The 72089-nt window shown below is 44.6% G+C and overlaps 4 protein-coding genes and 1 long non-coding RNA gene across 6 annotated transcripts in view; 3 read left to right on the top strand and 2 right to left on the bottom strand.

The window, feature by feature from the left end:
• The first annotated feature begins 32029 nt into the window (after positions 1–32029).
• Positions 32030–43273, top strand: LOC127294307 (uncharacterized). The gene is made up of 3 exons (XR_007846530.2): positions 32030–32324; positions 42133–42230; positions 42996–43273. It is a non-coding gene; the product is annotated as an uncharacterized lncRNA (long non-coding RNA).
• Positions 38615–40212, bottom strand: LOC127294306 (B3 domain-containing protein Os11g0156000). 2 transcript variants are annotated; one of them, XM_051324091.1, is made up of 3 exons: positions 39495–40212; positions 39203–39395; positions 38615–39122 (listed from the first exon to the last, which is right to left on the bottom strand). In XM_051324091.1, coding segments are annotated over exons 1-3 (897 nt in total). In that variant the 5' UTR covers positions 40198–40212; the 3' UTR covers positions 38615–39121. The 2 variants fall into 2 exon arrangements, with proteins under 2 accessions (XP_051180051.1, XP_051180050.1); XM_051324090.1 differs by having other exon boundaries at positions 38615–39104.
• A 3105-nt stretch (positions 43274–46378) lies between the features above and the next one.
• LOC127294305 (uncharacterized) lies at positions 46379–48415 on the top strand. Its single transcript, XM_051324089.2, has 3 exons — positions 46379–46750; positions 47786–47896; positions 48001–48415. The coding sequence occupies exons 1-3, from the start codon at positions 46532–46534 to the stop codon at positions 48277–48279; spliced, it is 609 nt and encodes a 202-aa protein (XP_051180049.2). The 5' UTR covers positions 46379–46531; the 3' UTR covers positions 48280–48415.
• An 8085-nt stretch (positions 48416–56500) lies between these two features.
• Positions 56501–60137, top strand: LOC139839177 (uncharacterized). Its single transcript, XM_071829225.1, has 11 exons — positions 56501–56601; positions 56717–57200; positions 57301–57456; positions 57551–57778; positions 57861–58419; positions 58498–58718; positions 58803–59003; positions 59101–59229; positions 59309–59421; positions 59503–59578; positions 60132–60137. The coding sequence occupies exons 1-11, from the start codon at positions 56501–56503 to the stop codon at positions 60135–60137; spliced, it is 2274 nt and encodes a 757-aa protein (XP_071685326.1).
• Positions 60138–71535: 11398 nt separating this feature from the next.
• The window catches only part of LOC127348710 (protein FAR1-RELATED SEQUENCE 11-like), a 2300-nt gene continuing 1746 nt past the window's right edge, over positions 71536–72089 (bottom strand). The window contains exon 4 of the mRNA XM_071829224.1: positions 71536–72089. This exon is cut by the window's right edge and continues 289 nt beyond it. Coding sequence (XP_071685325.1) covers positions 71536–72089 — 554 coding nt within the window.

Here is a 72089-nt window from a genome sequence, read left to right as displayed (position 1 = left end):
ACCCATTTGGTGAAATAATCTGTAATGGCCAGAATCCACTCGTGGTTCTTGCTCGACGGAGGATGGATTTTGCCGATCATATCCATGCCCCAACCTCGAAATGGCCAAGGTTTGATGATGGGGTTCATTGCTGATGCAGGTACCATCTGGATTTTCCCGAACATCTGACACGCTTGGCATCCCTTGTAGTACTTGAAGCAATCTTCAAGCATGGTGGGCCAATAAAACCCTGATCGCCTAATCAGCCACTTCATCTTATGAGCCGACTGGTGAGTTCCACAGGCGCCTTCATGCACCTCATGTAAGAGCCGATTAGACTCAGTTGGTCCCAGGCACTTGAGTAGTAACCCTTCCAACGTCCTGTAGAACATGTCGTCTCCTATGAGGACATACTTCATGGCCTTGTATCTTATCTGTTTAGGTGCCCCCCGAGCCGAATCTTTTAAGTAATTGAAGATTTCGGCTCTCCAATCATCCTGTTCCAGGAACTGCACCTGAACTTCTGACCCGTCTGATATGTCCTTATAGCCTGACGCCATTTGTGCGAGATCGTTGGCCTCGGTGTTTTGGGATCTTGGGACCCAAAGTTGATGTACCGAAACTGTGTCATCAACTCACGGCATTCCATCCAATATGGGAAAAGCGATTCACTCTCACACTTATATTCATCCGTGAGCTGGTTAATCACCAACTTTGAGTCTCCAAAAAGCTCTACCGCTTCTGCCCCGGCTTCCAGCAGCAACTCCATTCCCTTACGCACTGCCTCATACTCAGCGACATTGTTGGTGCAAGGGGTAGATAGCCTGATGGAGAAGGAGTACATTTCCCCCCGAGGCGATACGAGCAGAATGCCGATGCCACAACCATCGTCACAAGCCGATCCATCGAAGAACATAGCCCATGCACGTATAGATAGTGCTGCTATATTGGTATTGATCCGTTCAGCTATAAGATCAGCCAACGCTTGTCCCTTGACTGCTTTCGCAGGCTGATACCGAAGATCGAACTCCGACAACGCAAACATCCACTTACCAAGTTGGCCTTTCAAAACAGGGGCCGACAGCATGTGCTTGACGACGTCTGACTTGCATATGACGATGATCTCTGCCGTCAAAAGGATGTGATGAAGCTTGGTGCAGGTGAAGAAAAGGCAAAGGCAAAGCTTCTCGACCTCAGGATACCTTGTCTCCGCGTCCAACATCCTTCTGCTGAGGTAGAAAACGACCTTTTCAACACCCTCATAGAGTTGCACCACCACCAAAGCGATGGACGTGTCAGCTACTGACAAGTAGATATAGAACGGTCTGTCTTGTTGGGGCGGAACTAGCACAGGCGGCGTTGTCAGATACCGCTTAATCTCGTCAAACGCCTGCTGCTGTTCTGCCCCCCAGTGGAACTCGTCATCAGATTTAATTTTCACCAGTGCTATGAACGGCTCGATTCGTCCTGACAGATTAGAGATGAATCGTCGGACAAAATTGATCTTGCCGATGAGACGTTGGAGCTCCTTCTTCGTGGTGGGCGGCTGCATGGTACGCACTGCCTCTTGACTTTTCAGGCCGATCTCAATTCCCCGTTCATGAACCAGAAAACCTAGGAACTGACCAGCCGTCACACCAAAGGCACACTTCTTCGGATTCATTCTCAGTCCGAACTTCCGAGTTCGGTCCAGGATGCGTCGTAGATCACCCAAGTGTCCCTCCATGGAGACAGATTTGACTACTACGTCGTCGATGTACATTTCCACCAACTTGCCGATCAGATCGTGAAATATATAATTCATGGCTCGTTGGTACGTTGCACCAGCATTCTTCAACCCAAAGGTCATGACTACATATTCAAACAAGCCTACTGCCCCTGGTACTCTGAATGCGGTCTTGTGTATATCTTCTGCAGCCATGAAGATTTGGTTATAGCCGGTGTTGCCATCCATGAAGCTCAACACCTTGTGGCCAGCAGCTGCATTGATCAACGTTTCTGCCACAGGCATCGGATACTCATCTTTTGGAGTGGCTCTGTTGAGATCTCGGAAATCGATGGCCACACGCCATCGGCCGTCCTTCTTCTCTACAGGGACGATACTGGAGATCCATTCAGCATACCTGCATGGCCTGATGAACCCGGCGGCCAACATCTTCTCGATCTCTTTCTTGACCTCTTCCAGAATTTCGGCCTTCATCTGACGTGCTCGTTGTTGGAACGGCCGAAATCCTTTCTTAAGGGGGAGCCGATGTTCAATGATGCTCCTGTCTAACCCAGGCATCTCTGTGTAATCCCATGCAAAGCAATCTGGGTATTCTTTTAACAGGGCTATCATCTGACCCCTGAGATGTGGATCTAACTTCTTGCTGATAAAAGTTGGTCGCGGCTTATCCCCAGGACCGATGTCGACTTCTTCTAGCTCATCAGCCGATGTAAACCCATACCCTAGATTCCCGTCACCTGTGAGGTCGACACCAAATGCAGGGAGAGCGTGTGGTACGGATAATATGGGCCGATTGCTGGAATCGGCCTTCATCTTGATTGTAACCAGGATTTTTTGGAAGTGTCGGGACCGATCGCGTGGAACGGCTCCTTCCTTGTCCTCGCTATGAGAGCAGCTGCCCTCGTCTCTGCCCTTACCAGGGTGGCGCCCAAGTCCTACCACGTTGATGTTGAACGAGAATCTTGGCTGGCACCTCCCAGGGTACGTGCATTCCACCATGTCAACGGCGTATGCCGGTGACTTCGGCACTTCTGGTGCTGCCAACGCGAATGGCAGCGGTGGACGGGACTGGAGTGGCATCTCTCCTTGGTAAGTCCCGAGAGCTGGTCCTGACGGAGAGTACTGATGCCTCATGATTTCCTGGATCACCCGAAGAGCGACACACTCCAAAGTGTTCACAAGGCTCTCAGAATGGCGGTGCAGCGAGTGAGCCACCATGTAGTTAATCTCCTGACGCAGGGACCTGGTGCGTTCTTCAGACGGGGCGGACAGGTCCACTCCATCGAGCGCGCCTTCAGGCGAGAACCCTTTCCACCTGACGCCATGTGAGCGGGTTCTGTGAAAAGAGCCGATGAGGTCGGCTTCGAGGATTGCTTTGACCTCGTCATACTTCTTCTTGAGCTCCTCGGTCAAATCCTCGTACGTGACTGGAGTGCCGTCCGCCATCTCAGATGTAGATGGCGATGTGGTTGATGTCGAAGATTGTCCCACCGGGCGTGCCAGAATGTGTTGCGGTCAGAAACCCACCGGCGAGCAGCGACGGGCAACACAGGAGAGCCGGGAGGCTCCCAGGACTGCAGCTGGCCCTGGTCCCTCCGAGCGACGGCCCGCAAAGACTTCAGCACGCACGTCCGATGCTGGTGCAAGGGCGTGCCACCTGACCTATACCTGGTCAGGAAGGTGATGGATGTGCCTCGCTTAGTTTCCTGCATGGCATACACGCAAACATTAAATACGAGCCTCGATCGGCTCTCAGGTTGTCCTGTGAATCGGCTCAAAGAGCCGATCCACCCATGATTCGCATGAGGTGTACGAATATATGGTGGTCCTGCTTGATCAAAATAAAGCTAAAACGACCTACTACGATTTAGGGTTTTCACCGCATAATCGGAACATCCTACTCGTGATTGAGCCTGGCGGCCACGCACGGTGATCGTAAACCGACCCTAGACAAGGCCTAAAAACCAACATGAGGTTGATCCCCGAAACATCCTGTCTAAGGCTAGCAAACTACACCCTACGCGCCACTGGATCCTTCAACCCGTTTGTAAGGCCTAACTATGCAGATATTAAACTAATCCTTGAAGAACAAGGAGCAACCATAACGGATCGGATCTACTAAATAATGATCAAGCGGGGTGCCGCCCTTACACCTAAGATAGGCGTAAGAGCGGCTAGATGTCTAAGGGTTGCACGACGATAGCATATGATACGATGAACAATGCTAACCCTAACACATCTAAGATAACTACGTTGCTCGCCATCAAAAAGGCTTCAGTACGAGCAACGCATGGATAACGAATAAACTTGTACTGCCTAGATCGCAAGATGCGATCTAGGCAGCATGATGCTTACCCGGAAGAAACCCTCGAGACAAGGGAGTTGGCGATGCGCCTAGATTGGTTTGTGATGAACGTGATTGTTGTTTATTTCATAAACCCTAGATACATATTTATAGTCCGTAGACTTTCTAATCGTGGGAATAATCCCAACCGTGCACGAGCCAAACTCTAACTAACCGACACGTATCCTACTATATTACAGATACACGGGCAAACTAGCCCAAACTTTACATATAAAGGCCGATTCATGAATTTCTTCCATGTATATCCTTCAAGCCCATCTTGATCGCGGCCCACCTCTGACTCGGTCAAATTCTGGTGATAACACAAACACAAGCTTATCATTTTTTAGCTTTAGTTCATTTGCCACTTCAAGAGCTTTATCATGGTTTTCCTTTTCTCTAGACAATTCTAGAGCAAAGGTTTCCTCAAGAGCTTCCTTGGTGGTTTGTTCTTCTTCAAGTTCATCCTTTAGAGATGCCACATCATTGGCGTACTCACGTTCAAGAGCACCCATTTTATCAATGGTGTTCTCATGCATCCAAATAAGTTTTTGGCTCTCAATAGCGGTAGTCAAGATTTCAAAGAAGTGAGTGCTAGCAATTTTATCTTTGCAAAGAACTTTGAATACACTCTTACCCTTATCGTGTAGAGAGACAACCCAATCCTCTTCTTCATATTCATCCTCATCCTTATCACCACGAGACATATTAGGTTCCATGGTAGGAGGTACCGTGGAACCCTTGGCCATAAGGCATACATGAGGACCGTGAGATAAAGATGAGGAGTTACTTGAGGCTCCTTTCAAGATCTTGTCTTGACCAATAGAATCTTTGGTTTCCTCTACATTGTTAGACACACAACAACTAGAGAAATAGAAGCATTTTTATCATGGCCACAAGACAATGCAAGCATATCATCATGAGATTTATTCAAGCAACTTACACATGATATGCAAGGACTATCAACACAAGCATGTAAATCATTTCTAGTGCTAGATGTGTTTAAGTCCAAAGATGAAGCATTGCAATGAGATAGAGATGAAGAATCATCAATAGTAAGCTCAATATCAACATTGCAATTTTCATCACCACTCACCATATCATTACCTTGTGTCTTACCACACTTTGGTGAAGTGGATGAAGATGAGAACTCATCACGGCCGGAAGTGGAAGTAATACAATCATCCTCAATAATATTGGACACATCATATTTATCTTGAAGCTTTGTCCATAATTCATGAGAGCTCCCAAAAGGCATGATTGAAGAAATAACTACATTTCTCACAACAATGGAAAACACATGAGAAGCAAGAGCATCGAGGCAAGAGTTTTTCTCCTCCTCAAGAGATAAATTTTGAGGATCCTTAGGAGAAGAAAAACCCATGCCAAGAAATCGCTCCATGTCCGGGGACATACCCCGTAAGATTTTAAGCACATAAATTTTCCATAGAGCATAATTTCTGCCATCAAATATAAACAAGTTATTGTGCACTAATCCCCTAACCGACATCTTTACTCTCAAGGCGGTGAAGCCTAAGAATGACAGACCTTGCTCTGATACCAATTGAAAGGACACAGATGTCGCCTAGAGGGGGGGGGGGGGGTGAATAGGTGATTTAAAACTTTTACGAGATGGGCTTAACAAATGTGGAATAAAACTAGCGTTTACTTTGTCAAGCCCAAAGCCTATATACTATGGTTCACCTATGTGCACCAACAACTTATGCTAAGCAATACAAGCAAGTATGTGATAGCAAGATATATATAACTTCAAGCACGATGGCTATCACAAGGTAAAGTGCATAAGTAAAGAGCTCGGGTATAGAGATAACCGAGGCACGCGGGAGACGATGATGTAGCCCGAAGTTCACACTCTTGCGAGTGCTACTCTCCGTTGGAGCGGTGTGGAGGACAAGTCACTCCAAATGCACGAGGGCCACCGTATTCTCCTCGAGAATTCCCACCAAGAGGGATGTCCTCGATCCACTATGTAACCTTAGGGAGGTTACCGAACCCGCACAAAGATTGGGGCTATCTCCACAACTTAATTGGAGGCTCCCAACAAATTGCCACAAAGGCCTTGCCCTTGAAGAATATCCACAACTTAATTGGAGTCCCCAAGAACACCACTAAGATGCCACAAAGGCCTTGCCCTTGAAGATTCTCCACAACTTAATTGGAGTCCCCAAGAACACCACAAAGATGCCACAAAGGCCTAGAATCCGTCTAGGGTTCCAAGAACCCAAGAGTAACAACTTTCTTGCTTTCACCTCCACGAATCACCGTGGAGAACTCAAACCGATGCACCAAATGCAATGGCAAGAACACCACAAAGATGCTCAAGTCCTTCTCTCTCAAATTCCAACAAAGCTACAAAAGCTATTGGGGGAATAAGAGAGGAAGAACAAATAAGAGGAGGAACACCAAATTTCTCCAAGATATAGATCTAGTGGATTCCCCTCACAAAGAGAGGGATTTGATTGGTATGAATGTAGATCTAGATCTCCTCTTCCTTTTCCCTCAAAAAGATTCAAGAAGCATAGGAGGAGTAGAGGGAAAGGGAAGCTCTCAAGGTCAACAATGGTGGAGAGCACAAATGGGAAGAGATAGCTGCCCAAGGAGGAAGAAGGGGGGCTTAAATACCCCCTCCCATCGAAATATGACCGTTTGGGTGTGCTCAGGCCGGATTTTCCGGGCCGGATATTTGCACAATATCCGGGCCCCAAAAAACGGCTAAGGACATGAGAAAACTGCTCTCAGTAAGGGGGCCGGATATTTGGCCGGATTTTCCCAAAAACCGGATTTTTTTTTGGGGGGGGGGGGGGGCGGGTTATCCGCCCCAAACTTGGGCCGGAATATCCGCCCCCCTGAAAACTGCAGAAACACCAAAACGAGAATGATCATAACTTGAGCATCCGGACTCCGATTTTGATGATCTTGGGCTTGTTTCGAAGCTAGTAACAAGCTCTACAAGATCATGCAGGGAACCATCATAGTCCAGAAAGGTAGGATAGAAATAAATGACGAAAGGTTTGACCTATCTAAAAAAGACATACCGGTAAAACCTCCAACCTTGAAAATGCAACAAGTAGCCCGTGCAAAAACCATTCTTGATGAACTAGAGCTTATCATGAGAATAAGCACAAGCTCTAAAACATCACATGGATAAGATCCAAATAACAACCAAGAAAGATGATGCAAGGATGCAAAGGTTTGAGCTCTCCGAATGATACGATCGAGTTACTCACCCGAGAGCCCTCTTGATAGTACGGCAACTAAACTATAAACCGGTCTCCAACTACACCATGAGACCGGTGAGAAAGAAACCCTATCAAGAGCAAACCTTAACCTTACGCATTCCACTTGAGCTTGATGATGACGGTCTTGACCGCAACAAGATGGAACGCCTTTCTTGATTGTGCTTGCTTGACGAAGTCTTGTGGATTGCTCCCCCATAATCCACCATGGGAGAGCTTCTTCTTCGGCGCGTCTTCACATAACCATGACCACCATATGGATGGCAAGACTCAAGCAAAGGATCTCTTCGAGATGGCTCATCTTGAACTTGCACTTCATTTCTCCATGGCAAGCTTCAAGCTTATGAACTCTTCGAGTTGGCTCATCTTGAACTTGCACTTCATTCTTCATTCTTCATCATATTGATGTCTTGAAGTAACTTGAGGGCTCACTTCATCTTCATCTTCAAGACATACTTGACACTTGATATCATTCATCAATTTCTTCTTATTGCAACCTAATACAAACATGTTGATGTCTTGAAGTAACTTGAGGGCTTATTTCATCTTCATCTTCAAGACATACTTGACACTTGATATCCTTCATTAAATTCTTCTTATTGCAACCTTGAAGCCAACATATCGTTCAAGAATTGCCTATGGACAGCTCCTAAAAATATAACTCAATGCAAACATTAGTCCATCGGGATTGTCATTAATTACCAAAACCACACATGGGGGCTCCATGCACTTTCAATAGGTCAGGTGGCACACCCTTGCACCAGCTTGGACGTGTGCCGGAGCATTGCGGGCCGTCGCCCGAGGGACCAGGGCCCACCAGCAGTCCTGGGAGCCTCCCGGCTCTACGTGTTGCCCGTCGTTGCTCGCCGGTGGGTTTTGGTGGTCAACACATTCTGGCACGCCCGGTGGGACAGTCTTCTACATCAACATCTACATCAACATCTGCATCAGAGATGGCGGAAGACCCAGTCACGTACGAAGATCTGACTGACGAGTATAAGAAGAAGTATGACGAGATCAAAGCTCTCTTCGAAGCCGACCTCATCGGCTCTTTCCAGAGAACCCGCTCACACGGCATTAGGTGGAAAGGGTTCTCCGCTGAAGGCGCTCTCGATGAGGTGGATCTGTCTACTGCTTCAGAAGAACGCACCAGAGCTCTACGCCAGGAAGTTAACTACATGGTAGCTCATTTGCTACATCGTCATTCTGAGAGCCTGGTGAATGCTTTCGAGCGCGTTGCGCTTCGTGTGGTCCAGGAAATCATGAAGCATCAGTACTCTCCGGCAGGACCTACACTAGGGACTCACCAAGGAGAGATGCCGCTCTACACCAGACCGCAGCTGCCGTTCTCGCTAGCAGCCCCAGAGCCGCCGGGTTCACCGGCGTTCGTCGTCTACAAGATTGGAGGCGACCCTGCTGATTACCAGTTCATGCTGGAACCGCCTAAGGAAATCCCGCATGGATACACGTGCATGTACGTGCCAGACTGCAACAACTTGGCGCGCACGAACCAGACTACAGCAGGAGGAAGTTCTGGAGCCACAAGAGGAATTTCTGGAACCACAGGAGCAATTACTGGAGGAGATGCCGAGAAGCAGGCGTGGCTGGCTAAATACGCCACCCCAACAGATCAGCAAAATTCAACCCCTGCAACTCCTAGAGTGGACCAGATCAGCGCAATCTTGAGAGACCAGTTCGGCATGGTGCCGAAAAGAAGGGCAATCGGCTATTCCAAGCCGTACCCCAACGAGTATGACACGATCCCACTGCCACCCAAGTATCGGCTCCCTGAGTTCTCAAAGTTTAGTGGCTCAGAAGGCTCTAGTTCAATTGAGCATGTGAGCCGATATTTGGCACAGTTGGGCATGATCTCAGCATCGGACCCGCTACGCGTAAGGTTTTTTGCACAGTCTCTCACGGGATCGGCTTTTGGATGGTACACCTCGTTGCCACCAGATTCAATCCGGACGTGGAAGCAGATGGAAGAGCAGTTCCACATGCAATATCATTCGGAAGCTTCTGAGGCTGGCATTGCCGATCTGGCACAAGTACGACAGAGGCGCGGAGAAACAGTGTCAGAATACATTCAGCGCTTCAGGGACGTGAGGAACCGATGCTATTCGGCTCGTTTGAATGAGAAAGAAGCAGTTGATTTGGCAGTGGTAGGTCTCGCGTCGCCGATCAAGGACATGGCTTCCCAAGCGGAATACACTTCACTGGCGCATATGGTTCAAAAACTTTCATTGTATGAACAACGCCACCCAGAATTGTACCAGGACAAATTCAAACGCGCGATAAGCCTGGTTGAGACAGAAGATGATGAAGACTCTGCAGGAGACCAGGAAGTAGCCGTGGCTGAATGGGCTCGGGGGGCAAACCCCGTGTCCTGCAAGTGGGTTAAACCACAAGGTCCCGCAAAAGGGTTTGACTTCGACGTCAGCAAAGCTGAGCAGATTTTCGATCTTTTGCTTACGGAGAAGCAGCTGAAGTTACCCGAAGCCCATAGAATCCCTACGGTGCAAGAGATAAACGGAAGGCCATACTGCAAGTGGCATCATTCGTTCACCCATACCACCAGCGACTGCAAAGTGTTGCGTCAGCAGATCCTAATGGCGATAGAACAAGGCCGTCTGATTTTTAGCCAGTATGCCATGAAAGTGGACACGCAACCGTTCCCCGCTGTCAACATGGTGGAGTACAGTTACCCTACGAGGCATCAGCCAGATTTCTCGTTCAGTATTAACATGGCAGGGCCTGTATACCACCCTGGCAAGGACAAAGAAGAGAGCAGTCGTACTCGTGGTAAGGACAAGGAGGAGGCCGGTTCACGCGACCGGCCCAGATATGATGATAAACGGTACGTCACCGAGGAACAAGTGAGAAGCATGCGGTACCAACGGCCACTCTCCGAGCACCTTCTTAACAAATATGAGCGTCAGTATGACCAACGCCGGCGGTATGACACGGCTGACGAAAGAGATCGTCGGCTTAACGTCAACGACAGAAAATATCGTCGGTATGATAGAGACGACGAAGGATATGAGCGTCGCGCTAAGGGAAGGTCAAGGGAGCAAGAAGACATGGACCGTCACTGGGACTGCCCTTTCTTTAAACACTGCTGGGACTCAGGAATGAGCCGATTGCCTACAATCGAAAGCTGCCCAGAATGTAGACCAAAGAAGAAGGACGTAGGAGACGTGTCAGTATTCCAACGTCTAGGGCCTCTCCCATCTCGGAACAAACAAGCTGAGTCCTCTCGAGTGGAAGATCTCGAGGAGTTGGAAGATGAAGGTGAAGAAGAAGGAGGAGAAGATAGATACCACCGACCAAGGTGGTGCCCTGACGGACTCAGCCACTCTCAGAAGCGTAGGGTGCAACGGCTACGTAATTTGGAGGAAGCCGAGAGGTTATACCTGCACACACTGAGGACAGCGCGGCCCGATCTGGCCGCGAAAATTCAGCAAACTTTGGACGAAGAGGGTCGTCCATAGAAGAAAGAGTGGCGCCCCAAACCAAAGAAAGCCGATGATCAGACATCGGCTAGCACAAACATGGTGTTCATACTTCCGTCGGAGTTTTGTGCACCAAGAACAGAAGAGGCATCTGTAGCACAACTTGACTGCGGCCCACGGCCAGTTATCTTTGAAAAGCCGCGAGAAAGGAGCTACAGACACTTGAAGGCCCTGTACTTGAAAGGTTATATCAACGGGCAGCCCGTCAACAGGATGCTGGTTGACACGGGAGCGGCAGTCAATATAATGCCGTACTCCATGCTACGTCGCCTGGGACGCTCTAGCGCAGATCTGATCAAAACCAACGTCACATTGAGAGATTTCAACGGCCAAGCATCAGAAGCTCAAGGCGTTCTGAGCGTGGATCTGACTGTAGGCCGAAGAACAATCCCCACGTCATTCTTCATCGTCGACAGCAAAAGCACCTACACTGTCCTACTAGGGAGAGATTGGATTCACGCCAACTGCTGCATTCCGTCCACAATGCACCAATGCTTGATACAGTGGGATGGAGATGAAGTGGAGGTCGTCCATGCAGATGACTCAGCCGAGATTTCGATGACTGGCATGAACATTTGGGACGCGGTAGACCAAGAGCCACTCTCTGGAGTCAGTTTGGACGGCTGTGAGCGCATCGAAGTGACAAAAAACGGGGTGAGGCTGGTCTTATCCACCGGCCTGACAGTATAGCAAGAGCAAAGTCTATGGACTTGCGTGACAAGGCCGATCCCTGTGATTGGCCCCAAAAAATAAGAAGTAATGATCTCAACTCGAGCATGTCACGTAGATATAGTAGACCACAAACAAGATGTAAACCTTCATTGAGCAATGCAATCAAAATGGGGGCCGATTCCAGCAATCGGCCCATATTATCCTCGCCATACGTTTTGCCTGTGTTGAGCATCGATCTAGCAGGAGACGGAAAGCTAGGGTATGGGTTTACATCGGCTGACGAGCTAGAAGAGGTTGACATTGGTCCTGGGGATAAACCACGACCAACTTTTATCAGCAAAAAGTTAGATCCACATCTGAGGAGCCTGATGATAGCTCTGTTAAAAGAATACCCAGATTGCTTTGCATGGGATTACACAGAGATGCCTGGGTTAGACAGGAGCATAATTGAGCATCGGCTCCCTCTCAAGAAAGGATTTCGGCCGTTCCAGCAACGAGCACGTCAGATGAAGGCCGAAATTCTTGAAGAAGTCAAGAAAGAGATCGAGAAAATGTTGACCGCTGGGTTCATCAGGCCATGCAGGTATGCTGAGTGGATTTCTAGTATCATACCTGTAGAGAAAAAGGACGGCCGATGGCGTGTCGCCATAGATTTTCGAGATCTCAACAGAGCTACTCCAAAGGATGAATATCCAATGCCTGTGGCAGAAACATTGATCAATGCAGCTGTAGGCCATAAGGTGTTGAGTTTCATCGATGGCAACGCCGGCTACAACCAAATTTTCATGGCTCCAGAAGATATACACAAGACTGCATTCAGAGTACCTGGATCAGTGGGCTTGTTTGAATATGTGGTCATGACTTTTGGGCTGAAGAATGCCGGTGCAACATACCAAAGGGCCATGAATTACATCTTTCATGATCTGATCGGCAAGTTGGTGGAAATTTACATCGATGACGTGGTGGTTAAGTCTGTCTCCATAGAAGGGCACTTGGGTGATTTGCGACGCATCCTGGACCGAACTAGAAAATTCGGGCTAAGAATGAATCCAAAGAAGTGTGCCTTTGGTGTAACGGCCGGTCAGTTCTTGGGTTTTTTGGTTCATGAACCTGGAATTGAGATCGGCCTGAAGAGTCGTGGAGGCGCATCTTAACCATGCAGCCACCTACCACGAAGAAAGAACTCCAACGTCTCGTCGGCAAAATCAACTTCGTCCGACGGTTCATATCCAATCTGTCAGGACGAATCGAGCCGTTCATGGCGTTGGTGAAAATTAAATCTGATGACGAGTTTCACTGGGGGGCAGAGCAGCAGCGAGCGTTTGACGAGATTAAACAGTATCTAACGACGCCGCCTGTGTTGGTGCCACCTCAGCAAGACAGACCGTTCTATGTTTACTTATCAGTGGCTGACACTTCCATCGCGTCAGTAGTGGTACAACTTTATAATGGTCTGGAGAAGGTGGCTTTCTACCTCAGCAGAAGGATGTTGGATGCAGAGACAAGGTACCCTGAGATCGAGAAGTTGTGCCTCTGCCTATTTTTCACCTGCACCAAGCTTCGTCACATCTTTCTGTCAGTGGAAATTGTTGTCATATGCAAGTCAGACGTCATCAAACATATGTTGTCGGCCCCTGTGTTGAAAGGCCGACTCGTTTGCGTTGTCAGAATTTGATCTCCGGTATCAGCCTGCGAAGGCAGTCAAGGGACAAGCATTGGCCGATCTGATTGCTGAACGAATCAACACGGACATAGCAGCACTATCTGTACGTGCATGGGCCATGTTCTTCGATGGATCGGCTTGTGACGATGGTTGTGGCATCGGCATTCTACTCGTGTCGCCTCGGGGGCAACATACTCCTTCTCAATCAGGTTATCTACCCCTTGCACCAATAATGTTGCGGAGTATGAAGCAATACGCAAGGGAATGGAGTTGCTTTTGGAAGCCGGGGCAGAGGCTGTGGAACTTTTTGGAGATTCAAAATTGGTGATTTCCCAGCTCACGGAGGAATATAAGTGCGAGAGTGAGTCACTCTTCCCATTATGGATGCGATGCCATGAGCTGATGGCACAATTTAGGTACATAAATTTCAATTGGATCCCAAGGTCACAAAATACCGAGGCCAACGACCTAGCACAGCTGGCATCAGGCTATAAGGACGCAACAGATGAAGCAGATGTTCAGATACAGTTCCTGGAGCAAGATGACTGGAGAGCCGACATCTTCAATTACTTGAAAGATTCGGCTCGGGGGTAAATGGTCTCCTAATTGGCACGGGCCGTACAGAGTCGACCAGGTTTTGAAGGGTAATGCATACATGCTCGAGCAGCTGGACGGTGTTAAATTTCCAGTAGCTGTCAATGGTCAACATCTTAAGAAGTATTTCCCAAGCATGTGGGATGATGGACAGTGAAATATGGAGGCCGATGCATAAAATCGGCCAGTAAAAAAAAATTTATATACAAATCACAGCCGATGTACAGACATCGACTTTAGAAAAATATGCAAAACAACAAGATGCAAGTACAGCCGATGCACAGACATCGACTTCAGACTAAAAAGCCGATGCACCGCCATCGACTCTAGAGGAACAGGCTCAATTGAACAGTTAACAAATTATTCTCAGGCCAGAGACCGTGGCATTGGGATGATTCTCACATTGGATTCGCTAAGGAGTTGAATCTGTGCGTTTGAGATCTAAGGTTTGCGTGGACGCGAATTGGACCTGTTTGGACGGCAATTTGGGGGATCTGATTTTATTCTCTCAGACGAAGGTTGTAGATTACCGTGTAAATAGGCAACTGATTTGGCCTTAATCGCGTTTTATGGTAAAGGCCGATGCGCTGCCATCGGCTCTTTGCGCGTTGACTTACTGCGACAATCGGCAAAATTGATGTGGGAGCAAAATTGACATAGGAACATTTTCTTCATTAATAGAAGGGATTTCTTACAGAGAAGAGCCGATTGCTCGAGGAGGGAAGAACAAAAGAGAGGTCTATTGACCAATCTACTACTACTACTAGTCCTATACTAGTAGATGCTACTCTATGGGCCGTCGCTGCCCTCGTCGTCGCCGTCGAAGCTGCCGTCGGCACTGCTGCTGGTGGGCTCCTCGTCGCTGCTCCCGTAGCCCTCGATGGGAGCCTCCTCTTCCTCGTCGTCGTCGTTGTCGTCGTCATCCGACCCGGCGCGGAAGCGCTTCGCTGGCGGGTAGTCCTCGAGGGAATCGTCGGACTCCTCTGTAGGGATTCGTTGCATAGAAAACAAAAATTTTCCTACCGCGAGAACGCAATCCAAGCCAAGATGCAATCTAGAAGACGGGAGCAACGAGGGGATGATCAAGACTAACCCTTGAAGATTTCCAAAGCCTATAAGAGTAGGCTCTTATTGCTGTGGTAGACGATCACTTGCCGCTTGCAAAAGCGCGTAGAAGATCTTGATCACGGTGCCACGATCGGGCAGCACCTCCGTACTCGGTCACACGTTCGGTGTTGATGACGACGTCCTTCTCCCCGTTCCAGCGGGCAGCGGAAGTAGTAGATCCTCCTCGGAATCCCGGCAGCACGACGGCGTGGTGGCGGTGTTGATGGAGATCTCCGGCGGAGCTTCGCTAAGCATATGCGGGAGAGGTGGTGGAGGAGGGGTGCTAGGGTTTGGGAAGAGGGGCGCCGGCTAGGGCACCCTTGAGGGGTGCGGCCATGGTGGTGGCTTGAGTGGCCAGCCAGCCCCTCTCTCCCCCTCTTTATATAGGTGGAAGCCCCAAGGTTTAGGTCAAAGTGTCCGAATAAGACCCCAACAAAAACCTTCCAAGTGTCCAAACCTAGGGGGAGTGGGACTCCCTCCTTTCCTTGGTGGGGTGGCCGGCCACCATGGTGGGGAGTCCACTTGGGACTCCTCCTCCCTTGGGCTGGCCGGCCAAGGTGGGTGGAGTCCCAGAGGGACTCCACCTTCCATCCTTATTTCTTCCGGACTTTTCTAGAACCTTCTAGAACCTTCCATAGAACCTTCCGGATCATTTTAAATCTTATAAAATGACTTCCTATATATGAATCTTATTCTCCGGACCATTCCGGAACTGCTCGTGATGTCCTGGATCCCATCCGAGACTCCGAACAAAACTTCGAACTCCATTCCATATTCCATATCTACTTAAACGACATCAAACCTTAAGTGTGTCACCCTACGGTTCGTGAACTATGTAGACATGGTTGAGACTTCTCTCCGACCAATAACCAATAGCGGGATCTGGAGATCCATAATGGCTCCCACATATTCAACAATGACTTAGTGATCGAATGAACCATTCACATACGATACCGATTCCCTTTGTCACGCGATATTTTACTTGTCCGAGGTTTGATCATCAGTATCTCTATACCTCGTTCAACCTCGTCTCATGACAAGTACTCTTTACTCGTACCGTGGTATGTGGTCTCTTATGAACCTATTCATATGCTTGCAAGCTATTAGACGACATTCCACCGAGAGGGCCCAGAGTATATCTATCCGTCATCGGGATGGACAAATCCCACTGTTGATCCATATGCCTCAACTCATACTTTCCGGATACTTAATCCCACCTTTATAACCACCCATTTACGTAGTGGCGTTTGATGTAATCAAAGTACCTTTCCGGTATAAATGATTTATATGATCTCATGGTCATAAGGACTAGGTAACTATGTATCGAAAGCTTATAGCAAATAACTTAATGACGTGATCTTATGCTATGCTTAATTGGGTGTGTCCATTATATCATTCACATAATGACACAACCTTGTTATTAATAACATCCAATGTTCATGATCATGAAACGATGATCATCTATTAATCAACAAGCTAGTTATACAAGAGGCTTTACTAGGGACTCCTTGTTGTTCACATAACACACATGTATCAATGTTTCGGTTAATACAATTATAGCATGGTATGTAAACATTATCATAAACTCAAAGATATTATAATAACCATTTTATTATTGCCTCTTGGGCATATCTCCAACAGTCTCCCACTTGCACTAGAGTCAATAATCTAGTTTACATTTGTAAAGATATAACACCTTGGCCTTCCGGTGCTTTATCATGTTTTGCTCACGGGAGAGGTTTTAGTCAACGGATCTGACATGCTCAGAACAGTATGTATTTTGTAATTCATTTGCGTCTCAACGCATCACTCATTTCCAAATGAGTCGGCATCAAATATGTTTGGTCTTCTGGTGGAACCTTAATTCCGCAGTCTGAAATATGTCACTAATATTGTCACACACAATATAGCTTCAAAGTTCTGACTCTATCGGAACTACACAAAGCTCTCAAAGAACCTCTTGACTTAACATCCTTTGCCATTGTCAAAACAATGACATACTCTGCCTTCTTTTGTAGAATCCGTCACAATATTTAGAACTCTTCTAAATCTAGCATAGACAACTTCTAGCTCATTGTGCTACCTTTTAAACAACACTTAGTCTAATTTGAGATTTGAAATTTTATTTTCATATGTGACAAAACTAATATCGGTGCAACATCTTACAGCGATTTGTTTTGTCATTTCTCCATACAAAACTATATATATATCCTTGGTTCTTCTCAAGTACTCAAGAATATTCTTACTGTTTTTCAATGATCATCACATGAATCATTCTGGTACATGCTCATAACATTTTTAAGAGCACATGACATCTGATTGTGTACATATTATTTGTGATCTATAATCACTCATGTGTTTTTACTCATTGAGTGTCAGATACACTCAAGTCTTGTTAAAACTTCACATGACAAGAACATTTTCTTAATATTTCTATATTGAACTATTTCAATATCCATTCTATGTACTTTGACTTAAACTTATTTTGTGTTTCAATCTATCTTCATAGATCTTGACACTAGATATGTTTCAGTCCATATCCTTTCATTGAAGTTAATTTCTCAATGAAACCTTTTAATCAAGTATATAATTACATCATTTATAACCAACTATATGTCATCTACATAAAGTATTATAAATATGTCTCAACGCTCCCACTTAATTTCTTGCAAATGCAAGCCTCTTCATCGTTTCTGATGAAATCAAAAACTCTTTGACTATTTCATCTGGTGAAGATTCCAACTCCGTGATACTCACTTCATCCAATTGAAGTTTGTATACCTATCTAGTATTCCACGGACTAGCAAAACAATTGGTTGTATCTTGTATACACCTTTAATACACACTTCTGTTAAGTAGTGTATTTTGCCATCCTACTAGCATATTTCATAAAAGAAATATACAGTGATTAATAGAATAATCCACATAGACTATAAGCATTGCTATGGAAGATCTAATCTTATCGTAGTCAACTCTTTGAATTTTGTCGTAAACAACTTTTCGACAAGTTGAGCTTTTTCAAGGATATTTCATCCAAGTCCATAGATCCATTTACTTTCAAGAAAGTATTCATCTATCTTGGATTTCATGGCGTACTGCCATTTTAATGGAGTCAGGGCCCATCATAATTTCTTTGTTTGTAGTTGGTTTATCATTGTTCAAAAACAATCTTTTGTCCACAAATCATTTATTTGATCACAAAGTAAACCATACCTACAAGGTTTAATATGTACTTCGATCTCCATGGCTAAAACACTTTGTAGTCATGGGAGCCATGATCGTCGTGGCCGCTTCTGGAACCAATTCCGATGCTGCGCTACTCTGATCATTATGCTCAGGTTCATAAACCTTATCAAGTTCTATTGTCCTCCCACTCAAATACTTCGCTAGAAACAATTTCTTGGAAATAAGAAACATTAACAAACACTTTTGTCTTTGTCTACATAGTGGGAAGAATTCCCAATCAATTCTCTGGAATAACCAACAAAGACATTCATTCGATTTTGGTTGTAAACTTATTTACTTATGCTATGCATACCAAAATTTTAAGAAAAGACTTATTAGGATTCATATCCATGCCATAACTCGTATGGTGTCATTTCAACGGATCATGATGATGCTCTATTAAGTGTAAAAGCGGTAGTCACTAAAGCATAATCCACAAAAAATATAATGGCATCAATATTTTATCTCATCATTGATCCAACAAGGTTTGGATACGTCTTTTGGATACTTCATCATCACTATGATAATCCCAAAAAAAAACATGAGTTGTAGAACAACTTCATAACTCTCTTAGATGTTCGCTAAAACTCGTAATTCAAATATTTCCACCATGATCCAATCATAGATATTTGACTTTTCTATTACGATGATTTCCACTTCATGCTGAAATTTATTTGAATCTATTCAAATGTTTCAAACTTCTTCCTTATCGAATATATCCATATATATATATATTCAATTCATTGTTTGAAGTTTTCATGAAGTAGAAGAATCTCCCGCACACAACTATGTCCAGTGAACCACATACATCATCATGTATGTTTTCACTAAGTTAGTTGCCCGTTCAACTCTTGGCCTATAAACGGTATTTTAGTCATTCTCTTTAGAAAAGATTTGCAAGCGCCAAAATGATTCAAAAATCAAAATGACCCCAAAAATCCATTTGCATGGAGTTCCTTCATGCGTTCCTTTCTAACATGACCTAAATGGCGGTTCCACAAATAAGTGGAATTTAAATCATTTGCCTTATGGCATTTTAGCGTCAGTGTTATGTATGTGTGTTTCACCATTAAGATTTATAATAACTTATCCATCGTACATGGAGTAATGTCATAATTTGAACAACTCATTGTTTTCATTTGACCAGAGCAAAATAACAATTATTAAGTTCTTTATTATAAATTCTAAGGGCTAGATAGAATGCCAACGACGAACATAATAACACTTTATTTTTTGTTCCAGACGTGCATTCCTATCATATTCCTTGTCAGTCACTTAGGCCACTGTATTCTTGTAATGCGTTGTTTTGTATGACACTTCATACCAACCAATATAGTACTAATACCCAAGAATTTCATAGTGTGACTTAACTAGGAATACAACCATAACATGTATATCATTTATATACACCTGAGCTAGACCTTCTAGTCTTTTCTTTTCTTTTTGCCAAAAAATCTTTTGCAGTTTCTCTTTTAGCTTTCCTCATTATTCAGAAAAACACTTTAACATTATTAACTTCTAGGTTTGTTGGTCAAATACCAATAACCTTGAGGTTCTTACTTTAAGTTGATCATCATATGACAAGTGTTTCAGATTTCACTATTAGTAATTTTGTAATATGATGAACAATTTCACTCATAATTTTATCCATCATATCATGACGACTTTCCGAGAACATGTCTATACATGCTAGGCTCGTAAAGTTTTAACCTTGGTATTCGCATGTGCAAATCTGGCTTGCACCCGTTGTAAGCACACGTAGAATCTATCACACCCGATCATCACGTGATGCTTCGAAACGACGAGTCTTAGCAATGATGCATACTAAGGATGATAACTTCATGGATATGCGAATATTATTAGTGCCCCAATAGTTGGAGGATTGTGACGCCTGGCGTCTTCAACCTTCATACATTCCCATAAAACTTATGAGTTCATGTAATCTCACCAAATTATATTCTATCATCTTGCAATAAGGTCTTAGATATCACATATATCTCATACCTTGATTATTTCTGAAAACTAAATTTTCAGCTCCTTACTTTTCAAACAGATTTGAACTTCAAGTTTCACGGAGACAAGATAACTTTAGGTACTAATTGAAACCATAGCTCTTTGAATCAACAATGTGAGGTTTACTAAAAGTTTGCAATAGGACTTAATCAATTCTTGATACTTTAACAATACGGTACCAATCCGTAAAGTTTCTTGTCAGATTTTAACAGTATTTATATCTCAATAACAAGACTAGCGCATGGTAGAAAAACGGATGCCAATACTACAAAATTAATTCAAAATACTACTCAGACTATGTTTATGATAATTAGTTCATGTTTTAATCTAATTACTAATGAACTCCCACTTAATACAACATCCCTCATAGTTGTTAAGTTGTACACGATCCACATCCACTACACCAAAAACGATCATCACGTGAGATGATGTAGCTTCAATGGTGAACATCAACATGTTGATCATATCATCCATATGACTCGTGTTCAACCTTTCTGTTTCTGTTGTCCCGAGGCCATGTCTGTACATGCTAGGCTCGTCAAGCAAACCCAAGTATTCCGCGTGTGCAACATGGCTTACACCCGTTGTATGTGAATCGTTGAATCTATCACTTCCGATCATCACGAGATGCTTCGAAACGACGAACTGTACAACGGTGCATACGAGGGGAGAACACTTTATTATCTTGATATTAATGTGAGGGATCATCTTATAATGCTACCATCGCGATCTAAGCAAAATAAGATGCATAAAGGATTAACATCACATGCAGTTCATATGTGATATGATATGGCCCTTTTGTCTTTGTGCCTTTGATCTTCATCTCCAAAGCACGAACATGATCTCCATCATCTTCGGGCATGATCTCTATCATCGTCGGCGTAGCGTCAAGGTTCATGGCGCCATCTTCATGGTTGTTCACCTCATGTAGCAACTATTACAACTACTTTGAAATACTATTCAACATGAAATATAAAGACAACCATAAGGCTCCTGCCGGTTGCCACAATACAATAATGATCATCTCATACATATTCATCATCACATTATGGCCATATCACATCACCAAACCCTGCAAAAACAAGTTAGACGTCTCTAATTTGGTTTGCATATTTTACGTGGTTTAGGGTTTTCGAGAGAGATCTAATCTACCTACGAACATTAACCACAACGGTGATACTAATGTTGTCAATAGAAGAGTAGATTGAATCTTCACTATAGTAGGAGAGACAGACACCCGCAAAGCCTCTTATGCAATACAAGTTGCATGTCGAATGAGGAACAAGTCTCATGAACGCGGTCATGTAAAGTTAGTCCGGGCCGCTTCATCCCACTATGCCACAAAGATGCAAAGTACTCAAACTAAAGATAACAAGAGCATCAACGCCCACAAAACCATTGTGTTCTACTCGTGCAACCATCTATGCATAGACACGGCTCTGATACCACTGTAGGGATTCGTTGCATAGAAAACAAAAAATTTCCTACCGCGAGAACGCAATCCAAGCCAAGATACAATCTAGAAGACGGTAGCAACGAGGGGTTCAACACTTCCTGGAGCAAGATGACTGGAGAGCCGATATCTTCAATTACTTGAAAGATTCGGCTCGGGGGTAAATGGTCTTCTAATTGGCACGGGCCGTACAGAGTCGACCAGGTTTTGAAGGGTAATGCATACATGCTCGAGCAGCTGGATGGTGTTAAATTTCCAGTAGCTGTCAATGGTCAACATCTTAAGAAGTATTTCCCAAGCATGTGGGATGATGGACAGTGAAATATGGAGGCCGATGCATAAAATCGGTCAGTAAAAAAAATTTATATACAAATCACAGCCGATGTACAGACATCGACTTTAGAAAAATATGCAAAACAACAAGATGCAAGTACAGCCGATGCACAGACATCGACTTCAGACTAAAAAGCCGATGCACCGCCATCGACTCTAGAGGAACAGGCTCAATTGAACAGTTAACAAATTATTATCAGGCCAGAGACCGTGGCATTGGGATGATTCTCCCATTGGATTCGCTAAGGAGTTGAATCTGTGCGTTTGAGATCTAAGGTTTGCGTGGACGCGAATTGGACCTGTTTGGACGGCAATTTGGGGGATCTGATTTTATTCTCTCAGACGAAGGTTGCATATTACCGTGTAAATAGGCAACTGATTTGGCCTTAATCGCGTTTTATGGTAAAGGCCGATGCGCTGCCATCGGCTCTTTGCGCGTTGACTTACTGCGACAATCGGCAAAATTGATGTGGGAGCAAAATTGACATAGGAACATTTTCTTCATTAATAGAAGGGATTTCTTACAGAGAAGAGCCGATTGCTCGAGGAAGGAAGAACAAAAGAGAGGTCTATTGACCAATCTACTACTACTACTAGTCCTATACTAGTAGATGCTACTCTATGGGCCGTCGCTGCCCTCGTCGTCGCCGTCGAAGCTGCCGTCGGCACTGCTGCTGGTGGGCTCCTCGTCGCTGCTCCCGTAGCCCTCGATGGGAGCCTCCTCTTCCTCGTCGTCATCGTTGTCATCGTCATCCGACCCGGCGCGGAAGCGCTTCGCCGGCGGGTAGTTCTCGAGGGAATCGTCGGACTCCTCTGTAGGGATTCGTTGCATAGAAAACAAAAATTTTCCTACCGCGAGAACGCAATCCAAGCCAAGATGCAATCTAGAAGACGGTAGCAACGAGGGGATGATCAAGACTAACCCTTGAAGATTTCCAAAGCCTATAAGAGTAGGCTCTTATTGCTGCGGTAGACGATCACTTGCCGCTTGCAAAAGCGTGTAGAAGATCTTGATCACGGTGCCACGATCGGGCAGCACCTGCGTACTCGGTCACACGTTCGGTGTTGATGACGATGTCCTTCTCCCCGTTCCAGCGGGCAGCGGAAGTAGTAGATCCTCCTCGGAATCCCGGCAGCACGACGGCGTGGTGGCGGTGTTGATGGAGATCTCCGGCGGAGCTTCGCTAAGCATATGCGGGAGAGGTGGTGGAGGAGGGGTGCTAGGGTTTGGGAAGAGGGGCGCCGGCTAGGGCACCCTTGAGGGGTGCGGCCATGGTGGTGGCTTGAGTGGCCGGCCAGCCCCTCTCTCCCCCTCTTTATATAGGTGGAAGCCCCAAGGTTTAGGTCAAAGTGTCCGAATAAGACCCCAACAAAAACCTTCCAAGTGTCCAAACCTAGGGGGAGTGGGACTCCCCCCTTTCCTTGGTGGGGTGGCCGGCCACCATGGTGGGGAGTCCACTTGGGACTCCTCCTCCCTTAGGCTGGCCGGCCAAGGTGGGTGGAGTCCCTCTGGGAATCCACCTTCCATCCTTATTTCTTCCGGACTTTTCTAGAACCTTCTAGAACCTTCCGTAGAACCTTCCGAATCATTTTAAATCTTATAAAATGACTTCCTATATATGAATCTTATTCTCCAGACCATTCCGGAACTGCTCGTGATGTCCTGGATCCCATCCGAGACTCCGAACAAAACTTCGAACTCCATTCCATATTCCATATCTACTTAAACGACATCAAACCTTAAGTGTGTCACCCTACGGTTCGTGAACTATGTAGACATGGTTGAGACTTCTCTCCGACCAATAACCAATAGCGGGATCTGGAGATCCATAATGGCTCCCACATATTCAACGATGACTTAGTGATCGAATGAACCATTCACATACGATACCGATTCCCTTTGTCACGCGATATTTTACTTGTCCGAGGTTTGATCATCAGTATCTCTATACCTCATTCAACCTCGTCTCATGACAAGTACTCTTTACTCGTACCGTGGTATGTGGTCTCTTATGAACCTATTCATATGCTTGCAAGCTATTAGACGACATTCCACCGAGAGGGCTCAGAGTATATCTATCCGTCATCGGGATGGACAAATCCCACTGTTGATCCATATGCCTCAACTCATACTTTCCGGATACTTAATCCCACCTTTATAACCACCCATTTACGCAGTGGCGTTTGATGTAATCAAAGTACCTTTCCTTTATAAATGATTTATATGATCTCATGGTCATAAGGACTAGGTAACTATGTATCGAAAGCTTATAGCAAATAACTTAATGACGTGATCTTATGCTATGCTTAATTGGGTGTGTCCATTATATCATTCACATAATGACACAACCTTGTTATTAATAACATCCAATGTTCATGATCATGAAACGATGATCATCTATTAATCAACAAGCTAGTTATACAAGAGGCTTTACTAGGGACTCCTTGTTGTTCACATAACACACATGTATCAATGTTTCGGTTAATACAATTATAGCATGGTATGTAAACATTATCATAAACTCAAAGATATTATAATAACCATTTTATTATTGCCTCTTGGGCATATCTCCAACATCCTCTTCTTCCTCCTCGTCGGAGGAAGTGAAGTCGTCCCAGGAGAACGAGTCATCCTCGCTCTCCGCCTCCAGCTCCCCATCGGCGAGGAACTGGAGGTCGTCGTCTCCGCTGGTCAAGGACTTGTCGTCCTCAGACCAGACGGAGGAGTCGTGGTCCTCCTGGTCCCATTCCTCTGGGGCGCGGCGGTTGTACTCCTCCATCAAAACCCACTCCGGCGTGGGCTCGCGGGAGGAGGAAGATGAGGAAGAGGAGGACTGGGAAGAAAGACCCGACGAGGCGGAGGAGGAGGAAGAGGAAGACATTGCTACAGAGGAGGGGGGTTTTTTGTGCCGATGGCTAGTACAGAGCAAGGGGATGAAGAGGCGAACTGTTCGGCGCGGTTAAATAAAGGGGATATAGTGGAGATTTAATGCCACAGCAGTTTCCGAGGAAGTGGTGCCAAAAAGAAAAAAAAATGGGGAAGGTAAAATTGTCAAATCACGCGGAGAAGCTGAGAAGGCAAGGCATCATGATGAAGGATACTGCGACGATTCTACACTGCCATGACATGACCCCCTACGAAGAAAAAACAGAGTGGTTTTGGAATTATCATTGCCAAAACCAGGGGGGCATGTGTTATCACCAGATTTTAACCAAGTCAGGAGGTGGGTCGTGATTGAGATGGGCTTGGAGAATATACACGGGAAATATTCATGAATCGGCCTCGTGCAAGAGTTTGGGGCTAGATTGCCCGTGTATCTGTAAATTATAGTAGGTTACGTGTCGGTTAGAATTAAAAGATAGAGTTTAGCTCGTGTACGGTTGGGATTATTCCCAAGTTAGAAAGTCTACGGACTATAAATATGTATCTAGGGTTATTGAGAAAGGAGGACGATCACGTTCACAACAAACCAATCTAGGCGCATCGCCACCCCTTGTTTCGAGGGTTTCTTCCGGGTAAGCACCATGCTGCCTAGATCGCATCTCGCGATCTAGGCAGTATTGAGTTTATTCGTTGTTCATGCGTTGCTCGTGCTGAAGCCTTGTTGATGGCGAGCAATGTAGTTATCATAGATGTGTTAGGGTTAGCATCGTTTTATCTTGATGTATGCGTTTATATATGCTATCCCTAGACATCTAGCTGCTTTTACTCCTATCTTAGGTGTAAGGGTAGCACCTTGCTTGATCGTTGTTTAGTAGATCTGATCCGTTATGATTGCTCCTTGTTCTTCCAGGATTAGTTTGATATCTACATAGTTAGGCCTTGCAAACGGGTTGAAGGATCCAGTAGTACGTAAGGTATAGTTTGCTAATCCTAGAGAGGATGTTCCGGGAATCAACTCCATATTGGTTTTTAGGCCTTGTCTAGGGTTGGTTTATTATCATCTTTCGTGTCTGCCAGGCTCAATTACGTGTAGGATGTTCCGGTTATGTGGTGAAAACCCTAGATCATCGTAGATCGTTTTAACTTAATATTGATCAAGCAGGACCACCATGTTATCATAGATCTCGTACGAATCATGGGTGGATCGGCTCCTTGAGCCGATTCACAGGATAACCTGAGAGCCGATCGAGGCTCGTATTTAATGTTTACGTGTATGCCATGCAGGAAACTAGTCGAAGCAATCCATCACCTTTCTGACCAAGTATAGGTCAGGTGGCACGCCCTCGCACCAGCTTGGACGTGTGCCGGAGCATTGCGGGCCGTCGCCTGAGGGACCAGGGCCCACCAACAGTCCTGGGAGCCTCCCGACTCTACGTGTTGCCCGTCGTTGCTCGCCGGTGGGTTTTGGTGGTCAACAATATAAAAGGCATGGGATTGCTAGGTCCCTGAATAAGTTGAATATGTGATAGATAGCCTTTTCAGTTTAGGAGATTAGGTAATACATATTTAGAACCGTTTGTGATTAACGCATTCACCCTAAAAGGAGTAGGGGATTTCCAAAGATCTCTCGAGGTCACATAGTGACACCGAGAGCCTATACTACATCGGAGGACAACGGTCACCGAGACCTCCTTGGCGCCACGAATAGATCTGAGAGAGCTAGGCCAACCAATCCGAAGGAATGCCAAAGAAATTAGCTTACCACGGGGACACAAGGCATTGCTCAGAGACAAGAGCCCGTTGAGCACTCCATGCCGGAGGCACTACAAATAAGGAAACAGAACCACAACCTTCCACGCTTCAGCCAAGCTAATCAACCACATGTCCGGAGCGAAGCCAACTAGCCGACAAGGAATGGAAGTTCAAAGATGATGCCTCCATGGAGGTAAGCGATGTGTATCTCCTCCGATACTAGATCAAAGATATCAGAGGTTTTCATCGGAGAAAATGCAACAGAGTAGGTAATCCACATAAAGGCTGCCTTAAAGGTGGAGATACCCAAAGGTGTCTCCGGCATCAACTCCATAGGAGTAAGACTTTCGTCTGGACACCAACAACACCCCACCGAATTGCACATGGTGGTGAACCGATATCGCCGCCACCCTCAGGTTGTCTGTTGCGTGACACCAGCAAAGCCGAACCCGATGCACCCCTCGCGTCGGATCTAGACAAAAGTTCTTGATGCAGGTACCTAGGAAAGCATAGGTAGGGTGTGGTGAAATTCATGTTAGTTGACGAGGCACAAGACCGGAGTCAAACCCCGGCATGACGGAGCCCCCTCCCCCCTATATGTTTGGGTGAAGAGTGGATCCAACTCCGACGAGCTGGATCGCCGGCGGCGACTTGTTATATGTCTCCCTTGCTCGCTCTCCCTTTTTTCTGTCCTATGGAAGAAAATAAAGAGAAGAATGATGGTCTTCCAAGCCAGGGAGGAGTAGGGGAGGGGATTCTTGTTGGGCCTTTACTCCGTTTCGGGCCGCATCCCCAGCTGCTTTTTTGTATCAGTGCCTCTCCTCGTTACGAAACCGAGTGAAGGCTCCACGAGGAGGTTTCCCTGAAAAAGAAAGAGAGGCTCGATTTCTAATTTCTGTGTCCGTCTGTTCACTCCGAGATCAACTCCAGATCAACCCGGACTCCAGCTCCACGCGCTCAAGGCAAATTCGTTCCAGTCGCATGCATAAATATGCGCTCGACGGCGTCCCATCGAGCCATCATCTATTCCTCTGTTTCCCGTGTCGGCCGATCAATTGCCTCCTCGATCTAGACGGCTGACTTGCAAGCATCCATTGCAATGGCGGCAGCTTCTCTCCTCCCGCCGCTGCTCCCGACGCCACCAAGAACCGAAATGGTGCCAATCCTCCCGACACCTCCCAAGAGCAAGATGTTGCCGCTGTTGCCAACGCCGTCCGTCGTGGCCATGCTGTTGGCGCTTTCCGCCATGCCCGGCCGCGCGGACTTCGTGCAGAGGTGGGACGTGATCAAGAAGTACAAGAACCCCTGCAGCACCGTCTCGTCGTCGTCCGGAAGCGGCGGGAGCCCCGGCCGCGCTGACTCCGCCGACAGGTGGGACGCCAACAAGGAACGTAAGAAGTCCTGCAGCGGCAGCCCCGCTTCATCGTCATCGTCGGCCAGCGGCGGGAGTCCTGGACGCGCCGACTCCGTCGAACGCTGGGACATCAATAAACTCAAGACTCCGAGCAGGACGTCGACAGATCATGGCCGCCTGCAGGGCGGCAACAACAAGCGCCCGCCTAGCCGCGCATCCTCGGCCGAGCGTTGGGACTTGCACAAGAAGTATCGCCCAGAGGAGATGGGCAATCTGCCTCAGGCCGAAGAGATGACGACGGAGAACTTTGCAACGACGACGGCCGCGGCGCACAAGGACATGTCCAGGATTCAGCAGGCCGCGTTCGCCGGGCCGAACTTCTACGCATCGCCGGATCCGACCATGCTTCCCATGCCTTCCTTCTTCCTGCCGGCGCACTAGCAGCAACCTAACTAGCTACTCGATTGCATTTGCCATTGTCTTGTCTACATTGACAGATAGCCGGACTTCTTGTACGTTCGGTTGCAAATATTTGCTAGTTTGTAATTAGATAGCACTAGCAGCAAGCATTTCACTGGATACACTTTAGTTCTTCAATGTAAGCGACTTGTTCTTCACTTGATACAGTGAATCTTGTGAATTGTGATTACCTGCCTTTGAATTGTACGGTAGGGAAAGTTGTGATCGACCAGATTCAGTTTTCTATACAGAGCGAGGGCAATGCACTTTCTTTTTAGCAATTCTATATTTTCTGAAAGTGATTGCAAATAGTTACAAAGCCAGACATTTACATTTCGTAAACTGCCGAAGAGATGACGAGGGCGGTGGCGCACAAGGAAATGATGCAGCAGGCCGCGTTCGCCGGGACGAACTTCTACGCATCGCCGGAGCCGACCATGCTCCCCATGCCTTCCTTCTTCCTGCGGGCGCACTAGCAGCAACCTTGCTAGCTACTCGATTGCATTTGCCATTGTGAGCTAGCTTCCTTGTCTAGATTGTCAGATACTCAGATAGCCAGACTTCTTGTACGTTCGGTTGCAATTTTTTTTTTTTTTGAAACGAGGCAAAAGATTTGCCATTTTCATTAATAGAGAAGTTTAGAGTTCCATAACAAATGCCTAGGACAAGCCCTAGGACTTTAACAAAAGCCTACTCTCCCGGTATTATATTGTGCAAATCCTTAGCGCCGGCCAAGCACCAAGCCGAGCCTCATCTTTGATCTTGGCAATGATGACATTTGTGGCGGAAAGGTGGTGTCGGAAGACTCTAGCGTTGCGTTCCTTCCAAACTTCCCAAGAGATTAGCATGAGCAAGGATGCTAAGGCTTTCCTATGTTGACCTCTTCCTAAGGCAATATTTGTCCACCACGCATCAACATTTGGCTCATTGATCCAAGACTCAGGGGATCTATCATAAATACCGCACCAAGCTAGAATCTCCTTCCACACTCGCAAGGTGAAGCGACATTTATACATGAGGTGGTCCGCCGTCTCTTGGACTTGGTTGCATAGAGGACAATTTCCACAATTTTCCCACCCTCTACGTTGAAGCCTATCCGCCGTCCAAACTCTATTTTGCATGACCAACCAAGCGAAGAACTTGCACTTTGGAGGCGCCCAAACTTTCCAAACCGTAGAATTTAGGGTGGTTGAGACAAGGCCTTCGAATTGCATCTTATAGGCCGAGGAGGCGGAATATTTCCCGTCATTAGTGAACTTCCAAGTAATGGTGTCCGGAACATCATGAGGTAGGTGCACATCTTGAAGGAGACCCCAAATGTTGACAAATTCCTCAATGTGAGGCACCCCAAACTCGTGAGAGATCTTGATTTGATTGACCCAAAAGTTGTTGTGGAGAGCCTTCCGGACATTGCAATTCTTCTTCTTGGACATTGTAAAGATCAAGGGCGCCAAATCACATGGGCAAAGTCCTCCAAGCCAAGGAGAGGTCCAAAACTTCGCTTTTTCACCGTTTCCTATATTGACAAAAGTGGCGGCCGCAAAAAGTGTCCGGTCCTCCTTATTGCAAGGATTACCAAGACCGATCCAAGATTTCGAATCATCGGTCCACTCAAGCCATAACCATCTTAGCCTTAGAGCGGCGGCAAACTTCTCAAGGTGCAAGATACCAAGGCCACCAAGCTTGGTAGGACGACAAACTTTGTCCCAATTAACTTTGCACTTGCCCCCTGTCACTTTGTCTTTGCCCGCCCAAGAAAAGCCCGGAGAAGAGCCATGATGCTATGGGTGACCCCCTTCGGAAGGTCGATGGAGGTGTTGCAAATTTTTGCTGGTTTGTAGTTAGATAGCGGCAGGAATTTCAATGGACATACAATTGTAAGATATAATGTTGTGTTCCCCTGTACTTGTGTCTTTATCGAAAGAAATTGTACTTGTTTAATTCCACGCTAGGCCTTTTTTGTTTCTTGAAGACCGATTTCCTCTCTCGAGCTAACACCCCTCCCCCAACCTAACTCTCCCCCGGGTGGCGGCGCCAGACCACTCCGGGGAACCCCTGTCCCCAAGCCGCCCTCCCACATCCCTTCCCTCCCCCACCGCCACTGGAAGCCGCTGGTCAAATCCCGTGTGGCTTGGCGGCAGGGGGCCTTCCGGCTTCGGCAGTTCTGCACGACGCAACCTTGGGGTGGGTGGTGGCCTCCCGACCTCCCATCGTGGCGGTGGTGCGCGGCGGTGGTGTCCGAAGAATGGCGGCGAGATGTGGCGGTTTGGCCTGATCTCGTTCCTTGGGGCCTCGAGGAGTCCGAATCGGCTGCGCCTCCTGCACGCTATGGGTTGCTCCGCCTGCATCATATGGAAGCCGGGACGGCAGCCCCATGCACGGCGACGACGACCTTGCGGAGCGAGGATGGTGTCAATAGCGGCTACCAGTACCGCGTGCCGTGGCGGCATGGTTCGCCAGTGTCCGCCTAGCGGGCCCAATCTGGGATGCAAGGCTTGTTTCTGGGCCACGCTGACTTGATCTGGGTCACGCGGACCTCGGCTGTTGCTTGTCCACCGATCTCTGAACCTCCTCCATTGACGTTGGGGGCGGATGGCAGCGTGGGGGCATGCTTGTCTGCATCAAAGAATAAAGATGACGGTCATAGGTTTCCTCTTCTGCGAAGACATTGACCATCCTAAGGTCGGTCGTTCTTCATCTGGCCGGAGTGGAGAATCTCGGTCTTGTTTGGGCCGATTCCTTAACGAGAGCCTAGTCGAAAGCGCCCATAAAAAGAGTCAATCGTTTTCGGTATGGGTACGCAGGCCCCTAAGGAAGGAAGAGAGGTGGAAAGTGTTGCTGTGTCTAATTTGTTTATAATCGAGATTGTATGGGTGTTTAGTCTACCGAAGATCAAAAAAAATAGTGGATTTAGACAGTGCACCTTATGCTTGGAGTTTGCTGGATCGGCTGGTACTCGGTCGTGCGCACACATGCTTTATTCTGACAGTTTGGTTCTGGTGGAAGCAGCGCGAAGCAGTGTTATGTGTTACCATTAATTAGATGACATTCTGGTTCATGATGAATCAGATGCGGAGAAATATTATGAAGGCTTGATTGAAGGACTAGCAATGGAGGTTCGAGTCCCTATGATGTTGAAGGACTTGCTTGGTGTTCTAGGTTTCGCAGCGACAGTATGAAAGTGGGGGCGGCAAATTTAGAGTCTTATCTTTCAAGATGAAAATTTAAGGCTTGGACTTAATTGGTTGTGCCTGGCAATGACCTTGCTGAAGACATTGTTTTGGGAGTGACGACTATCTTCAAGATGAAAACCTAAAATCTTTTGAACGGGCTACGACGACGCTTGTGCATTGTTCCCTTCTTGGAGGCAGTCGCTTTTGGAGAGCCCAGACAAATATTGTTGCTGCTAAGACTGAAATATACTAGCGGGGCTTTTTTCTTAGTTTCCTCTTTTTTTTTTAGCTGTGTGTATATTACATTGTCATTAGGGTATTACGCTTGCGAGATTGGTATCTCTCGATATTAATATATTACTTTTATCAAAAAATAACTCCTCTCTCTCGAAGAAGAAAACACTTACACCACCACATCCATTTGTATAAACTGGGTGGCCTAGAGGCCCAGAGTCTAATACTGCAATAAGCCACCATAAATAAATAATTAAATACTGGAACCTGGGCAGCCCGAAGGCCCAGACTCAATTGTACAGAAACCCCGAAGCCCAAAGGCCGAAAAAACTAGTACGTACATCTCTTCCACCTCCTCCTCTTCATCTTCCTCCCTCTGTTTTTTTCCCGATCAACTCCCTCCTTCGTATCCTTAACGTCTACCCGGCGCTGTCTACTCCTCCTCCCCATTCCTCGTCGCGCCGCGGCTCTAGCCTCCCGAAGCGCGCGGTGTTTGCATCCCCGAGCGGCTGGTGCTGGTAGTTTCGGCCGAGGCAAGGCATCGCGGTCGTTGTGCACCGGTGCTGCTCGACGGAAAGCCCCACCGAGAGGTATCTGGTTTACCTCGTACTTATCCTATATCTAGCTCTACCGTTTCGATGTGGTGTATTCCAAGCTCAATGCAGTTAGATGTTAGCTTTCGACGTTCATTGTTTGTGTACGGTTGTCTGTTGTGACAATTTAGTAATTAAGCACATATGCAGAAATTTAAGTTGGTTAGTTAGAATTAGAGGTGCCGTAAGGAACTGTACCTGGCTATGGAACGAGGTGATCTGGGCAGGAGTTGCTATAAAAAAAAAGAATCTGTGTGTTTCTGGGCTGTACTGAACTGATGGGTCTTGAAGTTATGTTGTCTAGTCATTATGTATGGGGACATCTTTTTGTACCTCTTGTAGGGATTGTTCTCCAGTAATGCGCCTAAAACAGCAGCAGGTCCTCTTCTAATAACTTTGTTTTCAACATGTAGATCTCATTCTAATAAATAGGAAAACAAAAATACTGTGCGGAAGTATATCTGGCCATGGGCTGGCCCTTTAATCCTGGGCCTGCGCCTAGAATTGTTGGCCCGATGGCCGGGCCTGGGTAGCCTGAAAACACGATTTAACGAGGGGAGGTGCTAACCATCGCTAAGGGGGAACCGTTAATGGGCCTGGCCCATTAGTTCGGTTGTTTCAAAATTTCCCAAATTTGAAATTTCTTTAGATTTGAAATTTCCTCAGAATTGAAATTTTCTCATATTCGAAAATTGCTTAGATTTCAAATTTGCCCAGATTCGAAATTTGCTTAGATTTAAAAATTGCCCAGATTTGAAATTTGCTCAGATTAAAAATTTGCTTACTTTAAACATTTGTTCGAATTTGAAATTTTCTTAACTTTAAAATTTGCTTGACTTTAAAATTTGTTAAAAAAAACAGGAAAAAGAAAAAATCGAAGAAAAATCGAAAGAAAACCGAAACCCAAGAAAAACCAGAAAAAACTTGTCAAAAACCGAAAAACCCGTGGCCTACTGCTCCCTGCCTGTTGATGGGCCGCGGCCCAAACTCACCACCACGCGGGCGATGGTTTGTACTCATCACCCGCGGGTGATGAATAGGATTCCTCTTTAACGAGGCAACCCGAGGCGCGCCTGCCCGACCGGCTTCCGGGCTTTTTTCCCGGGCCTGGGCCTAGTTTTCCTGCCTCGGGCTTTCCTTGGCCCAGCCCAACATATGCCAGGTATATGCGGAAGTGAAACCCTCGTGGAGGCAAATTTCGGTTTGTGTATGTACTGCAGGGACATCCGTTACAGGTTTCCTTAAAAAATGATTATGTGTACCACCTGCGTTCAAACCCCTCTGGATGCAAATTTCGGCCACTGTATATACTGTAGGGGCACCCCTTGCAGTTTTCCTTAAAAGATGATTATGCGTACTACTACTGTGGTTGGTTTTGTTGGTGTATTGGTATTTGGCATTTTTTCGGGAGGAGTTATACAGGGAATTTTATTTTGCTTGCGTCTCTTTTTCTTAAGTCTTAACCTTTTGTGCCTGTTCACAGACTACATAGTACTGTTCAAGGAAGCGGAAAACTTCATTGGTTGAATCGAAAATACGTGGTGGAGCCTGGATTCAATGGAACCTGATTTACTGTACCGTCCCAAAATCCATATTTCCGGACCTCCAAAAATTCAAAATAATTTTTTTGCATGTAGAGGATGCACGTATGTATATGCCTGCCAATTTTTACCCAAATTCGAAAGTATGTAGCTTAGGAAAAAATCACAGGTTTCAGATGAATAGTGATTGGGTAACTATATAACTTAGTGGTCGGGTAAGTTTAATCAGGTTCCGCTGAACCCAGGTTCCAAAAATTCGCTTTATGGTTGAATCACCTTATGCTAAAATGTCGTCGGGCTAGTAGACTTGATGTTGGTGATCTTTGTATGTTAATTTACATGTTGGCATGGATGGGTTTGTAACTGTGTTCATGGTACATGCTGCCATGCCGACACCGTTATATCGCTGCATTATAGGAAGTAAGCAACAGGAGCCAATCTGAGATAGGAAAGTTCCTTAAATTATTACCTTGTTTTTGTCGTGGCATTGCTATGTGCAGAGAGGAGGTCCCTCTTGCCCTCTTGGTTGGGAAAAGCTGTCATTGGTTATCTATTCATCTTGGTCTGGTAACAGATACTCTCACATGCAATATTCTTATCAGTCTGTTAACAGAACGTGACCAGAATGATTGTGCTCGTCATGTTTTTTATCCAATGACTGTCAAAAGAATAGTGTCATGGAATACCATGATTGCTGGGTACTCATAGTGGAGATGTATGCAAGTTATGAAGCTTTTTTCAGAAATGCACCTGAGTGGATTTAGCACCTGAGTGAATTTACCTTTTCAGCGCTCTGCATGTTATGCCAAGATATGCTTCTGTAGATGCAAGCAGTTACATGCCATGGCCCTCAAGCTTTCACTGGACTCCAACAGTTCTGTCAGTACTGTAGTTCATGATGTTTATGCAAAATCTAATAAGATTAAGGATGAGCGATTGATTTGTGAAAAGATGCCACAGAAAACTGCAGTTACATGGAGCTCCTTGCTTGCTGGACAGGTGTATAATGGTCTTTATAGAGCACAAGGGGAAGGAGTACTGTTGGCTGATGTCATTTTTTCTGCTATCCTGAGTACATGCGCAAGTTTAGCATTGTTAATTGAGGGCCAGCGGCTGCATGTAATAATAGCCAGAACAGCAACCGAGCATTTTTCCCACTTGAATCTGACAATGGTGGAAACTATATTTGGCATTCCGATACAGTAAATATGCTGGCAGTTGAAACTGGGAGAAAATTTTGAGGATAGAACACCTAGAATGGCTGATCCATATATTTGGACTGAATTTACCGTGAGATGCCAACATTTGCTCACAGGGCCAGTACACGGTGTGACCTGCATAACACTACTGCTGCATAATGTTTTCATGGCTACAAAAGGAGGAGCCAGGAGCTGCTTAAACACCACACTGAGAGGTTGGCACTGGCCTTTGTTTAATCATCTTACATTCTAGTAGTACCAGTTATAGTAGAATATGGAAAACCTTAGGATCCGTGGAGAATACCATTCTTCATGAGTTCATGAAAGTTGCAACACGTTTTATGGAACTTCTGGTCATTGTCAGAGATATCAGTAGATTTCACCATTTTAAGGATGGTTCATGTTCTTGTGGGGACTTCTGTGGATTGAGAACTGAATCAGGAATAGCAATCATCTTCAAGTGGTGCCCTCATCATGTAGCACATTATTGTCCTGTGGGTAGTGGTTCTGCTGCTTTAAAGATCCATGTCAGGACTTATACTGAGAGATTGGCCATTCAAGTCAATAATGTCATGCTGCTGACCCCATTCGGTGTAATATCAGCAGTATCATCTGAACTGTGCATAGCAAATGGAAGCACAGATGTGGGTCCTTGATCATTTGAACAAACTGAGTGACCTACGCAGCTCTTATCTTGTACAGTAGTTATGTCATACATCATACGAAAATGCTTCTTTGGTATGCAAGATTTATCATGGTACAAATATACGCCTAAAGTTGATTTTTCTTTCCTAGACCCCTGTCGATTTGAGTGTCTCAGAAAGCTGCAAATAATGGGCACTGTTGTATATTAGTGTGCTGCAGTAGATAGCTGCACTGATTGACATACATCTTGGTTAGCTCTGATTTCATCATTCTCATCATTGTCTCCACTCCAAAATCACGATCTCTTGAAAGTGGTATGTCCCATTCTCTCCTTGGTGGTTCTCTCATGTGTTCTGCGTAACACTTGTTTCATTTTTCATACTCTTTCATTTTGTTGCATTGAACATCATTGTTATTGCCTTATTGGAAAATCGTTGCATTACTACAAACCTATTTGTGTATGTTTTAATCCTTTTATAACTTTTTTCATTCAAGAAAAATCAATATATAACTTACTTTTGTGATCCATCTCTTCTGATACATTTGGAAACCAGATTGCCTGAAGCTCTAGTAATGTGCTTGGACATTATGCAAAATTTATTTGCCAATAATGTTTTCTTTGTCTACAGTCTTGGGTTGGCATCAACATGCTAAAGGACAAGAATATTGAATATTCTAGAAATAATGCCTTACACTTTTTGAGCTCCCATTTTCATTATATGATGGCATGTAGCTGCTTCCTCATCACAGACACATGTTTCTTTTGTTTGTGACAAAACTGATTCCTAAATTTTGATACTGTGTTTTTCTTCCTGTGGCAACTCTCGTCACTTGCATTGCTCAAAAGTATATATATCAAACTAATTTCTTTGTTGAGGCATATCTGACAACAATCCCGAGACCTACTCATTCTCTCGGTACCACAAGAAGACATGGGAGAAAATCTCAATACAGTTAGATGTTTGTCCATATGTTATCATTAACAGCTTAAATATATGTGTAGTTTCCACACCATAGATTCATAGTACAACCAGAAATGTCTTATGCCCTTAGACTCCTCCAGTGGCCCAGCATCTCTATGTCCTGAGCATGTTTTCTCAAGGAAAGTACTGTTTCTGTACAAAAGCTGGCATCTAAAACCACTAGCAGGGACTGAGGAAAACGGCAAACAATGCATATAACTACAGTAAGAGATGAACATTCATCAGGCCAGCGCGTTTCTTGTGGACCATGCTTATTCATGAGCCCCATGAAGGCAGTGACTTATTTGGAAAGCAACGAGATCCAATGGCTGATGCCTGATGGGTGTATCATGGCCAGCATATAGTAGGTCCAGTTTGTGGGTCGATCGGGCCTCTGGTACCCCATTTGCCTGGGGTGGGTGGCCATTCACTCGTCTGATGCATTCTCATGGCATTGTCATATGTGTTCATGTTTTACCTTGATGTTTCTTTGGTAGTCCTGTATTTTGTTGTGTCCCAGGCAGTGACTTTTCGCTATAATGCTACTCAGTAGGGTATAATATATTGATAGGTTTGGTCCCAGATTAAAAACTGTAAATTTACCAGCAAGTCTTTACGTGAATGATGTGATTAGTTTGTACTTTGCGGATCCACCTTTGATAATCCCTTCTTCTTGGTATGTGTTACAACTTACAACGTCTGCTTTATCATAATTGCACCACATGCTCATTTGTGCTAGTGCTAAGATAAATTACATTTGGTGTTCAAGTGTTAATTATGTAACCCTAGGATAAGTTTCACATTTTTGGAATTAGGGAAGGCTTAGCCTCCTGCACTGCACATGGCTCGTGTTCTAGCAGTAGACAGGAAATCTCATTGTTGATACAGTCGTAGCCTGCTAGTTTAATCGTCATTATCACAGTTGATGATGCAAGTCTCATTAAGATGAACCTGCAGCCTGCATATTCATTATTTAATCCCCTAATCAGTCGAATGATATAGTACCTTGTTTAATAGCTTGTCTCAGTATTCTCCACTAAGTACATCCATGTAGCAAGACCTACTTCTCAGGCAACTTGCACCTGCAATCTTTAGTCTTTACAACAAGTGCTTGCACCAGTTTGGGTTACCTAGGTGTTAGGCTTTTAATCTAGATTCTCCGGGCACTTTATTTTAGCTTCGGCGTGTTTCACAAGCTGACAGCTCGGTTAATCTTTTAGAGGTAGCTACGGCTTGCCCTCTGTTAAGACCTAAGAGCAGGTATTCGAAGTCAGTTTAGCTTAGGTCATGCATTTCCAGGCATCTACTTTGAAACATTGACTGGCCAGAATAATAACATGTTGTTTGCCTCATGCTAGTTTTTTTTTTTTACATAGGCAACAAAAGCAGGAGACATAACTTATTTTTCTTTTGCTACATGTTTGTGAGGAATCTTGCTGGTTATTGGAGTTTAGCGGCCTTTTGTGTCTGGACTTGGCGTCTCTTAGACCATTAACTTAGCCGGCCTTTTCTTAGTATCCTATTAGGGAGAGCTAAGCCCACTTGTGCATTCACCTTTTGTTAAACTTTTCCTTTCGGGGGGAACAAAAAGGTAGAGACCAACAACTTAACTAAATATTAAGACATGAAAATCTCCAGATGTTGGTATCATTTACGCCACATCAGTTCTTTATGTTGGGCATTGGCTTTATTAGAGTGGCAATGTTTTCATGTATTCCGCATGAATTAGTTGATCTCAATCCCTTTTCCTAACAGGGATTAATGTCTTGAAGGAAACATAGTGATTATAGCCACTATTTAAAGTAAGGGAATGCATTGCGCATGCACACCCCTGCTGGTTGTAGGTGAAAGTGAAAGCATTGAACCTATTGATTGCAAAAGTGAAAGCATCTACACTAGCAATTGATTGCATGAACTGTACAACAGTAGAACAGAGGGGAGATTGGGAGAGAACAAAATCTCCATGGGAATGTTACTTTGTTTCTTGAGGAGGCAGGAGAGGATACATCAGCTTCGGAGCTTCTTCTTGGACCCACTCAAGCACTCACTCACTCAGACATGACACATACATACACAAGTCTGTCTGTCTAGCTCTCTCTCTCCATCTCTCTTTAACTTGATGTTTCCTGAAACCTCTCCGCACCCAACCGTGCTGCCAGGGTTCCGTACAGAAAATAGGGTTTCTGGAAGACAAAAAGTGAAGAAAAAACAGACAAAGGGCTTCCTGGTGATCGATGGATGGGTGGATGGAAGATTGACGGGGGAACATGGGATCTCCCCACTTCCTTCCTTTCCCTTCCACGGGTCAATTCAAACATGTCACTTGGTGCAGAGCAGCAGTAGTAGGCTGGTGGTGGTGGTGGTAGTAACTTGTTCCACCGTGCAACGCATGGCCTCAGATCTGCTCGTCATCCTATTCATGAACTGCCCCTGTCAATATATTAAGTTCTTGATTGGTCAATTGTCAGATTTATATGTGGCTGCTTTTCGTGATCAATCATTTAACTTAATGATGTTTCGGGACTGACCAGTTGCTGGGCACTGGAGACACGGTGGCGTAGGGATTCTGGTGCACGTAGCCGTACATCGCTGGTGCTGCCATCTCGGTGTCTGCCTCTGGCTCTGGCCCGCAGTCGAGGTTCACGCCGAACAGCCTGAGCCTCCTCGTCGGTGCCGAGGCTGCACTACAGCTCCTGGTGTCTGCGTCCCACTGGGATTCTCCTGCGATTGTTCACCAGAAACGATGTTAGTTAAGCCAGAGAGGTATGAAATGGTATTGCATCTTGCTTTGTTCTTCAGTTCATGCATTCTTAATCTTACCGGCATGATGCATGTCGCTGTGATCATGCTCCGCTGAACGACGGTAGGCATGGGAGTTGGCTGGGCTTGTAGGGTACGAGCTGGATGTGCTGTAGCACATTGGACTCCATGGCTGCTGCTGCTCCCTGGTGTTCTGTCCAGACGCAGGCACGACACGCACAGCGGGAGGTGGTGCCACTGCCGTTGGTGCACCAACGTCGCCGCGGCGCCTGCAGCCGATGAACAGACGGTCGCCGGTGCCGAGGCCGCGCACCCTCTCGAAGTGCACAACGTCCCCGGCGTCCAGCTGCTTCTCCTTGACGTACCGGCTCCAGCCCTTGGTGAGCACGTAGCTCTGGCTGCTCGTCCAGTACGAGTACCGGAACCGCCATGGCTTGCCAGCCTCGTCGTCGAAGGACAGGAGCAGGCCCTTCTCACCGGAGTCGCCACCAAGAGGGAAGCACCTCTCGGCATGTTGCTTGGGGATCACCAGCCTGTTGAGCTTGCCCACATCGCTGGGCGTCAGGGTCTTCTCAAACAGGTGCTCCTTCTCGTAGTGGTACTGCTGGTAGTGCAGGTTCGCGTACATGGCTACCCCCCATGGCCATGCATTGGGGTGCTCCTGGGAGATATGATTCATGGCCATACTACTGGGAGGAAAACGTGTTAGGTTCTTCCTGTATGTGGTGATGGTGTGTGGTGTAGAGAACCATGCAGATGTCATGGGCAGGCATTTATAGCCTACCAAGGGGAGCTTTGGGGGGTGCCCATGTGATGAATTAATATTTTCTCTGGTACATGAGGGCACAGCTCAGTGCATTCGATCTTGGACTGGGAGAGCATAGTATTTTTTAAACCTAGGTAGACAGGAAGAATCAAAGTGAAGGGCTTCAAAGTTGCTGAGGTTAGAATATCTATTTGGTTGGTTTCAGTGTGTAGCTGCTGCTGATGGTGAGGTTAGAATATGTAGTTTCAGCGTCTAGCTAGCTGCCGATGAGGAATGATCAGGTGATGGTGCTTCAAAGTTGGTGCCTGGCCATTGTGGCCTAATCACAGCCATCCAAGAGGTGGAGTAGAATAGAGTAGGCCCTACCACTGCTTCCATGTGCCTTGGTGGTTGGAGGCTCTATGTGTGAGTAACCACTGTCATTAGCTCAACCATTGTAAGGTCCCGTTTTTGGGACTAAGGAATATATTCCTTTTTCCGCAGGAAATAAATTGTTTCCTGCGAGAATCCTGGGTTGCAAACAGGGCCTTAACCTGGCTTTGGCAGTCTATTGCCAATAAGAGTCCATTTACTGTGCATTTTGAACTGTCCATTTACTGTACCCAGTCAGCGGAGGGATCATTTAGACAATGGAGGTTGTAACCTCAGCCTCTGCATCGATCGTATGGATGGATTAGCTGGAAGAGATGGGTTGATAAATTTTGCAGCAATTTATAGTTTGCACTTGTGGTCCGCTTGGAATAGCTGGTAGACAATTACTTGTTCAGGTCAGGGTACTGCCTGGTCTCGCCTGATGTGACATTTGAGGGAGTATGGACCGTGCGATTTAATTATCGTGCGCTATCATGTAGTACTAGCACCAGCCATATTTTTTGATCTCAGATTCAACACAATCAAGTTTTTTGCCAGGTCTGTCTAATTGAATGCGTGGCTGACAACCTAACAGGGCAGGACTTGCAAGCAACGAGCTGGTTTTGGCTGGATTCTTGAATTTGACTGTAAGGTAGTAGTATTATTTTCATTTGGTGCAAGACAACTTGTGTCATGAGTAAACTAACCGAGTTCATGGCTGGGAAAGCAGGGAGAAATGTACAATTGATTTGGGATTGAGAGACCAATTATTGTCTTGAATGGTCATAAGCTATAAGCAGCTTACAAGGTTGACATGACTATATGCTCTGAACTCCTCAAGCTCTATTTCTAACAATTCAGTCTACGTGACTGATATAATCTGCTAACCCACACCATAAAAAACTAGATCTGCGGCCCTGGTACGTGCTGTCATACCGGTTTATGCGCTACAGTACCTCTACGGGTCCATGAGGCCATGACAACCTGCCTCTCTTGAGGGTACAGAGGAGGGGATTTGCGTGGGTGAATTGATTTAATTTCTTGCGTTGCATGACCTTTGCAGATTAGTGGCTCTCTTATATATCTTATTAAGCATTGGGCATTTGGGGAACACCTATCTTTGCTGAAGAATAGGAATCACAGGACAATTGGTGAACTGTTTTTTTATAGATTTATAATGGCAGATCTGTATCAGATTCCGTAAAATATCAGGGACAAAATCAGCGATGTCGCTTTGCTTGCTTCTTTGGAGACAGGTATTCCATCACATGGTTTGGGGGAAGCCGTTATGGCTAGATACATTGTGTGCTGACTAATGTATACATGCTTATGTTAAGTATTATGCAGTTTGTCAAACTTTAGAGGAACCGAGGAGGTCATTTTTATGTTAGGAGGTACTGTCGAGAATCTAATCATCACAACGATTTTAACGGATCTAAATAAATCATCCTCCCATTCATTTCATTATCTTTCCTTGTGCCCCTGCTTATTGCTAATCCTGTACCAGAATAATGGCAATATGTATGTATGTGATGATAATCTCACGTGGCCTTGTCATTGCCTGTTCTGCTTTCTATTCAGTGTTCATGGTGCTTCAAGTTCCCAAACGCCAGGATGAAGACTGGACCTGCACCGAGACCATGCACACCCTCTCTAGTTTCCAACAAATCGTGAATCAGGTGATAAGATTTTTGTCCCCAGTTACCCCTGAAAAATTAGATATTCTGTTGTTTTGTATGTGCATGCACACTGAATATGCAATAAAGAAAATGGAGGCTCGACAGCTAAATGTATTGCAAAAGAGTATCTATACTTAATTGCGTAGGTAGACCTGGTTAAACTTCAACTCCTATGTTTAGCATCTCTTGGAGTATGAAACATGCACACTTCAATCTGTTCAATTAAGTTCTGTGTCTTTCTTGTCAATACAATCGGAGAAGGCTACTCGATTGCAGCTCTAGGTTATATGATGGCCCCTTTTGTAGAAGTTGGATAGGGACTTACTTTATTTTCAGAAAATGGGCAATACATGTCAAGTGGAATGGTAGTATTTTTTTTTTTTTTGAGTCAAGTTATGTTTTCCAAATTTCCAGAATAACAAGTTGGGTATGCAGCAACTTAAACATAGACGTTTAATTTTCATATTGCCAATTGCATGTCTAGACTTTGGTCAAGGATCATCAGGAAAGAAACAATGCATTACCTGCAAGTTGCAACTTAACTTTATCGTGTACTTTTACAAAGAGAGGCACCAAGTACTAGATGGTAACTACAATATTGACACTCATTCGCTACATTGGCATAGTGCATGCACTTGTTGTGAATTTTGACCAAGTGTATGATATTTAAACATGACCATGAGTAGGGACTAGGGAGCCACGCTGCAGGTCCTTTTTTCTTAACTCAATCATGCAGCTCACCTGCCCAATCTTTTGATAATGCAGGTTTGGTTTTTTCCATGCACATGAATGAGTTGGTATCCTATGGAATTGAATACAAGATAACTCAAGATAAGGGGGACACATGCTAATGCTCCTAGTTTAGTTATCCTTGTGGTCGCAACTCCTTTCCTTGAGGCCATGCATGTTTTGCCAAGTTCATGCAGATGTAGGACTAATGGCCATGAGTGCAGCATGTTACTCTCCTCTATGCACAAAAATATACATGCCACCATGTGAAGTGTTCAATTAAGCATTACTAGTCTTGGACCTTTAATATTACAAAAGCAAAAGTATCTAGATAACTTTATGGAAATTATAATGCTTGTAACTAGGCTTTTGGGAAAGTAAGTTTTACAGAAAAAAAAAACAGCACCGTCGTTGTTTGATGACATATTAGTACAAAATTAATGGTAGAAATCACTTCTTCGAGATTGAGCTATGCCTAGAAGACCTGAAGCTCCTAATCTGATTTGTACATCATTATGATGGTATTAGCTTAAGACCCATGAACAGGCCCTGCCCATGAACCTATGGTCCTTGCATCTATGAATATGGTGACAGACAAGGCTTCTGTTTAAAGCAAACGTCTATTTAGATTGGAAACTTATTTCAAGATTCCACAACATAATTTACACGATTTGGCCGTTTTTTTTTTCTGGAAAAAGAAACCCAGTGATAGGGTCGTCCATGATTCAGTTGAGCTCATTTTGTCATGGATCATCCTGTATTTTTTTGGAGAAAAAAAGAAATCGACGTTGAACTTTCTTTTTGAGCTTATACTGAATTATGTTTATGCCTTGGTTTTTAAGCAATGTCTATTTATATGGGAAACTCACTCAAGATTCCACAGCATAATTTTCACGATTTGGCCGCTTCTGGAGAAAAAAACCCCAGTGATAGGATCTTCCATAATTCAATCTAGCTCATTTTGCCATGTATCTTCGTGTGTTTCTGGAGAGAGAATAAGAAATCGATTTTGAACTTTCTTTTTCGAGCCTATACTATTTTGCAAGATCTGAGCATTTGTGTGCTGGGACCATGGCGTGCACAGCTACCATTCTGCATTCATTGTCGTGTGTGTGAGCTAGGCTGCCTAAATTTCTGTACCAAGAAGTGCTGCAAGTGTGTGCAGCTGAATTTGCCTCCCCTGGCCCCTGCGATGCGATCTTTTGAGCAGATCTTTTTGGTGCCGTGGGGACGCGCAAAGATGAGGTCCAGACGATCTAAACCGGACTGACTTGTTTTTTTACTGGCGCACTGAAGACTGACGTGATTGAGAAGGTGAGAAAGAAATTGGTATGTTTTCAGATGCCTTTGCATACCCCTTGCAGAGCCTGCATGCTGTCATGCTAGCGACTAGCGAGTAGCTAGTACGTACGGGAGACAGTGGCAGACGCAAGAATGCGAGGAAGAGGTTTTCTTTCTGAGGAAGGACAACATACGCCGTATACACAATTAGGCTTATATTTATAATTTTATTGAAAAAGATGTCGATCTAAAGGCATCAAGAAATAATTTTATTGAGTGAACACATCGACTTACAAAAATATATAGCCAAAAAGAGAAGTCCCCAAGGTAAAGATTGTAAGTGTGATCCTGTCTAAATCTCACCTATAGTTCCTTTTTAACTTTTCTTGTGCAAATTTTGTCGCCCATGCCATATTCATAGTCATCTTCTCCCTGGATCATCTACCACAATACAATCGGAAAGCGGAAATACACAATGGAACCTAGGTTCATTGGAACCTGCTGTACTATAGCGGTAAAAAAAATTCATATTTCTAGAGCTTCAAAAATTCTAAACAATTTTTTTTCATGTAGAGGATGCAGGTATGTATGTGCATGACATTTTTTATACCGAAATTGAAACGTATGTAGCTTGGAGAACAATGACAAGTTTCAAATGAATAGTATGAAGGAAACTCCCTCCTCCCCGAGATTTCTGTAACTTAGTGGTTCACAACCATGTAACTTAGTCCCGAACAAAGTTTAATCGGGTTCAGGAGTATCCATGTTCAGAAAAATCGCTTTAGATCGGTAAGGACCAATCCATTGGTAGGACGGCATGAGACGAAAAACGAGTGCTAAGTGCTCGAAGACCTCTCTACCAGCAAGCATCCATGCTACCGCTTGTTGAACACATTGGCACATTATTACCATCGGGGCTAGCCTCGATTCGTAGATCGCTCATTTCTCAAGCACACACCCTAAAATAGAATGTGTTTGCACTGATGATAACCATCTCCTCCTAGATAGTTCATGGCCGGTTCACTCAATAACTGTGGATCCAGTTAGTGTGGCGGTGTATTGGTGATGGCTAGTACTCTTCCCAATCGTGCTACGACATACTCATTCAAGGATTGATTGTATCGACATCATGGAAGATGATCTGGAAGACATGGGTTGGCTGCTTGCCATGACATGTGAGCGGCTTGTGCGACGTGGTTTGCCACACTCGTCGAGATGCCCTCGTGTGACCAGCCGGAGCAGACTAAGGCGCATAACCATACCGGGTGCCCATTCTCACGAACGATTTGGCATTAGGTGATGTCATGGATTTGATCTACCTCAGTCCCTCCCATTGTGGAGGGTAACATCGTGGAATGGTGGTCGATGATGCTGCGATTCACCCCTCGGTAGTTGCCTAAGGAAGCTCATCGTTGGTTATGGTCACGGCTTGGTGGATTTGAAAGCATCGGAATGCGACCGTCTTCGACGCCGCTCGCCCCTTGGTGCCCCTTGCTGATTGGCAATATTAAAGCGGAAACGAGATCATGGTCAAAAGCTAGAGCCATGGGGCTTCACTGCCTTCTCCCTTAGACTATTTTTTTTAGGTTGAGTTATTTTGCGGGTATCCCATTTCTCAAGCACACCCTAGAATTGGTAATAGCCATCTCCTTCTAGTTAGTTCATGGTTACCTCGTGGTATATTTTGTCGATTACGGCTTTGAGCAAAACGTGAGAGACATTTGCGTGAATTTTATGCGAAAAAGAACTAGTACGTCACACCAGCAAGAACACAAGATGGTGAGGTGTGAGCAGTGTCCAAACGCATCATGTCTTTGCACGACACTGCGATCGATGTCCGGGGAAAAGGCACACCCAGCAGCAGCAGCAGGTGAAGGTGTGTAAGTGCGGTTCTGCTCCGGTGCTCCCCCCCTGGCGAAAAGTGGAATGGTCAAAACACATCAACGGTTCTGATCGTGCGATACCTGTTCGGATTCAGGGTTAATTTCGTAATTTGACGTTTCTGACAGATACGTATAGGGCCCGTACAAGCCCGTATGGCCCGCGACTGTTCTGTACGTATTCGGTCTACCGTCGTGTACGTGGCGAAGTCACGTGCGTGTACCGAAGAGGAAGGGACGTATAAAACCTTCGTCGGCTGCTCCGCCTCCCTCGCCCCACCATTTCCCCCCCAAATCAGGTACGGAGAAAACCCTCTCCCTCGGCCACTTCGTCTTCTCCACTCCGTCTCCAGTGCCAGTTCTCTTCTCCAATCCCTTCTTCTCCGCGCATTTCCGTCGAATCGGAGGCCGATGGAGGGTAGCAGCTCCACTGCGCGGGCGTCCGCCGCTACCTTGGTCAAGAACACCGGCGTGGCGGAGGCAGATGTGGTGCCGGGTGGATGGAGCCGTCGTGGTGCGGCCGCGTCGGGCGGAGGCTTGGTGCTGACGGTGGCGGATGAGCAGGAGCACGGACTCGGCGGCGAGATCGTGCCGGATCTGAATGTGCAGCCAATGGCGGAAGACCCTCTGGTATGTGCTATCCTCTCAACTCCTCAGCTTATTTGCCCTTATTTGATGGTGATTAGGGTTAGATCAAACCGAAGAACAGACGAATCATATATGAATTGTGATAAGGGCTTGATTACTGTGGACCAAATGGATCTAGCAGATTGTCCTATGGTTTGTGTATGTTGGCAAGGGTTTTTTTTAATCTGGTTTGACATCCGTGTGCATTCGTAGTTAAGGGGGATTTTATTGTCATGTGACCCCAATTTATATACCCTGTGCACAATTTATCTGGTTTGATTACCGCGTGCACAATTTATTTGTTAGTAGTATCATCAATTGTTTGGTACAGAGCTTCATTAGTAAGTTTTTATTACATGATTGCATAATTGCTTTAGGATTCACATTGATTTCTAAATCTATGGTAATGTTGTTGTGCTCCAGGAGTGTTATCTTGCTATGATGGCAACAACATTGACATAATAATTTGTTCCCTGCATTTATTTTGTAAAAAATATTATGCAGTCACAGGTTATGTTCAATTTTATCAATTAGTATATATACATGATTGTACACAAACATATGGGAAAATATGTAGTTACTATAATTGTACATCACCACAGTATGAATAATAGCATGTGTATCTATTATTTGAAAAGGTATGATTTGGCAGGACCTCCACTTATGGGTGTTAGAAGCTAAAAACCCCTAAATGCTGCTTAGTTAACATCTTATGGTGATAATTATTGCTTATTATTATGGTACTGCTGCTCCAGGGCATTCCTCTATAGAATCTGGACTCTATTTCCTCTATGAAATTTATTATTATGAGCAACATTATGGTAAGGTGAAACATAATATTGACTATGATTACTCTATGATATTAAGATCAGTATTAATGATAGGTTGACAGAATTATGTTTCACCTTAACATAGTAGGAGAAATATAATGTTACTGGCCTGTTATTGTAATGATTGCAATAAGGATTTGTAGTATATGTGTTATGCTGGTATGATTGCAATTTAGATTGACATAATAATCTGTATATATTCCATCAGCTTGGTGAGACCTCCTCTGTCCGCAAGAGGAAGTTTGAGGAGTTTGATGACTCGGAGGACTCTGGCCACTCCTACATTTCCAGCGAGGTCGAGTCCGGGGACGCCGTGTCGGTAAGAGAGCATTCTCAATATTGATTGTGCATGGTTGACAAGTTTATTGAACTCATTGCTGTACAATAGTTGTGACATATGATTGTGACATTGTTGTTTTGCAGTACAACTCAGATGCTTCATCTGATAATGAAGTCAGCAAGTACAATGTGCTGTCATATGAGAAGAAGGTGGAGGAGAAGATCTGGGCTGAGGGAATCAGTGCTTACATGAAACCTGATGGGAGGTACTACTGCAAGTTCCATCCCTCCAAGCAGGTTCCTAGGGATGGTATGCGTGAAGGACTTGTTAGCCATGTGAAGGAGGTGCACCCGAAGGATCTCCGCGACAAGGCGAACCATGCTGCCCTGAGGAAAGTACTGGAGTACTATGGTCAGGATTGACTGAATGCCTGAAAAAGTTAGTGAAGAAGTACATCATCAGTAGATATGATGATGTTAAGTAATGTATGTTATTAAGAACTGCTAGTTTATGTGTGCACCTTCTGTTATGGTGCGGTAACTATGTATGGACTTGCTAGGCATGTGAACTTTAGCTATGGTAGCTATGTATGCACTGTACTGTGCTAGATGGTATGTAGCACACTGTGTTTGCTTTTGCTGGTTCTTCACTTTGTTATAAGATAAGTGAAGTTATGGATGGCTACAAAGTATTGTCAGCCTTTTTATCTACCATCCATGTTCTGTTGGAAAAATGGTAGTCCATAAATATTATCTTGTTTGCAAGGAAATGGTAATTCTAAAATTTTGCTTGTTTGAAAATTTGATAGTTCAGTAATATTGAGTTATGTACCAATTTGATCTCTGTCATAATGTATTCAATAGTTTAAAAAACATAGTAGATAAGTTACATGAATGAATAGCAAGCCGCTATGTGATGAGAATAGCAACCACCAATGTCATGAGAATAAAACAGAGTAGCAATTTCATATGTTATTTGTATCTGATATTTCATATGTGAATTTAAAAAATCGAATTTGTAAAAAGTTCATATACAGAAAAAGTACAAAAGATGCATTGAAGGTTGGCAGATCAACCCAACCTTGTATGTTTTCATTAATTTGTTTTCGAATTGTCCTTTATCAAAATATATACTTGAAAGTATACTGATTGAAATAAAATGGTAAAGTTTATTTTTAATTTTTTTAATAATAATTGATATTACATACATGGGAGCCTATAAAAAATTGAGGGGATTTAGAGATGGTCGAAAAAATCACTTGCTCTACGACGGACCGTTTGGTATAACTTTAGCCCCATTTTTTAAGCAAGTGATTTTTTCGACCTCCTCCAAATCACCTCAAAATTTATAGACATGGTATGTAACAGAATCAATCATGGAATGTGAAGATATTTTTCATTTTTAGATATTCTGGAATAACTAGTGGATGCTCCATGGTTGGGAGGTGCCGATACTAGGGTTTTAGGGTCAAAATGTGTCTACCATGGCCTAAAAAATACCCAACCACCTTGGGTGGGGCCAATATTTGGCACACATGTGCATGGTGGTGTGCCCCACCCTTTTTGGCTTGGTGTTTCTAGGTTGGTTTTTACATTCATGGTGATCCCATGGTTGGGAGGTGCCGATACTAGGGTTTTAGGGTCAAAATGGGTCTACCATGGCCTAAAACATACCAAACCACCTTGGATGGGGCCAATATTTGGCACACTTGTGCATGGTGGTGTGCCCCACCCTTTTTTAATTTCTCTTTGTAGGTTGTTTTTTGCATTCATGGTGATCCCATGGTTGGGAGGTGCCGATACTAGGGTTTTAGGGTCAAAATGGTCTACCATGGCCTAAAACATACCCAACCACCTTGGATGGGGCCAATATTTGGCACACTTGTGCATGGTGGTGTGCCCCACCCTTTTTGGATTGCTCTTTGTAGGTTGGTTTTTGCATTCATGGTGATCCCATGGTTGGGAGGTGCCGATACTAGGGTTTTAGGGTCAAAATGGGTCTACCATGGCCTAAAACATACCAAACCACCTTGGATGGGGCCAATATTTGGCACACTTGTGCATGGTGGTGTGCCCCACCCTTTTTGGATTGCTCTTTGTAGGTTGGTTTTTTCATTCATGGTGATCCCATGGTTGGGAGGTGCCGATACAAGGGTTTTAGTGTCAAAATGGGTCTACCATGGCCTAAAACATACCCAACCACCTTGGATGGGGCCAATATTTGGCACACTTGTGCATGGTGGTGTGCCCCACCCTTTTTTAATTTCTCTTTGTAGGTTGGTTTTTTCATTCATGGTGATCCCATGGTTGGGAGGTGCCGATACTAGGGTTTTAGGGTCAAAATGGGTCTACCATGGCCTAAAACATACCAAACCACCTTGGATGGGGCCAATATTTGGCACACTTGTGCATGGTGGTGTGCCCCACCCTTTTTTAATTTCTCTTTGTAGGTTGGTTTTTGCATTCATGGTGATCCCATGGTTGGGAGGTGCCGATACAAGGGTTTTAGGGTCAAAATGGGTCTACCATGGCCTAAAACATACCAAACCACCTTGGATGGGGCCAATATTTGGCACACTTGTGCATGGTGGTGTGCCCCACCCTTTTTTAATTGCTCTTTGTAGGTTGGTTTTTTCATTCATGGTGATCCCATGGTTGGGAGGTGCCGATACAAGGGTTTTAGGGTCAAAATGGGTCTACCATGGCCTAAAACATACCAAACCACCTTGGATGGGGCCAATATTTGGCACACTTGTGCATGGTGGTGTGCCCCACCCTTTTTTAATTTCTCTTTGTAGGTTGGTTTTTGCATTCATGGTGATCCCATGGTTGGGAGGTGCCGATACTAGGGTTTTAGGGTCAAAATGGGTCTACCATGGCCTAAAACATACCAAACCACCTTGGATGGGGCCAATATTTGGCACACTTGTGCATGGTGGTGTGCCCCACCCTTTTTTAATTGCTCTTTGTAGGTTGGTTTTTTCATTCATGGTGATCCCATGGTTGGGAGGTGCCGATACAAGGGTTTTAGTGTCAAAATGGGTCTACCATGGCCTAAAACATACCCAACCACCTTGGATGGGGCCAATATTTGGCACACTTGTGCATGGTGGTGTGCCCCACCCTTTTTGGATTGCTCTTTGTAGGTTGGTTTTTTCATTCATGGTGATCCCATGGTTGGGAGGTGCCGATACAAGGGTTTTAGTGTCAAATTGGGTCTACCATGGCCTAAAACATATCAAACCACCTTGGATGGGGCCAATATTTGGCACACTTGTGCATGGTGGTGTGCCCCACCCTTTTTTAATTGCTCTTTGTAGGTTGGTTTTTTCATTCATGGTGATCCCATGGTTGGGAGGTGCCGATACAAGGGTTTTAGTGTCAAAATGGGTCTACCATGGCCTAAAACATACCCAACCACCTTGGATGGGGCCAATATTTGGCACACTTGTGCATGGTGGTGTGCCCCACCCTTTTTGGATTGCTCTTTGTAGGTTGGTTTTTTCATTCATGGTGATCCCATGGTTGGGAGGTGCCGATACAAGGGTTTTAGTGTCAAATTGGGTCTACCATGGCCTAAAACATATCAAACCACCTTGGATGGGGCCAATATTTGGCACACTTGTGCATGGTGGTGTGCCCCACCCTTTTTTAATTGCTCTTTGTAGGTTGGTTTTTTCATTCATGGTGATCCCATGGTTGGGAGGTGCCGATACAAGGGTTTTAGTGTCAAAATGGGTCTACCATGGCCTAAAACATACCCAACCACCTTGGATGGGGCCAATATTTGGCACACTTGTGCATGGTGGTGTGCCCCACCCTTTTTGGATTGCTCTTTGTAGGTTGGTTTTTTCATTCATGGTGATCCCATGGTTGGGAGGTGCCGATACAAGGGTTTTAGTGTCAAATTGGGTCTACCATGGCCTAAAACATATCAAACCACCTTGGATGGGGCCAATATTTGGCACACTTGTGCATGGTGGTGTGCCCCACCCTTTTTTAATTGCTCTTTGTAGGTTGGTTTTTTCATTCATGGTGATCCCATGGTTGGGAGGTGCCGATACAAGGGTTTTAGTGTCAAAATGGGTCTACCATGGCCTAAAACATACCCAACCACCTTGGATGGGGCCAATATTTGGCACACTTGTGCATGGTGGTGTGCCCCACCCTTTTTGGATTGCTCTTTGTAGGTTGGTTTTTTCATTCATGGTGATCCCATGGTTGGGAGGTGCCGATACAAGGGTTTTAGGGTCAAAATGGGTCTACCATGGCCTAAAACATACCAAACCACCTTGGATGGGGCCAATATTTGGCACACTTGTGCATGGTGGTGTGCCCCACCCTAGTTAACTTGCTCTTTGTAGGTTGGTTTTTTCATTCATGGTGATCCCATGGTTGGGAGGTGCCGATACAAGGGTTTTAGGGTCAAAATGGGTCTACCATGGCCTAAAACATACCAAACCACCTTGGATGGGGCCAATATTTGGCACACTTGTGCATGGTGGTGTGCCCCACCCTTTTTTAATTGCTCTTTGTAGGTTGGTTTTTTCATTCATGGTGATCCCATGGTTGGGAGGTGCCGATACAAGGGTTTTAGGGTCAAATTGGGTCTACCATGGCCTAAAACATACCAAACCACCTTGGATGGGGCCAATATTTGGCACACTTGTGCATGGTGGTGTGCCCCACCCTTTTTTAATTTCTCTTTGTAGGTTGGTTTTTGCATTCATGGTGATCCCATGGTTGGGAGGTGCCGATACTAGGGTTTTAGGGTCAAAATGGGTCTACCATGGCCTAAAACATACCAAACCACCTTGGATGGGGCCAATATTTGGCACACTTGTGCATGGTGGTGTGCCCCACCCTTTTTTAATTGCTCTTTGTAGGTTGGTTTTTTCATTCATGGTGATCCCATGGTTGGGAGGTGCCGATACAAGGGTTTTAGTGTCAAATTGGGTCTACCATGGCCTAAAACATATCAAACCACCTTGGATGGGGCCAATATTTGGCACACTTGTGCATGGTGGTGTGCCCCACCCTTTTTTAATTGCTCTTTGTAGGTTGGTTTTTTCATTCATGGTGATCCCATGGTTGGGAGGTGCCGATACAAGGGTTTTAGTGTCAAAATGGGTCTACCATGGCCTAAAACATACCCAACCACCTTGGATGGGGCCAATATTTGGCACACTTGTGCATGGTGGTGTGCCCCACCCTTTTTTAATTGCTCTTTGTAGGTTGGTTTTTTCATTCATGGTGATCCCATGGTTGGGAGGTGCCGATACAAGGGTTTTAGGGTCAAAATGGGTCTACCATGGCCTAAAACATACCCAACCACCTTGGATGGGGCCAATATTTGGCACACTTGTGCATGGTGGTGTGCCCCACCCTTTTTGGATTGCTCTTTGTAGGTTGGTTTTTGCATTCATGGTGATCCCATGGTTGGGAGGTGCCGATACTAGGGTTTTAGGGTCAAAATGGGTCTACCATGGCCTAAAACATACCAAACCACCTTGGATGGGGCCAATATTTGGCACACTTGTGCATGGTGGTGTGCCCCACCCTTTTTAATTGCTCTTTGTAGGTTGGTTTTCATTCATGGTGATCCCATGGTTGGGAGGTGCCGATACAAGGGTTTTAGTGTCAAAATGGGTCTACCATGGCCTAAAACATACCCAACCACCTTGGATGGGGCCAATATTTGGCACACTTGTGCATGGTGGTGTGCCCCACCCTTTTTGGATTGCTCTTTGTAGGTTGGTTTTTTCATTCATGGTGATCCCATGGTTGGGAGGTGCCGATACTAGGGTTTTAGTGTCAAATTGGGTCTACCATGGCCTAAAACATATCAAACCACCTTGGATGGGGCCAATATTTGGCACACTTGTGCATGGTGGTGTGCCCCACCCTTTTTTAATTGCTCTTTGTAGGTTGGTTTTTTCATTCATGGTGATCCCATGGTTGGGAGGTGCCGATACAAGGGTTTTAGTGTCAAAATGGGTCTACCATGGCCTAAAACATACCCAACCACCTTGGATGGGGCCAATATTTGGCACACTTGTGCATGGTGGTGTGCCCCACCCTTTTTGGATTGCTCTTTGTAGGTTGTATTAATCATTCATGGTGATCCCATGGTTGGGAGGTGCCGATACAAGGGTTTTAGTGTCAAATTGGGTCTACCATGGCCTAAAACATATCAAACCACCTTGGATGGGGCCAATATTTGGCACACTTGTGCATGGTGGTGTGCCCCACCCTTTTTTAATTGCTCTTTGTAGGTTGGTTTTTTCATTCATGGTGATCCCATGGTTGGGAGGTGCCGATACAAGGGTTTTAGGGTCAAAATGGGTCTACCATGGCCTAAAACATACCCAACCACCTTGGATGGGGCCAATATTTGGCACACTTGTGCATGGTGGTGTGCCCCACCCTTTTTGGATTGCTCTTTGTAGGTTGGTTTTTTCATTCATGGTGATCCCATGGTTGGGAGGTGCCGATACTAGGGTTTTAGTGTCAAATTGGGTCTACCATGGCCTAAAACATACCCAACCACCTTGGATGGGGCCAATATTTGGCACACTTGTGCATGGTGGTGTGCCCCACCCTTTTTTAATTGCTCTTTGTAGGTTGGTTTTTTCATTCATGGTGATCCCATGGTTGGGAGGTGCCGATACAAGGGTTTTAGTGTCAAATTGGGTCTACCATGGCCTAAAACATACCCAACCACCTTGGATGGGGCCAATATTTGGCACACTTGTGCATGGTGGTGTGCCCCACCCTTTTTGGATTGCTCTTTGTAGGTTGGTTTTTTCATTCATGGTGATCCCATGGTTGGGAGGTGCCGATACAAGGGTTTTAGTGTCAAATTGGGTCTACCATGGCCTAAAACATATCAAACCACCTTGGATGGGGCCAATATTTGGCACACTTGTGCATGGTGGTGTGCCCCACCCTTTTTTAATTGCTCTTTGTAGGTTGGTTTTTTCATTCATGGTGATCCCATGGTTGGGAGGTGCCGATACAAGGGTTTTAGTGTCAAAATGGGTCTACCATGGCCTAAAACATACCCAACCACCTTGGATGGGGCCAATATTTGGCACACTTGTGCATGGTGGTGTGCCCCACCCTTTTTGGATTGCTCTTTGTAGGTTGGTTTTTGCATTCATGGTGATCCCATGGTTGGGAGGTGCCGATACTAGGGTTTTAGTGTCAAAATGGGTCTACCATGGCCTAAAACATACCAAACCACCTTGGATGGGGCCAATATTTGGCACACTTGTGCATGGTGGTCTGCCCCACCCTTTTTGGATTGCTCTTTGTAGGTTGGTTTTTGCATTCATGGTGATCCCATGGTTGGGAGGTGCCGATACTAGGGTTTTAGGGTCAAAATGGGTCTACCATGGCCTAAAACATACCAAACCACCTTGGATGGGGCCAATATTTGGCACACTTGTGCATGGTGGTCTGCCCCACCCTTTTTGGATTGCTCTTTGTAGGTTGGTTTTTTCATTCATGGTGATCCCATGGTTGGGAGGTGCCGATACTAGGGTTTTAGGGTCAAAATGGGTCAAAATGGTGATCCCATCCAAGGTAAAACATATTTTATTAATGTTGTCCATATTTACATATCAACATTGTTCATGATAAGTATAGACTATAATTTTGTTGTTTAATTTCGTTGGCCCAACATGGACCAACCAAAATGCCATATGCAACAATAATGAAAGTGAAAAAATGTTATTAAAAAAAGGCACAACCCGAAACGGCGGATGGAAACGCACCATTAGGATCTTCACGCGCGCCACGATCTTATCGTGCATGGTTTGCGCATGGCATGTTCCGGAAATGACGGACGACGTGGTCGGCCTATAAAAAGGTGTTCGTGCTGCCGTCATTGAGATCGTGCAAACCCTAGCTACAGCCGCCGCCACCGCCACCGCCACCGCCACCGCCCGCGCAGTCGCCCTCTCTATTCTTCTCGCCTCCTCCGTCTCCAAGGCTCTCATCCCCGCCACCGCCGCCATCTGCAAGGCACCCTCACCTGAGACCGCCGTACCCAGGAATCTTCTCCACGCCAGGCCCAACACCGTCACCTAGATCTCATCGGAGACAGACCAAGACGGTTCCAACACTGCCTCGTCAAGTAAGTACACATCAAGACCTTCGTATCTACATCGTATGAAGCAACTAAAATTTGTATAGTTTAGAGTCGCCGCTCCTCTAGAGTCGCCGCTCCTCTAGAGTCGCCGTGTGTCTTCATATTTGCAGTTGTTAGAATAATTTTCTTAAGTGTTGAATCTGATTAGGACTTGGAGTTGTTGTGCTGGTTGTGTGCATGCATGTGCACACCTGTAGTCAATTCGTTTAGGTTAAGTAAAACTTTAACGTGACTTCATGCCCGAATACGTCGGATCCAGTCGATCCTTTGTCAGCAGTTTTCCTATATATGCATCGCTCTTGTAGCATGAAAATAATGTCATCCCACGCATCGTATGTAAAATCATGTTGTATTCAAGTCTCCCTCTTGCACATTTAATTTAGTTTTTTGTACGTGACATATTACTTTCGTAATATAGTGTTTTTCCTTGATAGAATGGACGAGCTTAGGGGTGAAGTTTGCTGCAACATCGAAAAATGGTGTAGGCTCATGGCCCGTCTTACCGTGGATCAACGTGCTAGACTAGCTCTAACTAATTTAAGAAGTATGATGATGATTCCTTCTGTGAAGATGCGTACAATATTGATCAGGTACACCTTCTCACATGTATATTACGTAATATTTCATCACGTGTTCATATGTCATTTGTAATTCGTGGATTATTTTTGCATATTACTTATTGATTCATCTTCATTTTTGTTCCAGGTTCATGCTTGATGTTTTTGACCCTGCCACTGGTACATTCGAAATAGGAGAGAACAATGGCGTGGTGTCTCTTGGTTTTGTTGATGTTGAGTGTCTCCTTGGTCTGGTTAATGAAGGATTTTCTGCTGGGGAAATACTTACTGAGGAAGGTGAAGACGTGAAGCATCGCATCCCACCACAGTTCATAAGCAAATCAACCGGTAACATCGTTATCGACGAATTAATTGACGACATCATTAAAAGTAAACTTGCCGATGATGACTTCCTGAGGAGGGTAGTGCTAGTGCTTCTGGGAACAGTACTTGCTCCTATGGCGACGAAGATTGTCCCACACAAGTTCTATGCACTGGTAGAAGATGTGAACCGAATCTCAAAAATCAATTGGAATGCATTCACTCTTAGGGTTCTGTTGGATAGCATTAGGCTGGTAAGAAAAGGTAGACAAATCCGTCAGTGGCCAAAAGGGAACTTAGGAATGTTGCAGGTATGTATGGTCTTATGTCGGAGTGTTGTGCATACTACATCTCACTGCATTTTTCACGTATAGATAATTAATTTACTCTCCTTTGTTTACATGCATGCAGTACTTGTACTGGGAAAAATGTCAGCCGCTAGAAGGCGACTGTGCATTTAATCCTAAACTGTCCATGCGCCCTCTAATGAGGAACTGGAATGAAGCAGCTGCCACGCGGAGAGACAATTTTGACTATGAGAATGGTCGAGGTCGTGGTAACGTGAAGGTACTAATTTCAGTGTTACGAATAGGCACACTTAATTTTGTAAATAATCAATTCAAAACTGTAGTACTTAACTCTTGCATTATATAACGTGCAGATTGATGAAAATATCACTGAAGAGTATCGGATGATGGAGCCAGTTGTGCCAGATCCTGTGGCTGCTCATCAGAATAACGCCAAGCCCGCGAGTGCTGTTCCAAAAAAGAAACAGGCTCCAAAACCCATTGATAACGGTCAGACGGAAATTCTGATAAATCGTTTAACGGGTTACCTAGATGCACAATTGCAGAAGATGTTGGCTACCATCCCTGCCTTATGTGCTCAGGTGAAACGCCTAATTGTTGTGTCATTTTCTTTTGTTATTGAAAATGCAATCGTTCATGAACTTATATATTTTTGTGTTGCAGAGAACATTGGAGATGTTTAATAAGGAAGGCGTGACTTACAAACCAGCAGCCGCACCGGTTTCCGGTAACATGGAGGACCAGGAAGATGTCAACTCTTTCCGGAACGGCCCTCGTGATAAAAAAGAGTTCATGTACAAGGAAGAGAGCGATTCAGCAGGAGGTGGAGATTCTATTCGTATCATTGACATGAACCTGGCTGATGAAGTTGATAAATTGGAAAAAAAATTAAAGGAGCCTGCTAAGAATGGTACTACCAAGAATGCAAATGATGCTATGCGCACACCTGACAAGGCTGGTGGACTGAATGGTACTCCAGCAGGAAAGCCATTTGGCGATGTTGGTAGCACACCGGATAATCCGTTCATCATTGAAAATGCTGATCCGGTGACATCAGATTCAGAAATTGATCTCGACGCAGTAAGTATTAGCAAGTTCTTATCTAAATCAAAGGAAGATGAGTTGGCTGGGAAGAGGAAGCGAACAATTCCCAAAAAATTTCAATCTCCCTATGCTCTAGACAGACGCTCCAAGCGTCAAGTCCGTGGTTCATCCACAAAAGGTAGTTTATTTGTCCCATTATTTTTAATATTCTCTATAAGAAATGTTGTATTTGCTAATCATTTTCATATGCATGCAGCTCTGAATTTCGATGATAAATCTGGAGCAGATAAAAATGCAAAACCGGATGCATCATGCGATTTGACGGCTGAACTTGTAGACGCAGCTATAGTCTTCCTCGAGCTTGCATCTCGCTCAGACCAGCACAAAAAAAAGAATGTTTACCGGAGTGCCAGGGGCGATGAAGTTAACGCTGAGCGGCTACGTGTTGTTCTCGACGAAAAATGGTTGTCCGATGATGTAAGTGTGTAGAACACATCTATTCCATACATTTAATATTTACATGTATGTTATTAACATATAATGTCATTATGTTATTCGCAGGTCATTGATGGTTACATTGGGCATTTGAACCTCCGTGTTGGGGATGATCGCTTCTTGTGTCCAGCATGGAGATCAAAATATCTAGTAGACCGGGCAATTGCCGGAGACAAACCCAAAGAATCCAGCAAGAACATGGATAGCGCGATGGTAAGATCTGGCGCGGTTGGTAGAGTGTTGACGGAATACACCGTCCGTGACAAGGTACGTAATATATGATTGTTATAAAATATTGTAGTACTCTGCTAATAAACTTGCCGAATGACATCTCATTTTTTTCATATGTTCTAATTTTTTGCAGGTTTATTTTCCACTCAACATTGGCAATACACACTGGACGACCGTTGTCATGCACACACCAAAGCAAGAATTCCAAGTTCTCGACTCGCTTTATCCTCTAGAGTTTACGTTGGAGACTGTTGAGGCACTTGTAAGTGAAAAACAAATTGTCCACATTACTTCTAACACACTGAATTGCGCAAATTAGCATAACTGTTATCTCTCTACAGCGGCGCCAAATTGCAGATGACATGCAAGTGGCCAACGAAGTCACGAGTGGAAATCATCCCGACGTTTCAAAGTGGCCGATATTAGAGTACGACATGCCGCAGCAACATGACGGGTGAGTTAATGTTACACCAATTTAAGTTTATGATCAATACATGAGAGGATTAACGTTATCGAGATTTTGCATTTACAACAGGAACTCTTGTGGATTGTTTGTGATGGAATGCATGGAGCATTGGGATGGGGACCGGATGACTGCAGAGATTTCACAGGTTTGTTAAAAATCGTCTGTATGTACACCCTTGGATTAACAAAAATGTGTTACATCTAACCCATATTTCGTAATATTGTTTAGATCAAAATTAATGGAAGGCGAAGACGAATTGTCGCTGAAATGATGTTATCACCTTCGAACACGTTAGAGATGGTGAAAGAGAGAATTCGGTCCGTCGCTTCCAGGATCAACAAGAAGACATAGAAAATGGAAGATAAAAGTTTGAGTGGTTAGGTTTTAGTCCCGAAGAAGGTTTCCTGACCATGAATAGCTTTTTTCCTTCTATCAACTATGTTATGTTGTCAAGTGACCATGAATACTTTTTCGTTTTGTTCAAGACATATGGCTATCCTATTATTTTGTTTGCTTAATCATATATTCTTGTTTCTTGTTTTATTGAGGTGCACATACAGACACACACGTACATATTTTTTGATCATGATTTCTTGATGATTTTTCAGTTGCACACAAACACTGAAAGTAACATTTAAGCTACATACACAAACACAGTGTACCAAGTCGGTATCATTTTCGTTGTGCGATTTTTTCAGGTGTAGACACACGCTTTGCATTTGTAAAGAATCATACACCAACATAGTAGCCTTTTTTCAGCTACACACTCACACACACTAGAATTTTTCACGTACACACATCAATTTCGTTGAAGATTTTTTCAGGTGCACACACACACTTTGCATTTAGTCAAGTAGTTCAACCCATTTACAAAACCGTAGTATCAACATACACACTTCACAGAACATAGATCTATCTAGGGTGTGTTTGGGGCAGCACCACTCCAATCTATCTTCGGCTTCTTCTCCTCTGGCCACTCGTCCCAGTGGCCCCCACGAAAACGAGGAGGGCTTGTTTGATAACACATGGGAAAACTCCAGGACGCGGCAGTCCAATATTCATGCCCATCAGTGATGCGAGTGTGTGTCCACGCTTCATCCCCACTTGGGCGCTTGGTGCCAGCCAATTCTTTTCCTTTGCTGCTGCTCGATGAAGAAGCCTTTGTGCCGCCCGTTGAACTGGGTTGCAATGCAGTTGGTGTTGCTTGCGGAGGTAGCCGGTGGCGCTGTCCATAGTTGCATTGACGGATTATATGGTACAGTTTGTACGCCACAAACCCATCTCTGGCTGCATACTCCAGATTAATTTCATCGAGGGGATTCTTCTCCCAGAACTTGTGCTGGACAGATGGGAATTCTTTCTTCATTCCTTTGTAGCTCATATCGATGAGTGCGGCTGCCATGTCAGCCATCCCAGTCCTGTCGCGTTCAAGCTGGAACAAGTCCTGCAGATCGATGTGGTACTCAATTGGTATCTCAATATTCCAACTTCGCTGCATTGCTATTCTGTCATTTCTGATATCGACGCTAGCAAAGTGGACACCACTGCGTAGGAAATCCATGAGTTTGGGACACCACGGTTGGCTACTGCTCCACCATAAAAATGGAAAAGATTAACTGGTAAAATATTGTTGGGAAAAAATGCTGAAATTGAGTTGTGAAATGCAATGAAATTATGTGATAATATTTCATTCCTACGTGTCATTTAACATTTTTTGTCTGAACTTGAATGGAAGTACATATCATGGTTCATATCAGTACATTCAAATGGATTTAGAAGTTCAGATTTTATCCTTAAAGATGAATGAGTACCAGTACTATGTTTGTGAGGGGGATTTACCATAACTACAGGCACATGAGTAACTAAATAACAACTAAGTAACCACATCAAAAATATCAAATCACAGAAATGAACTAGCATGAAGCATCAAATCAAGATGATAGAGGTTATGTAAAACCGGGTTTCATATTTCAAGTTTGCAAGAGCCACTGTAAAAATCAAATATACATACCTTGACCATTGGTAGACCAATACGTGATCTTTCATCGCCAGTTGGACGACGGCGATCCGATAGTCACCTTTGTACTCCGGGTCGCAGTACTCGAAGTCCAGGCCCATGAACTTGTATTCATCCTTGCTCAACCACTGCTCGTACATGTCCACAATCTCGGCTGCTTTATGGTTGTCGTCGGTGTAGACAACCTCAATCTCAGTTTGATGTGCGACAATCTTCCGGATTTCAGTTTTGTGACTGGTAACCTCCCATTCCTGATCCGTGTCACTGCTCTGATTGCTAACCTCCCTTTCCTGATCCATGTCAGTGCTGTGATTGCTGAACTCTCTTTCCTGGTCCATTTGGAGAGGTAGACGAAGAGGGCAGTGTGGAGAAAGAAGGAGAAAGAAGGGGAGGGAAGATGAATCGGTGGGAAATGCCTTTATGAGAATAAATGGCAAATGAGCAGGAGAAAGAAGGGGACGGAAGATGACTCGCTGTGAACTGCCCTGCACAAAAAATGCCAACTCCCCAGCCGAAATTAAATCACGTTATGTGGGAACACACCGAAATGGGCTACCTTTTTACGCGGGCCCTGCACAGCTTGAAGCTACGCAATATGGCCTAGATTTGGTGCATGATGACGCCACTTTTTATGCAGTGCTTATGTGATCGATTAATAGCAAACACCACTATTTCATGACAATAAAACATGCGTAAATCATTATTGAAACATAATATGCAGCACACACTAATGTCATGACAATAAAACATGCGTTAACAATTAATCAAACATAATATGTAGCACACACTAATGTCCATGTTTCATGACACAGTTGTCATGTGTAAGCATTTAAAATACGTGGTGATTTCATAGTTGATCAACTAGGAGCTTCAGACCACCCTCCTTGCTACCACGAAACCAGAATATGTAGATGTCACCAACTTGCATCTTATTTTGCTTCACAACATCCATCCAATTTGAGGTAATCATGGCAGTTTTCCCTACTTTGCTCAAGACCATCCTAACTTTAGCAACTTTTCTATTCCTGGAAAAGACTTGAATTTCGGATGGTAATTTCAGATTCTTCACAATGTACTCCATGGTGTAGGCCTTTGAGAAGTACTGCAAAAGGAGTCAATGAGCAATCATTTGTTAGCAAAAAAATTTGACATACGCTTGGACAGTAATGATGGCTTATGATTTATTCAAAAATTGATTACCATTTTGGCTTTGCCCTTGATGATGATTGAATTTTTTATGGTGAAGACATAGAGGGGTCTACTTGGGTTGTGCTTACAAACTACACGCTTCGATCTAGCAAGTTGTTCATCATCCATCTCCACCAGATTGGCAAACACACGAAGGAGTCAAAATCTGCATTCCCCATAATTCCTGGACCTGAATGCATAATTTTGGATATTAATGAACAATAATATATGTACTGAAACATTTTTGTTGGAAGGATCATTCTTACCTCTCATAGTAATTCTTTTCTGCGCATCCCCAGGAGCAACAACTTCAGGTACGTGAGCGTCCATGTTCACCTTCATACCATTACGAGTGATCAAACATAGTTATAAAAAATGCATTTAATGTAACATTCATGATGATCTATGACATATGTTACATGACAACTTCAATAGTATGACCTCAAAATGTACAAGATTCAATCTTTTAGTACTGCATGTTACTGTAGCAGATCTAGGTGTTGTCGACAAATAGACGAGAATCTGATTGCGAGCATCGTAGCAGATCTAGGTGTTGTCGACAAATAGATGAGAAACTGATTGCGATTCTCGTAGCTAATGTAGGTGTTGTCGACAAATAGATGACAAAAATGAATGCATATTAGGCCCGGGACATCGGATGAAAAACAGATCTAACATGGCGCATGTACTTGGGCAATAATTGCTGCAGCCTAATGTATGAGATCTATGTGTTGTCGACAATTTGATCAATTGTCGAAACAACCGCACGGAGAATAGAGGGGAGATAGATGAGCAACGAGAGGGAGATAGATGATCTAGTTCCGGACGGATATGCATAGGGTTTTATCATACCTCTCACCGACGACAGCTCCACAATGGTACGCAGGGTTCTGAGGCGGCGACGGCAAAAAAATGGGAATAATTTATCAGGCAATCCCACGATTAGGGTATAAGAAAGCGTTGAGCTTGTATATAGGTGCGGGATGGGCCGTCAGGCCATTATTTTTTAGCTTTTCAATTTGGGTAATACTGGGCCACCGGAACTATTAAGTTATCCTAATGCGGCCCGACTGACTCAACTCATTTATATTTTTATTCTGTAATTTTGTATTACAACATAAAATTGGTACACCTATGCACAATTCAGTGCAGACATAGCTACTGTGGAGAGGAGGGCAACCAAGGCGACGCAAAGTGCTCAAAGATGCAACCACCAGCATTCCGAAGCCATCAGCAATTTTCTCGGCACAATTATGCAGATGACAAGTTGCACCAGATGATGCATATGGATGTAACATGCAACCACCATCATTCCAAAGGCAAGACATAGCTAAGCATCAGCACACCAATACATACATTATACTTAATTACATAACTTAGTTCCACACATATTCACAAAATAAGACCATCAATATAATAGATGGTCACACTAGGTAAATAACTTAGTTATTTACAAAACTAACTTTGTTCAACACTCATTACTGACATAGTTCAACGCCATAAAGCAAAAGCAACAACATCACATCAGTCCACAACATCTAGGCATCATCCTCGACAGAGAGCACCACCAGCAGTCCATAATGCTGTACCCTAATCTGCCTAGAGGTGCCAGAGATGGCTAGCTCCTCGGCATGCTGCCTCAGATGATCAAGCTTGCCACCCTTCGGCTTCGACCTGTGCCATGGACAGAAGTACTTCCCACGCTTCTTGAAAGGCAGGTCCCCATTATGCAGCTTCTCCAGGAGCTTCCTTTTGAATGACCCCATGTTCCTGCTGTCAACCGACTCCGCAGAATCCTGTGAGTCATACTAGACAAGAACAATGTGTACAAATTACAATTACAGATGCAAACCAAACAAAATGAAATAGATGGAAGGGTACACAACTAAATATATTGCTCACCTCCAGCGAGCCATCAGATTCCTCCAAGTCCTGGTATGGACCATCCACGAGCACCACCACCTCCTCCTGGTTTGCAGCATCAGCATCGCAGGTTCTTCCTCCTCCTGGTTTGGTGGAGGCACAGGTTCCACCACCTCCTCCTGGTTTGCTGCATCTGCGATAACAGTTCTTCCTCATGCTGGTTTGGAGGAGGCACAGGTTCCACCACCTCCTCCTGGTTTGCTGCATCAGCAGATGTGAGTTCTTCCTCATGCTGGTTTGGAGGAGGCACATGTTCCACGTCCTCCCGCTTCCTCTTCCTAGACCCTTCGCCAACCTACATACCAAAAAGATAAATCCACACATTAATCCCCTCAAGGAAAAAGTCATCAAAATAGTTTGCATACCAAAAAATCAAAAAGGAAACAATAATCCATATCATATTTAACATTCTTTCATTGTATCATCTTATGTATACTCCTAACTCCTAAGTCCTTATTATTAATTACAAACAAGTAATGGTAATCATGTCATACAGAAATGCTTTATTTATTATTCTGTAATAGAAATGATTTTGATCAACATTTATAAGTTGCTGTATTTTCCTACGGCGCAGTAATTAAATTTGATAATAAAGTACCGAAACATGGAATTTATAAGCTAGGTTATGTGGACCATATCATGCAATTAGTAGTACCTATTGCAAAAGTAAAATACTTAAAAGGGTTAGACCTAGTGTAAAAACTAAGAATCACTATCATGATTTGAGATTCTAACTTGTGTTATGCATTTGTAATCAGGCATAGTTCATTTACATCAACTACTCCCTCTGATTTGTACAATAGAGATCCTTGTGCAACTATCCAGCACATGAACAAAATGAACAAACATCACGGCACAGCATAGAACATTAGTTAAGCTCCATAGTTGCTACCGTGATAACGTCAGAGTAAACCCCGAGCATAACCTACCCAGTATCAACATTATCAGAGCAAGTAATTAAGATGTTGTTTGGATAAGGTAGCCTGGTAGACCCGTTAATCCACAGGGAAAAAAGGGGCAGAACGAGCAGTTACCTCCATATGCAAGTCCGGCTTCACCTCCGAGACGTCGCCGGACGCCGGCGCAGCGAGCAGATCCGGCACGGCCTTCTCCGCCAAGGACGACGAATCCTCCTCCGCAGATTCCTCCGCGTCCAGATCCGCCCGTGCCGCGACCACCGGGCCGACGACGACCGACCCGATGACGAGAGGCATCGACGACGGTGGACCTCGCAGCGACCGCCGTAATCTTGGACTCTCCACCACCGCCTTCGCCTCCAACCGCCTCCGCCGATGCAGCAACATCGACGGCCGCCAAGTTCTCCAGATCGTCCGCGCCAACTGCTACTCCCGCAGCTTCCATCGCCGCCGAATCGACTGGATCGGCGATGCGAAAACCTAAACTACCGGCGGAGCGAGGTAGATGGAGAGGGAGAGGGGTTTTTTGGCGGAGAGATTCTCGGAGAGGTGGGGAACGGGGGGAAATGGCCGCAGATGTGGGAGACGAAGCTTTTATATGCGCGGACGCCTCAGGTCCCTCGCCAGGTAGCTTTACACGTCACCATAGCCTCCTCTCCCTTGCCACGTTGCTCTACAAGTCATCGGTTTAGGAGCTTTTTTTTTTTTTTTTTTTTTTGAGAAACACAGTACAAACGCAGACGCTCATATACACGCGCATACACTCACCCCTATGAACGCACACACGCACACCCTACCCCTATGAGCACCTCCAGAAGACTGAGCCGGCGGATATGTTTGCCAAACATTACTTCAAATACATGATTAATATTTGTATTAGATTAGTATCATTATAAAGTGTATTTTCAATGTGAATCCAACGATACTATATACATATATTATAATCAAGATTTTGTTACTCAAATTTTAGGGGAAAAGTTTGTATTGGCGCGTGCACCTTATCCCTAGTATCGGCACCTCCCAACCATGGGATCACCATGAATGCAAAAACCAACCTAGAAAGAGAAATTAAAAAAGGGTGGGGCACACCAGCATGCACAAGTGTGCCAAATATTGGCCCCATCCAAGGTGGTTGGGTATGTTTTAGGCCATGGTAGACCCATTTTGACCCTAAAACCCTAGTATCGGCACCTCCCAACCATGGGATCACCATGAATGCAAAAACCAACCTAGAAAGAGCAATTAAAAAAGGGTGGGGCACACCAGCATGCACAAGTGTGCCAAATATTGGCCCCATCCAAGGTGGTTTGGTATGTTTTAGGCCATGGTAGACCCATTTTGACCCTAAAACCCTAGTATCGGCACCTCCCAACCATGGGATCACCATGAATGCAAAAACCAACCTAGAAAGAGCAATTAAAAAAGGGTGGGGCACACCACCATGCACAAGTGTGCCAAATATTGGCCCCATCCAAGGTGGTTGGGTATGTTTTAGGCCATGGTAGACCCATTTTGACCCTAAAACCCTAGTATCGGCACCTCCCAACCATGGGATCACCATGAATGCAAAAACCAACCTAGAAAGAGAAATTAAAAAAGGGTGGGGCACACCAGCATGCACAAGTGTGCCAAATATTGGCCCCATCCAAGGTGGTTGGGTATGTTTTAGGCCATGGTAGACCCATTTTGACCCTAAAACCCTAGTATCGGCACCTCCCAACCATGGGATCACCATGAATGCAAAAACCAACCTAGAAAGAGAAATTAAAAAAGGGTGGGGCACACCAGCATGCACAAGTGTGCCAAATATTGGCCCCATCCAAGGTGGTTGGGTATGTTTTAGGCCATGGTAGACCCATTTTGACCCTAAAACCCTAGTATCGGCACCTCCCAACCATGGGATCACCATGAATGCAAAAACCAACCTACAAAGAGCAATCCAAAAAGGGTGGGGCACACCACCATGCACAAGTGTGCCAAATATTGGCCCCATCCAAGGTGGTTGGGTATGTTTTAGGCCATGGTAGACCCATTTTGACACTAAAACCCTTGTATCGGCACCTCCCAACCATGGGATCACCATGAATGCAAAAACCAACCTACAAAGAGCAATTAAAAAAGGGTGGGGCACACCAGCATGCACAAGTGTGCCAAATATTGGCCCCATCCAAGGTGGTTGGGTATGTTTTAGGCCATGGTAGACCCATTTTGACCCTAAAACCCTTGTATCGGCACCTCCCAACCATGGAGCATCCACTAGGTCTTCCAAAATATCTAAAAATGAAAAATATCTTCACATTCCATGATTGTTTGTGTTACATACCATGTCTACAAAATTTGAGGTGATTTGGAGGAGGTCGAAAAAATCACTTGCTTAAAAAATGGGGATAAAGTTATACCAAACGGTCCGTCGTAGAGCAAGTGAATTTTTCGACCATCTCTAAATCACCTCAAATTTTTTTTATAGGCTCCCATGTATGTAATATCAATTATTAATAAAAAACATTTAAAAATTAAGTTTACAAGAATATTGTGGGGTACACCATGGTTAGTTGCACCCAGACACCCGAAACATAGGGTTTTAAGCGGAAACATGCATTTTTTGGGTAAATCAGGTAGATGGGCATGCTAGGGTGAGGCCACACTTGCACATGCCTGCACCATTCACTCTACAAGAATATTGGCCCCATCCAAGGTGTTTTCTCTATTTTAGTGCAAGTTAGACTCATATTCACCATAAAACCCTTTTCGCCACATCCTAATTCAAAAATATTCATAATGATAAAAATATCATCACATTCCATGTTTATTTCTGTTACATACCATGTGTGAAAATTTTGAGGACATTTGGAGGAGGTTGAAAAATAGGTTGCTTCAAAAAATGGGGCTAAAGTTCCGAACGGATATGCATAGTAGCCTTTTTTCAGCTACAAACTCACACACAGTAGCATTTTTCAGGTACAAACAAAAACACACTTCCATTTCATCTGAAACCACATTTAATTTTTCATCCACACACCGAAACACACTTGCATGATATTTTGACATGACCACATCATTGGAAATAATTTTTTCATCTTGACATTTCCAATTACACACCTGACTAATTTGAATATGTTGCAAATAAAACAACTACTTGAAATGCTTGCATATTATTCCTACTACTAACCCAAACATTGCAACACACATTGTTGCTAGAAAGCAAATAATATTGTCCTTAGACTTCAACACTTTTCTCTGCATTTTCAATTGTATCTTCAAGGTTTTTTCTTTGTCTTCATTTTCGTTCTGCACCTTGTTGATCTTCTCGGATAGTTGCCCTATCACATATCTTTCTCTTCCTTTCCATTCACTGTCAACCCACTCTACATACGCGCATGTATGTATTCCCTGAAAGAAAACATATCATATGAAAACATAGCATATAAATAAAGTTCAAACATGAAATTATATGGTTTGAAAGTATACCTCATATGGACAACCCAAAAACCGTCTTCCAGTGTCGTAACCGTCGTTGCAAACACGGCGAGCAGGGAACACCGAGTGGCCACACCTGTTCTTTGTGTTCTTCTCAATACCGTAGTACAATGGATCAAACTCGTACTGCGGCAAAACATCAACAAACTGAACCATGCCTTCGTCATCATCCTATATTTCATCATAGCAGATTATGGGTTATGGAAGAATTCTTTTATAAAACAGCAAATAATCAGGTACTAACCGGCTCAACTAGGGTATGTGCTGCCGCAGTCTTCATCTTCCCTCTGTTGTAATGCACAACAGATGTAACCTTCGCCCATCCGTGGTCGCCGTCCATCGGATCCGCTCTATCCGATGAGTTCACGATCGCGTGCAGCCGCCGATCACCCCCGCGGCGAGACATAGGCAACACAGACGAACCCTAACAGCGAGTTAGGGAACACTTTGTTAAATAGAAACGGCCCATCGAGTTAGGCTTTATATTTAATTGGGCCGCCAACTCTATCGGCCCAAGACATGCTATACCCACCACGTAAAGCTCAACATCCACGCATGCAAAAAAAATTGTTGGTTTATTATTTTAACATCATTTAGGAAAGATAATTCTTTGTGTTATCACAAATTTGTAATGGAATCGAAAATATTACGATTTATTGTGAAACATTATAGGAAAGAATAAAACTATAGTACAGAGAACCAACATGAAAGCAAACAATAATATAGAAAAAATTGAAGAAAAAAACAGGATACATAAAAGAGAAGCCACCGAGTAGAAATCAGCTTTACAAGAATTGAGTTAATTGACTCATAAAAAGAGAACATAGTTCAGTACAAATCACTCATAAAAACATAATAAACACAGTAATCCTTCCATGATTATTGAAGTTCAGCAAAAGAACATACAATTTCACATAAAAAGAGAGAGGTAGTTCAAATAGTCGCGACGATTACATAGATTAGCACAAAAGACACCAGAGTGAACATATCCACCACTTTACAAACAGTAGGTTCATCGTCTGAAACTTAAACCCCTACATCTATAAGAGTTGCCATTCAACATAAGATGATGCATGAGTCCACTGCTGATGCCGCCAGTACATATATAATGGTAACAGTTCTTGTACTACCTGCATTGGAAATTACATGCTAATTATAAAATGCTACTTTTGTTGAATTATGTAAGTAGGACAGCTTGTAGGCACTCACTTGTTGTTAAGTTTGCATTTCTTGCTGCGCCGGTTGTGACCTGGCTCTTTGCAAGCCCCGCACTTAATTTTGTGCTCGTCGTACGATAGAGGTCTTCCATTTTTAGACTTGGGACGGTTGTCATCATCTGAATTATGTGTACCTTTGCTCGATACTTTAATAGGATCCTGGACCTTAACCATGTTTCCTTCTCGGTCCTCCACATGTTCAACTGCTAATGAGCTTAGACAAATCGGAACAGCACCCACCGTACCCTCCTTGTCGTACTCAATCGCCTTTGCTATCACGTCCTTTAAACTGTCTCAGAATCGAGCCCAAAGTGTTGGGTGTTTGCATGCTGCATGCATAGCTTGCGAGGATAACACACCGACCTTGCTATATTCAATTCTATCCGCTGTACCTGACCAACCTACTCCAAACATATCACTCGTTCGCCTAGCGAGGCAGTCCATTTCTTGCGTCTTTTGATAACCGACGAAGAACACAACACTTTGGAATTTCAGATATTTGCGAGAACACATAGAACATGGAATATATGTTTGCAAGGGAGTCCTTTTCGAATCATTCTCCTGCAGCTGCACTTTATAGTTTCTTTAGGATTTCCCGGTGTATATTCCACGGTGAACTGCCTCTTTGGTTTATTATGCCATGCCACGACAAAAGTTTCAGACCCACATCCCAGCTTTCTTTCCAAAGTCACTATGCCGCCAACTGACCTCAAATCTAGCTGCAATATATAGAAGTTTGCCGGCGTAAACACGTGGGTAGCAAATACCTCCAGATCCCTGCAGCTTGTTACGGGCACAGGTAATGTCTGTGAGGCCGTGCAGTCATCATGTGCCTCGTTCTCACGGATGCGGGTAATGCAATTCTCATAGTGCAATATCATGTCCACCAAAGTCATTTCTCCATCAAGGTGCAGGTGAAGGCAGGAATTCAGACTTTCACTCCGCTGGTTGCTCTTCATACCAAGCCAAAAACCCTCTGTCGAGAAAAAGCTGCAGCCCACAGTGCCTCTTCCTGTACATCCTCCTCAACCAAATTTCCGTGTTCTCTGTCTTCCATCTTTTAAAAAGCCTGCCATCTCTGCTCAAATTCGGCTATGGACGTGCTATAGTACAACATAGACCGGAACTGCCCAACGACTTGTGACTGAGATGGATCTTCATATTTTTTTCAACATGCCAAGAACATATGCGGTGCCAGACATCGGGAAATACAGTGCGGATTGCCCTAATCATCGCTGAGTCGGCGTCCGTAATTACACTCAAAGGCTTCTTCTGACACATTGCCTTCAGAAATGTTTGCAGCAACCACACATAAGTTTCTTCTTTCTCATACGAAACTATGGCACAACCAAAAACCGTAGTCCTACGGTGATTGTTCAGACCAACAAAAGGTATGAATGGCATACGATAGCGATTCATCTTGTACGTCTTTGTCAAACACAAGCACATCTCCATAGTCCTCATAGTCCTGTACAGACTGCGAGTCACACCAGAACATTCTCTTCAGCCGTCCTTCTTCATCCAAGTCATAGTCGAAATAAAAACTTGGGTCCTTCTCCTTTCTGCTGAGCATAATGCCTATGGTCGTGGCAGCATCACCCTTCGCAAGTAGTTTCCTCTTTTCCTTGCCGCAAAGGTTGTACAGATCCCGTCGGATGTACCCAACGCCGCCATACCATCCACTTCTGCTAATCATGGAATCCATTATGGTGTGCTTCCTAATACCTGCAGCTCCCATAGCTAAGATCTCAGCCTTCTGATGATCTCTGATTTTTCTATGCGACCAAAGAAAAGGTGTTTCATCCGCTCTTGCTAACGTATGACTGTGCTTGTCATCAAAACTATCAACATACCAGAAACCAAGTTTTTCATTCAGCTTCACAGTCATGTGCGCCTCACAGTTGCATCGAGACAGTG

This window comes from Lolium perenne, chromosome 4 (assembly GCF_019359855.2).
Source record: "Lolium perenne isolate Kyuss_39 chromosome 4, Kyuss_2.0, whole genome shotgun sequence".
NCBI lineage: Eukaryota > Viridiplantae > Streptophyta > Magnoliopsida > Poales > Poaceae > Lolium > Lolium perenne.
This window is presented reverse-complemented; position numbering and strand designations above follow the sequence as displayed.

Excerpts from the sequence above, each read along its gene's own strand:
- LOC127294306 (XM_051324090.1), bottom strand. The coding sequence starts at position 40,197 with ATGACATCTGCATGGTTCTCTACACCACACACCATCACCACATACAGG. Across the intron at positions 39,396-39,494 it reads CAGCGACATGCATCATGCCG|GAGAATCCCAGTGGGACGCA; the intron begins GTAAGATTAAGA and ends GAACAATCGCAG.
- LOC127294305 (XM_051324089.2), top strand. The coding sequence starts at position 46,532 with ATGGAGGGTAGCAGCTCCACTGCGCGGGCGTCCGCCGCTACCTTGGTC. Across the intron at positions 46,751-47,785 it reads CAATGGCGGAAGACCCTCTG|CTTGGTGAGACCTCCTCTGT; the intron begins GTATGTGCTATC and ends ATATTCCATCAG. Across the intron at positions 47,897-48,000 it reads AGTCCGGGGACGCCGTGTCG|TACAACTCAGATGCTTCATC; the intron begins GTAAGAGAGCAT and ends GTTGTTTTGCAG.
- LOC139839177 (XM_071829225.1), top strand. The coding sequence starts at position 56,501 with ATGGCCCGTCTTACCGTGGATCAACGTGCTAGACTAGCTCTAACTAAT. Across the intron at positions 58,420-58,497 it reads CCGTGGTTCATCCACAAAAG|CTCTGAATTTCGATGATAAA; the intron begins GTAGTTTATTTG and ends ATATGCATGCAG. Across the intron at positions 59,230-59,308 it reads TGGAGACTGTTGAGGCACTT|CGGCGCCAAATTGCAGATGA; the intron begins GTAAGTGAAAAA and ends ATCTCTCTACAG.